Genomic DNA, 72,089 nt, shown 5'->3' with positions numbered 1-72,089 from the left:
CAGGGGGAACCTTCTCAGGTTCTAGAGGAACTCCCATCCACAATATAGGGGGAACCTCAACCTCTGCCGATTCCTCAAGAAAATTCTACTCCATAGATCAAGATGATTCAGCAGGATGTTCTCAAGTCCAGGGGGAACTGCCATCTCCAACCGAAGATTCCTCTGACATCCAAGATATCCCTTCTACCGCATCTGCTGATCATCTAATGACTCGTCTTCATGTATGGACAAAAGACCACCCACCAAGTCAAATTATTGGCAACCCATCCGCAGGTATCCAGACTCGGTCTTCCAAGGACTTATCTGACCATTGCCATTATGCAACATTTATGTCTATGGTTGAACCTCGAACAATAAAAGAAGCTTTGCTTGTACCAGACTAGATAGCCGCAATGCAAGAAGAATTGGAAGAATTTGAAAGAAACAAAGTATGGCAACTTGTTCCTCTTCCACAAGGTCATACTATTGTTGGTACAAGATGTGTTTTCAAGAATAAGCTAGACGTATGCTCCGGTAGCACGCATGGAAGCCATCCGGATCTTTCTAGCATACACAGCCCACAAAAATGTCAAGGTACACCAAATGGACGTTAAGAGTGCTTTTCTAAATGTTGAACTAAAAGAAGAGGTTTATCTTCAGCAACTTCTAGGATTTGAAAATAATGAATTTCCAGACCACCGCTACAAGCTTGAAAAAGCAGTCTATGGCCTGAAACTAGCCCTAAGAGCTTGGTATGAGACACTCTCTGAATTTCTTGTCTCATCCGGGTACAAAAGAGGAGTAATTGATCCCACATTATTCAGAAAAGCAAATGGTGACCACCTTATGTTGGTAAAAATATATGTGGATGATATCATTTTCGGGTCTACTGATCAAGGCATGGTAGATGAATTTGCTAAGCTCATGACCAACAAATTCAAAATGAGCATGAATAGAGAGATTAATTTCTTTCTAGGTCTTCAAGTCAAACAAATTCAGCAAGGAATTTTCATTCATCAAGAAAAATACACCACCGAACTTCTGAAGAAATATTCAATGGACAACTGCTCTTCTGCTAAGGTCCCTATGGCCTTCGGTTATAAGATCTCTGCTGATCCCTTCGGAGAATATGTGGATCACAAGACTTATAGAGGTATCATTGGTTCACTAATGTACCTCACCGCAAGCAGACCGGATATTGTCTTCACAACTGGTGTGTGTGTGCAAGATACCAGTTTGATCCAAAAGTGTCCCACATGACCGCAACCAAACAAATTCTTTGGTATCTTAAAGGAAGCAAATCAATGGGTTTATGGTATCCCGCAGGCAACGACTTTAGTCTTCAAGCCTTCACCGATGCGGATCATGCAGGTTGCAAGCTCGATAGAAAAAGTACATCAGGTGGTTGCCAATTCCTAGGAGGAAGACTTGTAAGTTGGTCTTCAAGAAAACAAACATGTGTATCCCTATCTACTGCAGAAGCAGAATATGTGGCCGCAACCAACTGCTGTTCCCAAGTTCTTTGGATGAAGACACAATTGCTAGACTACAGGTACAGAATGCTGCGGATACCAATTTACTGTGACTCTGAAAGTGCTATAGCGATCTCTCATAATCCTATTCAGCACTCTAAGACAAAACATATTGATTTACGGTATCATTTCATCAAAGATCATATTCTGAAAGGTAATATTGAACTCATCTTTGTTCCTACTCATGAAGAGATTGCTGATGTTTTCACAAAAGCTCTTGACTCTACAAAACTCAATGCATTCTTACAAATGTTGGGAATGATGAATCCTGACCCGCAATTCTTTCTGAAGTGTTAGCTACCGCAAACCATCATTGGTCTCCATTGCGGTTCTAACTGAGAATTACATATGATAGATGGTTTTGGTACCGCAATATAGGTACCGCAACCATATGCCATACGTATCTCTCATGGGTTTTAATGATCTTATATTTCTAACCTTTGTACAAGTGTTTTTTCACAGATTCTCTCCGAAATCCTTCTTTGTTCATCCGCGATGAAGTTTCTCAACCGCAATGATGATTTCATCCGCAATCGTCTTAAATAAATTCCAACAGATTCATTAACTCTCGAATCATTGTGTGCTATTTAATGATCCTTCATTAAATAAAATACAAACATTCCCTTTAGAAACTGTCACATTTCCTTTCTGAATAAACCCCAGATCTGACCTATTTTAGGAATAATGACAAAAAGAACGATTCCCAAATAAATTCATCCTTAACTTGTCCCTTCCTCTCCTAACCACATCCCATCAGTTACAACTTTCTCTCACATCAACCCACGATTATCTGACGCTTTACCATGCGTCAAATCCGCCATTAAATGCAAACCCCTTTTAAGATCTCTCAAAATCTCTCCAAAAACCCGTTTCATCTTCGTGTGGCTGAGATTCAATCCCAGAATCATTGATCCCCCCCCCCCCAAAACCCCATTCAACTTCTTACCCCCTTCTATCTTTTACCTAGGGTGAAAATCCTTTTACCTCCTTTATAAACCCATCTTTTTCTCTAAAACCGTTTACGCTCTCTGTTTAGTCGATTATACTCTCAACTCTCCCAAACTCCCTTAAGCTCTCAAAAACTCCAATTTCTCATCTCTCAATGGCGAAATCAGGTGCATCAAAGAAGCAATCCAAGGCTTCAGGCTCCATGAATCCAACTGGTTCCACATCTCCGTCGATCGCTTCAAGCAACTTCCGAGCAGTGTTTGAAGATCATCAGTCGTACAATGCCCCAACCAAACTGATGATCAAGTATCTCAAGAACCATATCTTGTTTGGTCCATTTGACGCATTCACTGACGTTGTTCCCGTCTCTACACTCTTCAAGTGTGCTTTTTCTACATACAGACCACTGGAAAACCCACAAGAAGTTCATCTCAACCTCATCGATGATTCTTTAGTCATCTTGACCAAAGAAAAGTTCTTGAATGCCATAAATCTTCTGATTCATCCCTCCATCAAGATCTTTACACCATCCTTATCTGACATCACCACCGCACTCTACCAAATGGGTTATCAGAAACTGATCCGAGGGATTGGTGAGTTTAAGAAGAATCAACTGCCTGGGGTTTGGCAGTTCGTGTGTCACTTTTTCATCCGTTGCCTGTTTGGCAGGACATGAGGCATCGACAACATGGGTTTAAAGCTCCTTGAACTGGTATGGAGCATCTACACAGGCCACGATGTCAATTATGGCCAGATTCTTTGGGATGATTTGCTCCAATACATTCCCAAAGAGCACCCCAGGGAGAACCCAACCGAGCTCACCTTTGCTCGATTCTGGTCTTTGTGCATTTCTGATCTACATACGGACGCAGGTATCAACATGGACAGTGACATCAACTTCTTTGTCACTAAGGATCTCAAAAGGTACAATCCCTCTTCTGATCAAACTTTATTTTGACCTATCCGCAGGCTCCCCATTCATATTCTTACCTTGCTTGGTCTTGAGATTGCTGATGTCTTAGATCATATAGAGGCCACGGAGGGTATTATCCCATACCCTTCTACCCCACCTCTTCCTTCTACAACCTTTCTTCCTGAGGGTACCGCAGCCCCCTCTGCTACTACACTTTCTAACCTTTCTCAACGGAGAAAAACCGTGGCATCCAAAAAGAAAACTAGCACACCTAAGAAGAATGCCCCAAAACAAACCGCACCATCAAAGAAACGAAAAACCAAACCCACCACTTTATCGAGCAGTGATTCTGAGGAATATAGACAACCAATAGCTATCCTGAAGAAAAGAAAGAGAACTGAAACCACTGGCCAAATACGTGACCGGACTGATACTGTAGCCTCTCAACAGGCTCCGGTAGTCCTTGGGATGGCCGCACATCCATTCAATACAACACTCGAATACCACTCAACCTCATCATGTGAGATTGTTTCATCCTCTTCTTCATCCGAACGTGGAGACAACCCCCCGGTTATATCTCAAGTAGATAAATCTGGAAATCGCCCTAAGGTCTCCAGGGCTTCCCGGCTGCATACCTTTACTTTTGAGGAGTTAGACTCCATCCTTTTTCATGTATCCCAAACACTTCAAACACCACTCCATCCACACGACATCTCTTTCGCTCATGCCAGAACTGGGCCGAGGCCAGACTTGACCACAGGTCAAGGAGACCAAGGAAGCCCAAGAAATCCTACTATGCTTCCATTTCTTTCAGGTGGTTTAGGCACGGTGAGCACTAATGTGCAAGGATCCATGAACCCAAGGGACACCTTGGTGCAAACACACGAAATTGACGGCGAAGATTCAAGTGACTCTTGAAGTCGGTTTCAGCCAACTACTGATGCCGAAATAAAGAAATATGTTGCTTTTAAAAGAGCATTCCAAGCCCGCAAGGAGCAACAGGTCAAACAACAACAACAGAAGGAACAAGAAATCATGTTTGTTGCCAAGTACTGGGCAAATGCCATCAACAATGCCCATACTGTTGCCACAATCCAAAAGGTTCAAACCTGGATGGATCAAATAGCAGACACCTTGTTAAAAGCTCAAGCTACAGCCGCAGCCGCAGCTACTTCAAAGGTTCCTCCTACTTCAACTCCTGTTCCACCTTCCGCAGTCAACCCATCTCAAGACGAAGAGCCAGCAATTGAACTCAGCTCAGCACCTACCTTCGGTTTTGATGATGAAGACATCCAAGAGGTCAAAAAACCAAATCCTTCTGATGACGACCTTATGATGTTCGAAGAAGAAGAAGAGTCCAACGGCTCTCAACATTCCACTTCTAAGCCCAAGGAAAAGAAGAAGAAGAAGAAGAAGAAGAAGAAGGATGTTGTCACTAGAAAGGAATTCCTCAATCTCCAAGCCAAAGTTGATCAGATTTTGGCTGCGGTTAAACCCACTCAACCTCCAACTGAAGATATTCCAGGACCGCAGTCCTTAATTGAACGAGTTGAAAGACTTGAGACGAGAGAGCGTATGGTTGCTGAGCGCATCTCTCTCAAAATTGAAATGGGGATCCGATCTCTTGATAACAACCGCAGGGCTGATCATCAAGATTTTATGGCTGTAGCGGAACGCCTCATCACTGAGGTAACCGCAATTAAACAAGATCTACAAACAGCCATTGCGGATCAAGCTTCTCTATCTCAAAGGGTGATAGATGAGACTCATACTGCCTATGAGTCCACTATCTCTGTTCTTCATGCAACAATAAACAGGATGTAGAAATCCCTATCCTCTAACTTCCATGGCCCCGAGATCCACCAGCTTACCAAGGATATACACAAGCTGTTCTTCAACTCTTCCACTCCAAACAACTCACAGCTGGCCGAGACAATGAAAGTTCACTTTGTTGAAGTCTGTGCCAAAGTGGATGGCCTTACACAATGGCTTGAGGAAGCACCTCCGTTGCATCCCTCAAGAGGGGGAAGTGATGAAGAAGTCCATCGCTCAGATACTTCCATCCATCAAATTCCTCCCATCTCCACAAAGAAAATTCCCACACTGCAGCCCTCACTTCCACCATCTCAAAATATTCCATCTCCTCACTCTTCACCTAAAAACAACATCCTCAATAGGCCTGAAACTCCTCCTCACCTCAAAAATCTTGAGGAAAATATGTCATCAGCAAGTTCCACAGACTCTCCTGCCACAACCTAAAGGAAACACGATTGGAAAGCGGCCAAGCGTGCTGAACTCATTTGGAGAGAATGCGGATTTGATACAATGATAGATGAGTCGCTAATTAACTCATGGGTCAATCCGCTCCACAGGCTACTAGATGAAGACTACACTCCACATCTCACATATGCTGAACCTCCATCCGATGGTTATTGGGATATTCCAATTTCTCCCAATGCCAAGTATTTTGCAGTTTTTGAATCATTGGACTGAAGTCTCCCCGATCACAAACGACTGCCCATGGAATTTGAAAGACTCAATCGATTTTATGTGAAGCATGGCTCCTATTTGGAAAACATCTAGATTAACGATAGACCATCCGCAGTTAAAAACTACAAGATACGGAAATTCATGAAGGCTGACTTTGTTCAGTACACTCTTACCAGAAGAGAGCATGACTACATACGAACTCAGGCAGATTATCCAAGCATGAATCCGGAAGAAATATTCCTCATTGCTAGAGTATTCCAAAACAAGGCAGGGAAGCATCCGAAGATGCAAATGGCTCTTGACAAAGCCAAATCCTCTCTAAGGGACGCGATTTGTGACTTCGCCAAAATCGATGCGGATATCCACCCCATCATCATCGAGAAGTTTGATCTCCCACCACTAGAACCTGTGCCAATGCCCACCGAAGGCTTTGAAGAAAGATCATTAGGCGCAATAAACTTTCCTAAATTTGGGATCATTTTCAAATAGAAGGAGACAACGTCAAATACTTCATTCCGATGAATGCCATGCATCGCCTGCCTAAGAAACAACATGACATTTTCAAGACCGCAGTAGAAAGTGATGGGTTTTGGTCATAAGACATCCTATGTTCTCATACAAACCCTAATGCTTGGATCTAGGTTTCTCTATTGTACATGCAAGTTATCCAAGACTATAAACCCTAATTCTAGCATACAAGTAATCATATTAACATGAGAATAGGTTTAAGATGTTACCTTGATTGTTATGTAGTAATAACAATCCCAAATCTCCTTGTATTGACTTTGGAAGGCATAGAGTCACAATTGTCACTCCCCTAATGGTTCACAAACACCATAAGCAAGAGGATGAAGAGGAGAGAGGATGGAGGCTGCCCAAAAACGTCTACAAACCCTATAGGAGTCTTAGCCCCGTTTTTGGTCCTTTAGGGATCTATATATAGTGAGGCTATTAGGGTTATCTAACAAGGAAACCCTAATTTGGATGCTTAAGCCTTAAGCAACACATGGAGCCCTTTCCTTAAGGCCTTGGAAGATTTCATATGGGTTTCCCCCATAGAATTCGTCCACCTTATAATAAAAGACAATACATGGCCCAAGATGCAATTATCTTATAATTACAATTCTAGTCCCTTAAGTTTAATTAATCTCTTTTAGTCACAAAACTAATTACCAATTAATTATTGACTAATATTAATTAAACAATATGATTTCTTCTTTAATATATTATTCTCATAATATATTAATAAATCATATTTAATCCTTTCTCTCCATAATTCATCCTATCAAGTTGCTTTGGTGAAGGCAACCCAAAAGGACCATGCACCATCGGGTCAAGTACATACCAAAATAGTTATGGACTTGGTGTCACACCCCAAAACCAAGAACGGCGGAAACGTTCTGGGGCGGAGGACGTCATGTATAATATCAACAACAATGTAAAGTAGTAAACAAGCAACAACATCATCCATTGCACTAATAAAATAATTATTATACAATTGTGTTCTGTCAAATTTTGATAAACACTAAAGCATAAATCAAAATGAAAGATAAGTCTTGAACAAGCTCCATCTTCCTTTCTCCTTGCATCAGTACCTGTCTATGATGACCTGAGGATACAAGTAATTTTGAAAACGAGTATCAGCTTTGAAGCTGGTGAGATCATAAGTATTTAGTGTCTTAATTTGTATGTAAGAATTTTTAAGTCTATGTATTGTAAGAATTTGTAAGTCTATGTATTGTAAGAATTTGTAAGTCTGTGTATTGTAAGAATTTGTAAGTCTGTGTATTGTAAGAATTTGTAAGTCTATGTATTGTAAGAATTTGTAAGTGTTTGAAAAACCCTAGAATCCCTATGATTCCTTCTAGTATATGAAGGTGTCTTCTACCAAGACCTAACTATTTTGTGTGTGTGTGTGTCTCTTGTAAGAGTATGTATTTTCCAAAGTATAACTATCATTATCCAAAAATATAGTTTGTATATTAATGTTTAAGTGAGGTTATCACTAAAAATATGTAATGGGAAAATCAATGTAGTACTAAAACGTAGCTATAAAAGGACTACTACCGTACTAACTACCTTAAAGCGGATTTTAGGCTAAGGCATTATGTAATAAATTGCACCATACTATCGACTGATAACAACGACGTACAAATGGTTGTAATAACGGAATGACGTTTGGCACCCGCAGACCTGCAGGTCCGGCTGTAGCTAGCAACAAGGTGTAGGATTGTCAATCCAGCATAGATCTATACGCAAACTCAACGCTCCCCCTCCAAGAGACTCTAGCCGCAACTCAAGTCATGAGGTTTTAAGTCATGCTCCGATTTAAATCACAGTAATTAACGTATTCTCGTATATGTAATGAAATGAACTGTTCTAGCTATAATGTACGTGCTCTCTACCTAGCAAGTATAGTAATGTAAGCTTTCTAGTATAGTTGTATATGTTCTCGTCGTAGTATAGTTGTATATGTTCTCGTCCTAGTATAGTTGTATATGTAATGTACAGTAATGTTCTAGAAAGTATTGACTCATGAATGAACTGACTCACTGTATGATATCGCGTTCTAGTAAGGGTTCTAGTATCTTCCTGAACTACCCATATGGTAGCTTACTAGTAATCTAAGTGGTACGTATGGACATGGATGTATACCCTTGCTACCCAAGGGCATAGGATGAACTGGAAGGACATTTTATGACTTTATATGTACACATGATATATAACTAATATTTAAACGACCTTCGGACGAGTATCCGGTATCCCACCAGACCACATCTCAAGGCGCGAAAAGGAAATAGGGTGGATAGCCTTCCTAAGTCTTTTAAACATTTCTTATATAACTATACATATAGAGGCATGCAATTTATAATATAAAAGCATAAATAAGTTTTGTAAGACATTTGAAATATAAATATTATTTTAAGAAAAGATCGACTTGATGTCAATCTATAAAACAATTTGAAGGCATAAGTTTGATAAAACAATTTAAGTATAAGGAACATTTGTTTGAAACACAGTTGTAAATAAGTTTGAAATATGATATACAGAGTAAGAGGTACAGTGTAATAAGGAGTTTAAAACATATAAAATGTTTATAAAAATCATTTGAAGGAAACTGTTTGGTAAAACGGCTAATGAGTAGCCAAATCTTTTGAATGTTGTATATTAATCACATGTGATTGATGTAATAACTAGCGTAATTCTACTTATTAATCGCATGTGATTGATATAATACTAGCATGATTCTACTTGTATCCCCCCCCCCATAAAACATTTAAAATAATTTAAAACATTAGTTAAGGGGTATGAACTCACCTGCAGTAAGTAACTGGAATTGAACGGGCTGTTATCGTACGGAAGGATCGGACAAGTGCTTGGTGTCAAGTGAAGACTTAGACACACACAATGATCCTAATTACATATGAAGACATATGTATATAAATAATTAGAGATTTAATCACTAATTATACAAGTATAAACATTTAACGCGAGGACAACACTTTTGGTCAAGTGCTAGGAGGCTAATGGGTTGCAACAAAGGAGTGCAATGCCCCTAATAGAAGTTTAAGGTCAAATGACCACTTTCATTGGAGTTTACGGCCCAGGGGAGTAAGCTCTTGGCCGTAAACTCTCAACCAAGGCCCTAAATGGAGCTTAGAATTACTACAACTCTAGTGGGGAATTGTTTCAAGGCTTAACAAGTGTTTAAGGTACCATATTGACTCCTATGGGGAGTTTACGGCCCATAGACCATATTCCCTTGGAGTTTACGGTCGTAAACTCCCTTGGGAGGGTTATTATGGTGCTTTCAAGTCTCTATAATAACTAGGAACAATTTTAGGCTTTAGTACTTGGCTTTAGGAGGGTTTATGGCACCATTTGGTACCATTTTATGGAGTTTACGGCCTTGGAACCTTTTGGGCCATAAACTCCCTCACACATGGGGTTCTAAATGTTTTAGCTAGTCCATAACTCATTTAGGTACATGCCCAAATTGTCTTTTGGCTTAAGGAAGTGTTTAGGGTGTCCTTTGACCCCTTTATGGGAGTTTACGGCCCAAGAACCACTCTTGGCCGTAAACTCTTCAATACTTGTGCTTTTCTTATGTTTCCTAGGTCCTAAACACATTAGGGTATTTGTCTAAAATAGAGTCCAAGCCTTTGGGGGTGATTAGGGCACCCTTAGCCCTTGAAAAAGGGGTTTACGGCCCAAGAGCATATCCTTGGCCGTAAACTCCTAAAACTATATGGTTTTGATTGATTTCTAGCCTCTAATGTTCATACATAAAGTCCCTAACTAGATACCTAACATGGAAATGAGACTAGATGGCCTTTAAGCTTGATTTTGGAGTTTACACCCCAAGAACGTTCTTGGGCCGTAAGCTCCCGGATCTTGTATTTTGGACATGTAAATAATGTTATTAAGCATATAACAAGTATTAAAACACATCAAGGAAAGTAGACTCACAATCTGGGATGAAAACCCGAAGATCCGTGAGAGAGAAATTGGCTTTTCTCTAATTGGAATTCAACTAATGAACCAATTTGGTTCAGAATTCTATTTATAGTCCTGAGATTTTTGGCAGAAAATATTTCTATTCTCGGAATGGATTCTAATGACCTAGAGTAATGGAATTTCAGTGTTGCACAAAATCCTAGTGCAACCACTCTCCTAATATCTCTTTAGGTGTAAAACCCTGAAAACTGCCAAACTTATACTCGAAGTCTGAATTTTCACTGCAACTGCTCTACTTCTATTGGATTGAAATGGTTTGATTATATAACACTCTTATGTATACCTTTCTCAGTGATAGATCATTCGCATGGATTCCTGGATTGAACTTGACGTACTGCACGAGTGGTACTTCGGGGATTTCTTCGGGAAGAAAATAACTAAGAGGTACTCCTGGAATGAGTACTTCGGGGATTTCTTCGGAAAGAAAATAACTAAGAGGTACTCCTGGAATGAGTACTTCGGGGTTCTGATGTGACGGCTTCGCTGGAAAAGTGGTCTAGAAGAAAGAGATGTACGTATGAAGCTGTTTTCGTGAGAATCAAACTTAATCGAGTCGTATGATAATGTCGGAATCATACTGAAATTTAAAGACATTAGATTTGAACATAAGACGTTTACAGACAAAACACAGCCGTGCAACCATGAACAGAGTTACAGTACTTTAGATTTACTACAAGACTATTGTTGCGAATAAGATATACTACAAAAGACAAGTATACACAGCACGAGAATTCCTATACAGACAGGATCTCACAAAAGGTAAGACTCTAGTTGCACCAGTTCTAGATAGTTTATAAGTCTGTTACAACGAAACGCCTTAATTACATTAACGTGGTTCCGGATCAGGCTCTCCTGCAGCTGTGATCCTGAGAATCTTCCCGTCTGCGCCAGAGTTCTGCGTTATCGGGAAATTCTTCTGGAGGTGTCCAATTTCACCGCATTGGTGACATATCTGGACAGTACCCACGTCAGTGGAGGAAGTGAAGTGTCGAGTAGGAGTTATGGGGACACGGCTGCTTTCATTGATCTCCCCTTTTGGGCAATTTCTATAATAGTGCCCTGCCTCACCACAACTATAGCAAAGTAAGCTTGCTCCCGTGGTGGAGGTAATTCTACAGAAGCGAGCAATGTGTCCCATCTTGTGGCAATTATTGCATTGCCAGGCTCGGCAAATTCCCTTGTGGTGGTGGTTGCACCGGTCGCACTTCGGGAGTGTTCCTTTATATGGTCTGCTCGGTACTGGGATGGCAGAGGTTTGTGGCTGTTGCCTGGCAATTCTCTGAAACCGTTTGCGTTCCACTTTGGCTTGACGTTTTCTTTTCTTGAACTCTGAGTTGTTGTTTCGGGTGGTGGCGACTGTTACTATTTGTTGATTCCCCGGACCATTAACACGATCAGGATTTTCAACTCCTTTTTTAGCCTTGTCTGCATTGGCAGTGCTGCGGTTTGCCAGGACTGCTGTCACGGTAGCCATCACGGCAGCTGTAACAGTGGCTTGAAAAGTAGTGGCATCCATAGGAAAAGTAGAGGTCTCGTTGCTTGGCTGGTTGTTTCCGGATGACGACATGATTCTGTAACACTAAAGATAAGGGTTTTGTGAGCGATTTTGGTTGACCCTGATGTACTTAGATTGTTTATGCAAAGAGTAAGAGTATGTTCTCGAAAGTTTGACCTACATCCCTATGATGCAGTCCTAGTAAAGAATGAAAGTATGTTCGCGAAGGTTTGACCTACATCCCTATGATGCAGTCCTAGTACGGAATGGAAGTATGTTCGTAGAATGGTCTCAAGACATTTGTCGTTCGAGCTGAGGTATCGTGGGTTGGTGAATAACAAGATCCAACCACTGAAAGAGACTTGGAAATGTCCCCGGAGCTAAATTTCTATAGTCCAAATAAATTGACTAAAGCATGTTTCAGATAGACTCTAAATGAAAGTAAGATAAAAGTACTTGAATGAAGAATGACACAAAAGTTAGCCGGCTGCCAATATCTTTGATATTCACGATGTAAGGATTTTGGAAAATGACCTTGTAAAGGTCTTACATCATATCCACAAAAGATAGTTCCGGACAGCATAAAGACCTAACTAAAGTACTTAAGGTACAAGATAATTTCATAGAAAATGCTACATTGGGCATAGACAGAAAACACGATTTCTTTTTATAAGGGAAATAAAGTAACGCATCTACTACTGGCGACGGTCATCCCTCTGGTGAACTCTTAGCTCAGCCAATTGACGTTCCATGTCAAGTAGGTGTCTTTCGCACACCATCTGGCGTACTCGGAGCCCTATGACTTCGGCTCGTGATTCAGCCAGTGCTTGCAGCAGGGTTTCATGGCTTCTCTCTGATCCCTCGTGAGCATCTTCTAGATGAATGGTGTGGAGGGTATGCATTCTAGCATAGGCGACTACTTCTGTAATCTGATGTAGGGCTGTCCTGCCTTGAATCTCATTTCAGGCCACTCAGCGGACCAAGATTGGCAAGACTATATCTGCTAAGCTCTCATTGCTCAAGTCGTAAAAGCTTCGGTCGCCATTAAATGGCATGGGCTGATCTTGTCCTTGGCTCCATATTTCCAAGCATTCCACTCACTCAGGGTCGGGCCATGAAAAAGCCGGACGAGGGTTAGGAATTAGAAAGGGAGCTGCTCGGGGTAGAATCTCAACCTCTGGTTCGGAGTTAGCATCATACGAAAGGTCTTCATCATGGTGATCATTCAAGGGGATAAGATGATCATTCTCTGGTTATTCTCCAAACCAACCAGCTATGACTTCGTTCGGAAGATACTGGTTGACAAGGGGATGGAGTCCAGTTATGATTTCTATGCGAGAATTTAGGGTAAGAGGATAATTATTAGACGAACTATCTAGATAATTATTTAGAAAACCTTCATTAGTTACATCGCTATTTGTGAAGTGCATACCAACTATGTGTAATCTAAACAGGATAGACCTTCGAATAAGTGACCTTAACTCCTTATTCACACAGAATAGGGGTAAGGCAAAATTATCATTGGTTCTAAGTCTATAACATCCTAATTACATATAGCCTTCGTGTATCCACTTAGCAACTATCAACTTAGTAATGAAGATCCCGTTTTAGTTCTCAAGTATAAAGTACTTATAGTAACACCAAATACTCCTATAGTATTTTAATTTTAATGTCATGTTCTATTGTTCTCATTGTGGTAGGCTTGGTAAGATTTTAGCATTGTTGCAACCACACACTTGAACTTAGGCACATGCTAGTCAACCCTCGGATAATATAGGCGATCAGGCTATATCTTCCCAGTTTTGACCATATGTCTCTAAGCCCACTTGTGACACTGATTTTAGTATGAATGCAGCACGTATACTTTATTAAATATTTTATTATTTAAAGTATAAACTCTTGGTCAGAGTATTTTTAATCCCTTATGTATTTATAGTTAGTATATCTTTTATGGGTTGATATACTTAATTCACTATAAACAATGCTCTGATACCAATCTGTCACACCCCAAAACCAAGAACGGCGGAAACGTTCTGGGGCGGAGGACATCATGTATAATATCAACAACAATGTAAAGTAGTAAACAAGCAACAACAACAACATCATCCATTTCATTAATAAAATAATTATTATACAATTGTGTTCTGTCAAATTTTGATAAACACTAAAGCATAAATCAAAATGAAAGATAAGTCTTGAACAAGCTCCATCTTCCTTTCTCCTTGCATCGGTACCTGTCTATGATGACCTGAGGATACAAGTAATTTTGAAAACGAGTATCAGCGTTGAAGCTGGTGAGATCATAAGTATTTAGTGTCTTAATTTGTATGTAAGAATTTGTAAGTCTATGTATTGTAAGAATTTGTAAGTCTATGTATTGTAAGAATTTGTAAGTCTATGTATTGTAAGAATTTGTAAGTGTTTGAAAAACCCTAGAATCCCTATGATTCCTTCTAGTATATGAAGGTGTCTTCTACCAACACCTAACTGTTTTGTGTGTGTGTGTGTCTCGTGTAAGAGTATGTATTTTCCAAAGTATAACTATCATTATCCAAAAATATAGTTTGTACATTAATGTTTAAGTGAGGTTATCACTAAAAATATGTAATGGGAAAATCAATGTAGTACTAAAACGTAGCTCTAAAAGGACTACTACCGTAATAACTACCTTAAACCGGATTTTAGGCTAAGGAATTATGTGATAAATTGCACCATACTATCGACTGATAACAACGACATACAAATGGTCGTAATAATGGAATGACGTTTGGCACCCGCAGACCTGCAGGTCCGGCTGTAGCTAGCAGCAAGGTGTAGGATTGTCAATCCAACATAGATCTATACGCAAACTCAACGCTCCCCCTCCAAGAGACTCTGGCCGCAACTCAATTCATGAGGTTTTAAGTCATGCTCCGATTTAAATCACAGTAATTAACGTATTCTCGTATATGTAATGAAATGAACTGTTCTAGCTATAATGTACGTGCTCTCTACCTAGCAAGTATAGTAATGTAAGCGTTCTAGTATAGTTGTATATGTTCTCGTCGTAGTATAGTTGTATATGTTCTCGTCCTAGTATAGTTGTATATGTAATGTACAGTAATGTTCTAGAAAGTATTGACTCATGAATGAACTGACTCATTGTATGATATCGCGTTCTAGTAATGGTTCTAGTATCTTCCTGAACTACCCATATGGTAGCTTACTAGTAATCTAAATGGTACGTATGGACATGGATGTATACCCTTGCTACCCAAGGGCATAGGATGAACTGGAAGGACCTTTTATGACTTTATATGTACACATGATATATAACTAATATTTAAACGACCTTCGGACGAGTATCCGGTATCCCACCAGACCACATCTCAAGGCGCGAAAAGGAAATAGGGTGGATAGCCTTCCTAAGTCTTTTAAACATTTCTTATATAACTATACATATAGAGGCATGCAATTTATAATATAAAAGCATAAATAAGTTTTGTAAGACATTTGAAATATAAATATTATTTTAAGAAAAGATCGACTTGATGTCAATCTATAAAACAATTTGAAGGCATAAGTTTGATAAAACAATTTAAGTATAAGGAACATTTGTTTGAAACACAGTTGTAAATAAGTTTGAAATATGATATACAGAGTAAGAGGTACAGTGTAATAAGGAGTTTAAAACATATAAAATGTTTATAAAAACCATTTGAAGGAAATTGTTTGGTAAAACGGCTAATGAGTAGCCAAATCTTTTGAATGCTGTATATTAATCACATGTGATTGATGTAATAACTAGCGTAATTCTACTTATTAATCGCATGTGATTGATATAATACTAGCATGATTCTACTTGTATCCCCCCCATAAAACATTTAAAATAGTTTAAAACATTAGTTAAGGGGTATGAACTCACCTGCAGTAAGTAACTGGAATTGAACGGGCTGTTATCGTACGGAAGGATCGGACAAGTGCTTGGTGTCAAGTGAAGACTTAGACACACACAATGATCCTAATTACATATGAAGACATATGTATATAAATAATTAGAGATTTAATCACTAATTATACAAGTATAAACATTTAACGCGAGGACAACACTTTTGGTCAAGTGCTAGGAGGCTAATGGGCTGCAACAAAGGAGTGCAATGCCCCTAATAGAAGTTTAAGGTCAAATGACCATTTTCATTGGAGTTTACGGCCCAGGGGAGTAAGCTCTTGGCCGTAAACTCTCAACCAAGGCCCTAAATGGAGCTTAGAATTACTACAACTCTAGTGGGGAATTGTTTCAAGGCTTAACAAGTGTTTAAGGTACCATATTGACTCCTATGGGGAGTTTACGGCCCATAGACCATATTCCCTTGGAGTTTACGGCCGTAAACTCCCTTGGGAGGGTTATTATGGTGCTTTCAAGTCTCTATAATAACTAGGAACAATTTTAGGCTTTAGTACTTGGCTTTAGGAGGGTTTATGGCACCATTTGGTACCATTTTATGGAGTTTACGGCCTTGGAACCTTTTGGGCCATAAACTCCCTCACACATGGGGTTCTAAATGTTTTAGCTAGTCCATAACTCATTTAGGTACATGCCCAAATTGTCTTTTGGCTTAAGGAAGTGTTTAGGGTGTCCTTTGACCCCTTTATGGGAGTTTACGGCCCAAGAACCACTCTTGGCCGTAAACTCTTCAATACTTGTGCTTTTCTTATGTTTCCTAGGTCCTAAACACATTAGGGTATTTGTCTAAAATAGAGTCCAAGCCTTTGGGGGTGATTAGGGCACCCTTAGCCCTTGAAAAAGGGGTTTACGGCCCAAGAGCATATCCTTGGCCGTAAACTCCTAAAACTATATGGTTTTGATTGATTTCTAGCCTCTAATGTTCATACATAAAGTCCCTAACTAGATACCTAACATGGAAATGAGACTAGATGGCCTTTAAGCTTGATTTTGGAGTTTACACCCCAAGAACGTTCTTGGGCCGTAAGCTCCCGGATCTTGTATTTTGGACATGTAAATAATGTTATTAAGCATATAACAAGTATTAAAACACATCAAGGAAAGTAGACTCACAATCTGGGATGAAAACCCGAAGATCCGTGCGAGAGAAATTGGCTTTTCTCTAATTGGAATTCAACTAATGAACCAATTTGGTTCAGAATTCTATTTATAGTCCTGAGATTTTTGGCAGAAAATATTTCTATTCTCGGAATGGATTCTAATGACCTAGAGTAATGGAATTTCAGTGTTGCACAAAATCCTAGTGCAACCACTCTCCTAATATCTCTTTAGGTGTAAAACCCTGAAAACTGCCAAACTTATACTCGAAGTCTGAATTTTCACTGCAACTGCTCTACTTCTATTGGATTGAAATGGTTTGATTAGAATGGAAATTTCGGGTTGTCACACTTAGACACTAATCCAACAGTCTCCCACTTGGATAAGTCTAATAACTATTATGCGTATGACTTTAGATCCTGATCTGCAATCGTAGCTTTCCAAAGCCGCTGTCAACTCTGATCTTATCAGATACGTGTGTCCTTAGATAAGGGATCATATATTCCTCCATTCTAGATATCATATGAGATATGATTTCAAATCATTCTCTTTGTACTATATCTCAATTCCCGATTTATGACGACTGACTAATTGAACAAATCAAATTAGCCCTAGCCCGGCCGAGCATTTACGTTTGTCATCACTAAACCATCAAGGGGCCCAAAGATATCGCTTTCATCCTACCTTGGATAAAAGGAACGGATAAACTTTGATACAATGCTTGCTTGCACTTACTCACCAAATCACACACAACAATATGTTTTATAACACCAAGTTACTAGTGCGTTTACATATTATCAATGTGCAACCGATTTGCAAGATACAACTCACACATCTCGGTTTCAAGAATATAAGATGTTATCGTCTCACCAATCACTCGTCATACAATCCATGGAGTGATCTAAGTGAGCGTGGTTTAATCCAATGCTCAAATCATATTCATAAGCACTCATGAATGTTGTAGCAAACATTTGCTTATGTCTAATACACTTTTAGACAATCCACACACCAATTCACGACAGTCTTCATTCATATCTACTTCCAACATATGATAGACTGTGGCCCGTTCGAATAATTCGATTATTCTTAATAAATTCAATTATTCTGGAAGTCAAAACATGCAAAGTGAAACACAAGAATAATACTAATCCCATATGGCCTCAAACTTTTGAGTATAAATAAAACGCCTTTTATTTATCACCATATCGATTACTCATTATTTGTCGTTTCGGGTAATCAACTTCTTACTTGAATTATTACACTTGTCCCATGCTCTTAGCATGCACACAATGTTTACCTATGGTTCTTACTTTGTGAAATAGATCAAATTGAACACATTTCCAATAACTCTCATTTCACAACTCCTAATCCCTTTTCATAAGTGAAAGAATATCAAATTCTTGCTACTTATAGAATACGCTAGGTTCTAACACTTTATGCAATTATCCTTTCGTAATGTCACTGCACCAAAGTCACGAAGACTATTGCCAATGATATTACAAAGTCCTCTAACGGAGATTGTTAGAAGACAATTCCTTAGATATGATGTCTCTCACTCAAAGTACATTCCTTTGAACATCCTTTTGCATAAAAGTTTCTAATCTAGACATAGATTTTCAATATTCAATTCCCAATATGGATACATTTCCATATTTTCCATATGACAACTTATTCTTAATAGAATCTTGTCTATTCATAATAATGTCGATATGGTCCATCCAGTATGGAAACATTTCCATATTTTCCAATACTATACTTCCAACTACTCATAAGCGACCAATCCTCGTCGAACTTTGGATTGTCCTTTGATAGTTGTTTAATTATTTTAGTCAAAACCGATTCTAGTCCTTTTTCCCTCTAAATGCGCTAGACATTTGGAAAATTTTAGAATGGTCAAATATTAAAGCATTTGCAATCGATCCTATACCCGAAGCGTATGGGACACGACGCATAATGTTTTATTTGCTATGTTCTCAAAATTCGAATTGTGAAGAGGAATGCCGTAATCATAATCGAAATTTTAAGAACACACTATGTACCCTTGACTAAATTTATTAACATTTCTCAACCTAAGCCTTTAGATTTGAAATGAAGCATAATATTCTCTCCCTTAATTATAGCAAAACAACTTTACAACCCTTACGGCTTTGCAAGGTATAACTATTGTTTTCTATAATTAATATTGCCAACTTGCAATATGTGCCTTAATAATCATACAATCATAACATTTATGCTCCCACTATCATGATGATTATTATAAAACATAACGCTTATGCTCACACTAGCTTCGACATGTATTCATAAACATCTTAACTTTCAGAAAAACAATACTTATTGAATTTCTTAAGTTCATGTTTCTAATACTTAGTGCTTTGATAATCTTTTATCAAGGCTTCTTGAACTTATACACCTTTGCCTTAGATAGTTCATATGTGTGTGTAAACAATTGCCAAACCTCACAATTCAAATTATGGAAAGGGATACCGTAACCATAATCAAATTCGAGAATGCAATTTTACAATCACTATCTTCTTAAAATCTCTCTTAGTGAAAGCATTTCCTCACAATCATTTTCATGAATGAGGAAATCTTATGACACTTAGATTTAAACGGTGTATTTGTTCCTATCCATGTGAATTTGTCAAAACCAAAGTTTACGACAAATTCAAACTCATATGGATCGAACTTTCTTAATCTTGATTTCTTGCCTTATGGTAGCACAGCTGCCCACCATGTCTTCCAAGTAGTTAAGCAGCTCACCTTTTCTTACCAATGTACTTTCCATTGATCAAGGTCCTTGCCTTTTATGCATTCAAATGAGAACTCATAGGACTCATATGCATAATTAACTCGATTGGATTTCACAGAAACAAAATAATGTCAATGCGATAGGTTGTAAACCTCAACTCGTGCGCTAGTGATGATTGATAAGGTTTATTTGATTTGTTCTTGAAACCTTTCAAGACCATTAAGACTCCCACTGACTCCTTGACATATAAGATTCTCTTGTCAAAACATTTCTTGACAAACAAATATTCAAGAGTTAGTGTAGCTTTTATCAAAACTCTTCATAAATTGGTCCTAGTTGGTCTTTGTCTTATCCAAGACATCACAACTTTCCACATTTGATGAATTTTATAAACCTTCTTAATACTTATCACTCAATTTCACAATCTTAACTATAAGACTTGTTTTTGGAACGAAGTATGATTGACTTCTTGATTTAACCATTTCTTCAATCCTTGATTCCTCTTCTTAAACATACAATTGTACTAAGACTTACTTAGAGGATCAATTGAGATATGGTTCTTAATCATTAAGAGCTATCATAAAGCATAAAAGGTACTCTCCCTTCTTCTTAGAATGGAGAAACTTTTATCTTTCTGCCTACTTGATTCTTCTTATTCGTTCTGTTATTGATTTAAACTTTTTCAATCAATTCATAATTACACTTAATCTTGTAAGTATAATCATATTTACTAAACCTTTAGTAAATCATGACGAATATCATTGTTACTCTTATGGTGGACTTGATCAACACGCAATTTTGTGTGCTCGATCTCCTAGTCCTTCACTTGACACTTTGTCAATGAATTAGTCTAATTTCCAAAATATGAAATTTCTCATTCATCGTGCAACCAAGTTGCATGATTCCAAGTTTCTGTCCAATTGAAACTTGGGCGATGAGAAACTCTCCCTATTTGGTAAATTCTCGACTTTCCATAAATAACATAACTAAGAATCAAATCCATTATTGCTAATGTTCAAATATTAATTTTTCGTACACGCCATTGCAAGGATAAATAAATAATTTAAAATCAAAATTTATTTTATTACGGAAAAATTTGTCCTTACAATGCAATTCATTGAAAAACTATGCTAATACATCTTATTCTAACTCTAAGTAGTAGCTCAAGAATCTAATCTTCAAGCAATGCGATCGAAATCCATTTCTTCACGGTTAGATTCTGCTCACTTCTTCCCTTAAGCTTCCTTTCTTTTATTCGATCCTACAAAACATCAATTGTAATCTTATCACATTATGTATTAAGAATCTAGAATAGAAGCTTAAAAGAGTTAGTCAATGGATTTTACCTATATTAGAGCCATACGTTTCGACTCTCCCATCTCTTAGATCTCTTAGGTAAATGGGATAGCTTCGTCTCCAATGCCCTTTCTCTTGGCAATAAAAGCAAATTGACTCTTTTGGAACATGACATGGAACTACTTCAAACATTGCCTTCTCTTATGATCAAACTTTTCGATCATAGCATGTCTTTCGTTGCCATTGTCCATATCCATAAAGGTCTTGAAGGCAGATTCACCAATCAACTTTGCTTTTCTATTGCGCCAAACCATTGTTGATTCAGCAGCAATAAGCATATAGGTGAGATCTATAAGGGTCACGTCGCGGTTCATCATATAGTACTCTCTTACGAACTCACTATATGAGTTAGGAAGTGACTGAAGAACCCAATCAACAGCCATTTCCTCACAGATGATGGATCCCAACATTCTTAACCTATCAATGTGTGACTTCATCCCTAGGACGTGTGCACACACCGACTTTCCTTCTTTATGTTTACTTGCCAAAAGGGCTTGAGTGAGTTTGAACTTTTCAAGCCTTCGAACTTGTGGGCTAGGGAGAATAATTGGAGGAGGTGGAGGAAGTGAAGCATGATTTCTTGTTCCTCGATCGAATCGTGGAATATCATCTTCATGTGGAAAGCTTGTTCCACGGGATTTGGGAAGACCATAGTTGTCGAACTTTGACATCTACAAAACGGGAGAAAATGAATTCAAGTTAGTTGATTGATTAAGTCCTTAGTAAATCACCCAAATGAGATACTAAGGCTAGGACCCAACACAATATTCTACAACTCGGGAGAGGGATGCCGTAACCCAAATTGCAGAACATTTGAAGGTAAGTGAATGACGATTCACTAATTTCCACCATGAAAAACGAAAAAGAAATTTAAGTTTTAAATCTATGAAAACTCCTAGATCCTTAGAGATTCATTGAACATTTCAATGGCATGTTTAAATCTCGATATGCCCCTCTTGTTTGTGACTGGGATGCCGAGGATCACAAAGCGGGTGTGAATAACCATGCAAACTTACATGGTGCCCTCAAATGTTACAGTCACCTATTCGATGTGCCGGTAAACCACACACGCTCCACCGAACTATGAAAAACATTGAGTCACCCTTTGCTACCTTTGCTTAGAACCATTTAGTGTGTCGGTAAACCACACACGCTCCACTAACGTCTTCGCAAGGGCACAAAGTGTAATTTCATGGAATTGCATCAATTCACTTTTTCCTAAGTAACTAAGATTGGGAATTTGTAAAACATTTAGTTACTTTTATAATTCATTATACTTATAATGGAAGGTATTGTCCCATCCTACCCGTTCAGTTAACGACCCTCCACTAGTCAAGAGTGCGGTGGGTAAGAGTGGATACCCATTTAATCGTCATTTTATAGGCAATTTCCTTAAACACCCCTTATAGACCAGCTTCGTGAATGAGGCCTACTAACGGTAAGACTGACTTTTACTCATACATATATATAATGTTAGACTTTTAATGTTATATATAGTATAGGGTGTATTTTACACTTTTAAAATACTAGGTGGTCTAATTTAATAATTATACTTTTAATTTAATTAAATTGTATACCTAAACTTTTATGGATTTATTAAACTTCCTTTAATTATACACCTTAATTAATTAATAAAATCATAAGGGAGTGATTTGAACTTTTCAAAACATTACTAGGGTTTTAGAATTTAACATTCCTAATTAAACTTTTAATCAACTTTTAAATTCCAAAACTTGAGGGCAAGTTTTGAAACATTTCAAAACATTAGGGTTTAGAATTTAAATATACATCAAAATTAAACTATTAATCAAAATTTAAATTCCAAAACTTGAGGGCATGTTTTGAAACCTTTTTCAAAACATTAGGGTTTTAACTATTTAAATTTCAAAACAACAAAACTTTTGGGTTCAAATTTAAACTATAAAACCTAAAGGGGAAAATATGAAACTTTTCAAAGCACAAGTATCAAATAACAAATAATCTAAATTAACATTTAATCACATAATTATCCATATTTGATTTATTTAATGATTTCTTGCAAAACAATTTATCAATTTAATCAAAATAATTAATCAATTATCACATAAGGAAACAAATATTTTATTAATTGTTAAATATCTTCAATTAGATCAAGAATATAGTCAAATATATCATAAAATCGGATTTATATTGATCTAATGTGATAAGGTAACTATCCCAAAGCAAAAACAGCAAGAAATGGTTTTGGTCAAGCTTGTCGAGTTGACTTGTCGAGTCAAGCTTGGACTCGTCGAGTCTGCATGGACTCGGCGAGTTCAGCTATGGACTCGGCGAGTCCGGCCTCCAGAAACCAAAAAAACGAATTTTTTTAAACATATCAAGCAACAATACAATAGAAACCAGTCTAGGCTTTGAAACCACTGATGGGTTTTGGTCATAAGACATCCTATGTGCTCATACAAACCCTAATGCTTGGATCTAGGTTTCTCTATTGTACATGCAAGTTATCCAAGACTATAAACCCTAATTCTAGCATACAAGTAATCATATTAACATGAGAATTGGTTTAAGATGTTACCTTGATTGTTATGTAGTAATAACAACCCCAAATCTCCTTGTATTGACTTTAGAAGGCATAGAGTCACAATTGTCACTCCTCTAATGGTTCACAAACACCATAAGCAAGAAGATGAAGAGGAGAGAGGATGGAGGCTGCCCAAAAACATCTACAAACCCTAGAGGAGTCTTAGCCCCGTTTTTGGTCCTTTAGGGATCTATATATAGTGAGGCTATTAGGGTTATCTAACAAGGAAACCCTAATTTGGATGCTTAAGCCCTAAGCAACCCATGGAGCCCTTTCCTTAAGGCTTTGGACGATTTCATATCGGCTTCCCCCATAGAATTCGTCCACCTTATATTAAAAGACAATCCATGGCCCAAATTGCAATTATCTTATAATTACAATTCCAGTCCCTTAAGTTTAATTAATCTCTTTTAGTCACAAAACTAATTACCAATTAATTATTGACTAATATTAATTAAACAATATGATTTCTTCTTTAATATATTATTCTCATAATATATTAATAAATCATATTTAATCCTTTCTCTCCATAATTCATCCTATCAAGTTGCTTTGGTGAAGGCAACCCAAAAGGACCATGCACCATCGGGTCAAGTACATACCAAAATAGTTATGGACTTAGACACTAATCCAACAGAAAGATCAAAGCACACTACTGCTGAAGTCAAATTTGAAATTTCTAGAAGAATCAATTGGCTTGGAAATGTCAGAAAATTCTGGTGGATTCTGATCAAGTTTCTCAAACTTAACTCTTGAACCGAAGTTAAAGAGGTCACTTAGGGGGAAATTGTTGAAACATAAAAGTGACCATCTTGAACTAAGGTACCGCAATCATCTATCAACTGCAACCATTCACCATCAGCAACCATCTCAGCGTCCGGAGTCAACAAGTCTTCAGTTATCGCAGTCTTTATTATTTCCTTTACTTATCTTTTGTAATGTACTCTATTATCCAGCATGCCTTGCACGGCTGCTTATAGAGTAGTTTACTTCTGAGACTCTATAAGTAGAGACTCTTTCTAATGTATTCCGTGTGAACTTCAACTTCTACAACTCTTAACTTCTTAATACACTGAATTTCTTCCTCAACTATTTCTCTCGAGGACTTGTGAATTATTCTGAATATATTTCTCTAAGTTATCTTGTTCACTTCTCTATCTTCTTACTCTTCACACTCTAAACTGCTACTGAAACATAACCTCTCTTCGGAGCAAGTCTTCTAGACTTAATCACTAAACTTGATCTTCCTTACTAACTCGGAGTGAATGCATTCCTTGTTATGAATCAGTTTAAGTGTATTCTTGATATAACATTTGTTGTCATTTATATTTCTTTACTTTCCACAACTAACTATCTAACAATCTAACTATATTATTGTTGAGCTTTTAGATCCTTTGAGATTAACTATTCCGCAATATACTTGTTCTAACATTTGTTCAAGTGTGTCTCCAAGTTTTTCTCTCAACAATATATATACATATATATATATATATATATATATATATATATATATATATATATATATATATATATATATATATGTGTGTGTGTGTGATGGAGGCTGCCGGAAAAAATGTAGATGGAGGTAGTTGGGTTTTGTCCTGACGAGAGAATAAGAGAGAGAAGATGAGATATACAGAGAATGAAAAAGTTTGTAGGGTAATACTCCCGCATATAAGATTTTAGTGTTAAGACAAAGATACATTAATAAATGTGGTTCTTAGGTTCTTAACCTTTTGTGGTTCTCATTTGAACCTTTACATATATATATATATATATATATATATATATATATATATATATATATATATATATATATATATGTGTGTGTGTGTGTGTGTGTGTATATATATGTAAAGGTTCAAATGAGAACGTGTGTGTGTGTATATATATATATATATGTGTCTGTGTGTGTGTATATATATGTAAAGGTTCAAATGAGAACCACAAAAGGTTAAGAACCTAAGAACCACATTTATTAATGTATCTTCGTCTTAACACTAAAATCTTATATGCGGGAGTATTACCCTACAAACTTTTTCATTCTCTGTATATCTCATCTTCTCTCTCTTATTCTCTCGTCAGGACAAAACCCAACTACCTCCATCTACATTTTTTCCAGCAGCCTCCATCACCATTTTTTCCGGCCACCGTTACTCCGTTATGAACATTTATCAAATCTGAAACTACCACAACAACCACCACTAAAAACCACCACATACGTCATAGCTATCACCATCTACAAAGTTGTCTTGACCTGCACCACACAACCTATTCTTCGCCACTTTCTGTTATCGTTTGTCTCTCGATATCTACAGACGTCACCTTCTGTTTGTCGCACTAGATTGGCTTCCAGTCAACGTACCAGATCCACATCTGTAGCCTTCAAATCTAAGAAATTCTTACCTCCGATGGTTAGATCATGAAGTCGTCGTTTCCGTTCATGATTCTGTTGACTTTACATTGTGTATTTCTCTCACATCTGGTTAGATCTAAGTGTTGTATTTCTCTCACAAAACCCAACTACCTCATCTACATTTTTTCCGGCAGCCTCCATCACCATTTTTTCCGGCCACCGTTGCTCCTTTATGAACATTTATCAAATCTGAAACTACCACAACAACCACCACTAAAAACCACCACATACGTCATAGCTATCACCATCTACAAAGTTGTCTTGACCTGCACCACACAACCTATTCTTCACCACTTTCTGTTATCGTTTGTCTCTCGATATCTACAGGCGTCACCTTCTGTTTGTCGCACTAGATTGGCTTCCAGTCAACGTACCAGATCCACATCAATGTACCAGATCCACATCTGTAGCCTTCAAATCTGAGAAATTCTTACCTCCGATGGTTAGATCATGAAGTCGTCGTTTCCGTTCATGATTCTGTTGACTTTACATTGTGTATTTCTCACATCTGGTTAGATCTAAGTGATTCCGGTGTTTTTTTGGTGTCTCCAATGGTGTTGTAGTCCAGATCTGCCTATATCTAGTTTGATCTCTGGTGGTCGCCATTGTTTCTTTGCGAGATTGGCTAAGTTCGACTGTTTTTGTTCAAAATGTGATGGATATTGTGTTAATGAACTCCAGCAAGGACAACTCGGCTATTTGAGTATGTTTGATATTTTCCTGTGAACTCAAATGGAGGTATGGTCACATAATTCTATTTTGCCTTGGTAAAAGAGAAGTATTGGATTAATTGATTTATTCTAAAAGCTGTAAAGAAAAAAAAAGAACAACATAAATGATGGTGTTTCATTTCTCGAGGAATTCTTCCATACATATTAATTACTTAGAATATTAGTTAATGTAGGTGAAATAGATGTTTTTGTGATTAATTCTCAATAATGGTTATATTACTTTGTGCTAGTGTATATGTACATATAATAAAATAAAATTTTATCATATACGATATATTTGTGTGTTAAGTAAATTTTGTTACGTTGATAAACGAAGCTAACATATGTGTATGATTATTTTTTTTGATATTTATATAGTGAGGTTAGGTGTTAATCGAATTGTATAATTAGAACAAATGTAGATATATACAATTAAATATTAGTATTAATTAGACCGACGAGACAAATTTTTTATACATAAATAATATCAAATTTTTTGGATTAATGTATGAAAACTAATATATGAATTGTATTAAGTTTTATTAAATTGTGAATAAATTATGTCTTAAGTTGTGAATTGGTTATAAAATTTATTTAAAATATGAATAATTTATGTATGAATGTTTGTATTAATTTTCTTGTAAACATACGTATTTGTTGTATTATGTTGTGAATTGAATTTAGAATGTGATATATTATGTTAATGTTTTTTCAAATAATATGAATTTTTGTTTTATTATGTTGTGAATTGAATTTAGAATGTGATATATTATGTTAATGTTTTTTCAAATAATATGAATTTTTAAAACTGTGAATTGTGATGTTTTAATGTTTCAACTATTGTTTAGTTTTTTTTAATGTTAGTTTTAACTCTTATTAATAACAATATAAGTTTTAAGCCATGAATACATAAGTTTTTATATGTTTTAAGCTTTGAATTAGTGTCTGAACAAGTCTATTACGATGAGAATATAGTTGTTAATGTACAATTTATGTATTAAATCGTAAATTTATTATATTAAGTTGTACATTTTGTGTATTAAACTGTGAATTGAATATATTAAGTTGTAAATTAACCATATTAAACTATGAACTTTGGGTATTAAACTGTGAATTTATTATATTATGCTATGAATTTTGTGCATTAAGCTATGAATTGACTATATTAAGTTGTGAATTCTTTTATGAATTTGGCGTGTTTTTATTTTATTTTATTTTTTATTTTTTGAATTTTATGTTTTCTTTGAAATATGAGATGAAAAAATCAGTATAAACAATTATGATTTTTTTTTCTAATTTTGAATAAAGTATGTGAAATTTAAACTTTAAGTTTTTAGTTAAGAATATGGTTGTGAAGTATAATAATTTTGTGTATTAAATTGTGAACCGACTATATTAAGTTGTTATTATTTTTTTTTTGTTAAAATATGAATTCTTTATTAAACTATGAATTCTATTTTTTTTATCAAGATTTGAATTTTATACCTATAAAATAGTTGTGAACATAGTGTATTAAACTGTGAATAGGTGTTTTTATGCATTAAATTGTGAATATGTAAGTTAAGTTATGCATGTGTTTTTGTTTATGCACTAACTTGTGAATTAGTGTCTGAAATATTGAATTAAGTTTTGAATTAGTGTCTGAAATATTAAATTAAGTTGTGAATTAGTATCTGAAATAATGAATTAAACTGCGAATTTTGTTTTTTAATCCTTTTTTGATTTTTTAGGGAATGATGTTGTTGGTGTTGAGATTGATGCTTTGTGGTGACGATGGTTGATGACAACGTATGGTAGACTGGTACTTGGCAGTGTTAATGGTGGCGATAGTGGAAGAGTAATGATATTTTCTATTTCTCACTCATCATCTTTGTTGATTTCAGATAAGTTATCCTTTTTTAAGATTCAAGTATATATTTTTCTTTTGATGTTTTCTTATGAAGTATGAGATAACTTATGTATGTATTAAAATATAAATGAGTTTTTCATACACTGAAATATGAGATTATACTTGTAAATAAGTTGTGAATATATTGTATTAAACTGTGAATTTGTTGTGTTAAGCTGTAAATTTGCTCACAGCTTAGTATAATAAATTCACAATTTAATAGATAAAAATGTCTCTAAATATAAACATATAACTGTTAGTATTAAGTTAAAAAAATATAGTCGTGCATATATATTTTTTGTGTATCAAACTATGAATTACTGTATTAAGTTGTGAATTTTATGTATTAAACTGTGAAATGATTGTATTAAGCTGTGAATTGACTGTATTAAGATTTGAAATTTTTATGAATTTTGTATTTGCTTCTGAAATATGAGAAGAAAGAATCATTATACATATATATGATTTTCTCTAATTTTAACAAAATTATATAAAATTTAAATTGTGAATATTATGTACATTAAATTTTAAAAAACACCAACTGTTAGATCTAAATGTATAAATGTATGTTTTAAGTTAAGAATATGATATTTTTATGTATTAAAGTTTTAATTTTTTATATTAAGATTTAAATTTTATATATTAAACGATAATTGAGTATATTAAATGATGAATTGACTACATGTTGCTGTGATTTTTTTTAATAATTTTTTTAATAAAATATGAATGATTTATGTAAAAAAAAATTGTATTAATTTCTTGTAAATATATTTATTTTTAATTTTATATAAGTATGTAAGAATGCCTTAGCTTTTATAATTATTTTGCATTAAATTCAAAATGGATGAATAAACTAGTTTATTAAACTATGAATGTAGTATTTAACATGTCATTGTCTAACTTTATATGCATATCTCATTTGGAAGAAAGAGATGTTGCAATGTTGACACAGGTGGTTGGTGGCGGCATTTAGTGGTGGTAAAGTTTGGGTTTGATTTCTATGAATTTGAGAATTAGTGTAAAATAAGTTCTGTTAAGTTGTGAATTTTATGTATTAAACTATAAATGGACTGTATAAAGTTGTATTTTATAAAAGTTTTGTGTTAAAATATAAATGAATGCATGCACGGAAGTATTAGACTAAAAAAAATTACGATTTTGCCATTTTCTTACCAAAAAGCCAAAAATCAGGATTTTAACAAACTTGATAATACTCACAATATATATTTAGTTATTAAATGAGGTTCTTAGGGTTCGTAATCTTTTGTGGTTCTCATTTGAACCACTCCATATATATATATATATATATATATATATATATATATATATATATATATATATATATATATATATATATACTAGATGAGTTCTCGTGCGTTGCGCAACGAAGATTAAAAATATATTGAAAAATATATGTTTAAAATGGTTATGTTATTGACATTAACTTTGAGATAATATTTTTACACTAATTTATATATATATATATATATATATATATATATATATATATATATATATATATATATTATTTTGAACAATAATATTTATTGACATCAACCCACATTCCTCATTAATAGAATTAAATATACTTATCTATTTAGTTTTATTTTTAACAATTATTATTATTGATTAATTATATTTTTACTTATGAGATCATTTTCTAATTTCAATAATGATGTTCATTTAAAATACAATTTATTTATATCTAAATGTAATTTATAATTTGATGTTATTATCATTTAAAATTGTTATTCATTAGTTTTAAACCACTTATTATTAATAATAAGTTAAAGAAGACTTTTAAGAAACACTTAGTATTATTATTAAAATGTGAAACATACACTAAGTAATAAAGTGATAAGATAAACAATTTGCATTTCAAAAAAGACTTGCATGGATAATATGATATATCTTTGTAATTTGATTTTATTATTTATAATTATTGCTTATTAATTTTAAAACCACTTGTTATTATTAATAAGTGAAAGAAACTTTTAAAAAACACTTATTATTATAAGAAAAATGTTAAACATATACAAAAATATAAAGTGATAAGATATACAATTTGCATTTTAAAAAATACTTACATGGATAATATGACATATCCATGATTTTTTAATTAATTATTGTTTTGAAGCAACATGAACATACAAACATGTATAAAATGGTTAAGTAAATATCATATATATTACCTTTCATAAAATATCATCGATAACATGAATCTAATCTAATTTACATTAAAATTTCAACCACAACTTATAATGATATTCTTAAAATAATACTTAAATCAAGAAAATACAAAAAAAATTAGTATATAACAAACTTACAAATTAAAAACTTCAACATAATAACATGGCTTCAAAGCCCTCAAACCAACACGAAAAACTTTAAACTTGTTTTCTTTGTGAATTTTGTATGTGTATGTCTACTAAAAAAGATTGACATTTTTATAGTAGAGTATCCATTAATTGTTTATTAAATATATTATATAAGTCATAAAACCTTTGAATTGTTAATCATTATTAAGAGACTTTTGAGTGGTATTCATTAAAATAGGAGGTTTCAAATGCATTAGGTTCAAGGAAAAATGCTAGCTTTGTATATATATATATATATATATATATATATATATATATATATATATATATATATATATATATATATATATATATATATAACCAAGAAACCAAGAAACCAATCTTTTTTTTCAACTTTTAGAACTTATTTTGTATAAAAAAAATTAGAAATATAAGAATTCATAACTTTATATCTTTTTTCCAACAATATCAAATTCGATAAAAAAAAATTTCGTCAAATTCACAATGAGAGTCTAAATTCAAACGGTGAATCCGAAAAATATATTTGACATTCACAATGTTATGTTATGAATTTAGATATTTTTAGTTTTTTTTAATAAAGAATAAACTCTAAAACTTGAAAAAAAATATTTGGTTCCGTGGAGAACCAATAATTATGGTTCTCTATTGAACTTTTCCATATATATATATATATATATATATATATATATATATATATATATATATATATAGAGAGAGAGAGAGAGAGAGAGAGAGAGACGGAGAGATAAAAGTTCAAATGAGAACCTCAAAAGGTTAAGAACCTCTAATAACCCTTTCATTAAGGGTATTTTTTCAATTTCCATTTACATTATATACATACAAACTACAAACTAAAAATCAGTTACCATTACCAATGATTCAAACCCAAACATTCTCACCTCTCTCTCTCTCTCTCACTCACTCTCTCACTTACTCTTTCTTTCTCTCTCTTACCCTTTCTGCCTCTTCCCGACAGCGTCACCGCCGGCACCACCGCTACCAGGAGAATATCGTCGACGGTAGACCACAACTTTCAGATCTGGTACTACTGCTTTTAGATCTGGAACCAACGCCTTCAAATCGAGAACCATCGCCTTTAGATCTAGAACCACCGCCTTCAGATCTGCAACTGACACTTCTAGATCTATGTCGATGTCACTCTAATCTGATCCGATATGTTGTTTTTTGGTGCACTTTCTTCTAATTTGATAACGTCACCATCACCGTCGACGACAACTACACATCGATGGACATCGACGGTAGACCTCATCAAGCTGTTTCAGCTTCAGATCTATCGTCGACCTCTGCACCACCTACTTTGTCGCCTCCTACCACTGGTTAACTGCCACCATCAGATCTACAAGCTTCTACCGGTTCCAGATCTTCAATTTTTGCCTCAGCTCTACGATATTTGTCTCTAGATCTACGATTTTCTACTGTAGATCTATTAACTTATGGTGAGGATCCACCTTTCCCTTCAGATCTGTTTCGTCTCCACCTTTATCCAGACATGTGTTTTATGCTTCGTCAAGTTTTTTCGGCAGCCGACTTCACCGGAGCAAATCAGAGGCCAAAAAAGTATTGTTGTGATCAAATCTGACAAGAAATAACAAAAAATCGCCTTCTATGGTGACTGGTGGTTGTTCCACCACATTCTGATGTTTTTTGGTAAGATCTAGTTATTTGTTTTAATAAGATTTCTCCTTCTACTGTTGTCTAGTGGTGGTACTACCACCACATCAGATCTATTCCACCATCGTTGATTCCTCACCTCAGATCACCAAAAAAATCATCAACAAACATTAGCTTTTTAGATCTGAAGTCAAAGACATTGATTTATCAGATCTGGTTATGTTTGATCAGGTCTGATGTGTTTGGTGCAATTTCAGGTACATATATGGTGTATACAAAGCATTTCATGTTGTCCACCGGTGGTTCTATAACCATAGATCGTCGGAAAAGTCACAAATTACCATCAACCTTTCAGATCTAAAGTCAAAGACGCACTAATTTCTCAGATCTGGTTAGATCTTATGTGTTCGGTGTCATTCAGGCATAGATCTAGTGTGTACAAAGCATCTCATGGTGGCTAGCAGTGGTTCCACCACTGAATCATATCTACATCAGATCTGATTTGTATGGTGCCCAAAAAGTGTTTGATGAAAGTTTCAACAAAATCAAGTATGTTCTTAATTTGTGAATATTATGATTGAGAATCCCGAATTGTGTTTATTAAACTGTGAATTCGAGTCAATAAATACTATATTAAATTGTGAATTTGTGTGGTGTATTCTCTAAATAAGACTCATAAACTATTTAATTAAATTGAAAATAAAATTCTTAAAAGGTAAGTTTTAAGCTGAGAATATTATTGTGAATATATATATATATATATATATATATATATATATATATATATATATATATATATATTTGTGTACTAAACTATGACTTTTTTATATTAAACTGTGAATTTTGTGTATTAAATGTGAATATATTGTATTAAGATGTGAATTGACTGTCTTAAGCTGTGAATTTGCTATGAATTTTATGTTTGATTATGAAATATAAGATTAAAGAAGCAATATACACAAATCTAGTCTTCCCCAATTTTGAATAAAATACATAAAATTTGAACTATAAATATTATGTAAGATAAACTTTAGAAAAACACTAGCCTCCAAATATCAAGGTATAAATGTAAATTTTAAGTTAAAAATATGGTTGTGAATGTATAATTTTTATATATTAAATTGCTAATTTATTGTATTAAATCTGAATTAATTGTATTTAAACTACGAATTGACTGTATTAAGTTGTGAATTGATTATATTAAGCTTTGAATTATTTTTATTTTTATTTTTATTTTTTATAAATTTTATGTTTCCTTCTACTCAATGAGATGAAATAAACATTATACACATATATGATTTTCTCTAATTTTTGAATAAAGTACATAATATTTAAACAATGAATATTGTGTAAATTACACTTTGAAAAAAAACATTAGCCTCAATATATGAATATATAAATATAAGTGTTCAGTTGAGAATATGGATGTGAGTTAAAATGTTTTGTTTACTAAACTGTAAATTTACTGTATTAAGCTGTAAATTTTGTATATTAAACTGTGAGCTGACCATATTAAACTGTGAATTTACTATGTTAAGTTGTGATCTTTTATAATTTTTGTGTTAAAATATGAATTTTTTATGTATCCATGTTTGTATTAATTTTATTATGAATATATTTATTATTTGTGTTGTATAAATATGTAAGAATATAATGGTTTTTATTGTTTTGCATTAAAATCAAAATGAGTGAATATTAAACTGTGAATGTAGTATTTAACTTCTCAATGCGTAATTGTATATGCAGATCTGATTTAGAAGGAATCATGGTTGCAACGGTAACACAAGTGGTTGTTGGCGATATGTGGTAGTTGGTCATGGTGGTAAAGTTTGAGTTTGACTTTTCTGAATATTTGAATTAGTGTAAAATGTACTGTATTAATTTGTGAATTTTGTTTATTAAACTACAACAGACTGCATTAAATTTTTTATTATCTACATATTTTGTGTTAAAATAGGAATGAAAATATTAGATTATAAAAATTACGATTTTGCCATTTTCTCACAAAAAAAGACAAAAAAGAATCAGGAATTTTACATATTTAATAAGTATTCACATGTTTAATAACCATGAATTTGGGGTACTTAGGGTTCTTTACATTTTTTTGTTTTCATTTGAACCACTCCCCTCTCTCTCTCTCTCTCTCTCTCTCTATATATATATATATATATATATATATATATATATATATATAAAATCAAGAACATGGCCAACTTAACTACTTTTGTTTATATACGTGTCTAACATTTGAACATGGCTAACTTAACTAATTTTGTTTATATATGTGTCTAACATTTTGTTTACTTACTATTCATATATTTTTTCAGTTTTATTTTAGTTTTATTATGTTATTGTTTCAATTTAACTATTATAAAGTCTGAAATTTTTGAACTATTAATTATATAAATTTTGTGTTTGATTTTCCAGGAATATATTATTATCATAGTCTAAACTCCTTTTATTTAATGTACATGATAAAAAATAGTTTTATTTTGATATTTTTTCCTTTTGTTAACGTGTGAATTTAATGTTAAAATCTTTAATTTGTTGTTTGTTTTTGTTAATCTTAGTTTTAACTTCTATTAAGTTGTGAATTTAAGTTTGTTTTCTTATTTTTTATAATATTTATATAAAATATTAAGTTGTGAATCCATATTTGTTTTCATTGTTATAATATTAGCATCAAACTGTTATTAACAGTTTATGTTTTATGATTGTTATGATGTAAATTGAATTTAGAATGTGTGTTACTATGTTAGAGTTCTTTCAAATAAAGAGAATTAATTTTTTTAGTTGTGAATTATGATGTTTTAATGTTTAAACTATTATTTAGTTATGTTAAAGTAACTTTTAACTGTGAATGAATTGATATGTTTTTAAGCTGTAAATACTATAAATGTGAGTGGTGAACTCTTGTAATAAAATGTGAATGAGAGTTCTAAAATGCTTTATTAAATTGTGAATTTTTGTGTTGCACACAAGGTGTTTAGGAAATGCTTCAACAAAATCAAGTACATTTATAGTCTATAAATATTGTGAATGAAACTCCTAAACTGCTTTATTAAACTGTGAATTAAAGTCTTTAATATATATTTTTGTGTATTAAACTTTAAATTTCTTATATTAAGATTTGAATTATGTATAGTAAACTGTGAATTGACTGTATTAAACTGTAAATTTATTGTATTAAACTGTGAATTGACTCTATTAAACTGTGAATTGACGATATTAAGTTGTGATTTGATTGTATTAAATTATGAATTGGTTGTATTAAACTGTGAAGTGACTGTATTAAGCTGTGTCTTGACTGTATTAAACTGTGAATTTTTTTTATAAATTTTGTGCTTGGCTGTGAAATATGAGAAGAAAAAAATTATGATACACATATATCATTTTTTTTCAAATTTTAAATAAATTATATGAAATTTAAAGTGTGAATGTTATGTAATTAAAATTTGAAAGAATCTATCAAGATCTGAAAATATAAATGTAACTATTATGTTAAGAATATGATATTTCAGTGTATCAGATTGTTAATTTATTATATAACTGTGAATTTTATGTACTAAACAGTAATTGACTGTATTAAGTTGTGAATAGACTGTTAAAATATAAATTATTTATGTATGAATTTCTATATTAATGTTCTTGTAAATATATTTATTTTTTTGTGTTCTATAAGTATGTAAGAATGAATTAGTTTTTATAATTGTTTTGTATTAAATTCAAAATGAGTGAATTAATAGGTTGATTAAACTATGAATGTAGTAGTTAACATTTCATTGCATGTCTTTATATACATATCTGATTTACAAGGAATGATGGTTGCGAACAGGTGGTTGGTGGCGGCGTGTGGTGTTCGTGGTAGAATTTGGGTTTGATTTCTTTGAATTTCTGAATTAGTGTAAAATAGATTGTATTAAGTTATGAATTGTATGTATTAAATTGTAAATGGACTGTATAAAGTTGTATTTTATATAAGTTTTGTCTTAAAATATAAATGAACGTATGAATGAAAATATTAGACAAAAAGAATTTAATTTCGCCATTTTCTGGCCAAATAGACAAAAAAAACAGGATTTTAAACTCTATGGTAATATTCATACTATTTATTTTACTTATGAAACAGAGGTTCTTAGGGTTCTTAATCTTTTGTTGTTATCATTTGAACCACTCCCTATATATATATATATATATATATATATATATATATATATATATATATATATATATATATATATATATATATATATATATATGGATAAGTGAATATACTCATAATGGTATATAAGTTTAGGTACTCAAACTCACCATACTATATCGTCTTGTATTATATACATTGTAATTGTCCAATGTTCTTATAATTCAACTTCTAATTTGATTTACTTCCAATATTTTTATAAATTATACATTTATCTTCCTCTTACATAATTTTCATTTTTAACTAGAATATATATAGCGTAGTAGGTGTTCGGCAAAAAGATGTGATGCAAGATGAAGATAATAATGAAAATTTGAAAATATTGAAAGTAAATCAAGTTAGGGGTTGAAGTTTAAGAACATTATAATGAATATATCTAACAAAACGATGTATTATGGTGAGTTTGGGTATATATATATATATATATATATATATATATATATATATATATATATATATATATATATATATATATATAGGGAGCTGATTCGTACACAACAATTTTTCTCCATACACAACAATTGATCGTTGTATTAGTCTTAAAAGGTTATTTCTCAAGTATAATTTGTATTTGTTTGGTATTTCTTTTGAGTTTACAAGTTAACACATTTTTTACCGAAAAACTAACATCATTTTTAAGAAAAAATATGCAAAAAACAATCAGTACATTTGTAAGAAAAAAAATTAAAGTTGAATTTGTTTAATAGCTATTTAACTTTTGATCTACAATAAATGAAGAAGAAAAGTGTTATGTGTTTATTTGTTTATATATGATCTACAATAGCTATTTACTTGAATTTGTTCCTAAAGTAATCTTCTTTTATATCAATTCAATCATTTTTCATCATTTTTTTTCATTAAGAATAAGTGACTTTAGGGACAAATGAGCTATTTTACTTATGGTATATTAGTTATTAATACCGAACTACCATTATTGTCTCTATATATTGCAAATTCAAAACAACAATCAATATCAAATCTAGATTTTTGAAATAAGTTTTAGTTGTTATTCTGTTTTTCTCATAGTTAGAGTCCTTATCTGAGTTTTGGATGAGTAATTTTGGGTGCATGGCAGGTTCTTTAAAATGACAGACTGAAGCTGTCCAAAAGGCTGTTGAGTTAAGAGCACATGAGATCAATACAATACAAGTAGTTAAGAGTAGAATGTACTCTGCCAGAATATATAAAGCAATAATATTCTTTCAGAATAGATTGTTGTTTTTGTTAGATTTTGATATTAGATTTTCCTTTTTAACCATTGTTAGTTGTAATCTTTATGAATAAATGTGATTTGTAATCGTTATTAGTTCTATATTTTTTCATAGTGAATATGTTATTCTATTAGAATGGATTAGCAATAATATTCTCTTAGAATATATTATTGTTCTACTTAGATTTCAATGTTTTTATTTGACTTTTAACCATTTTTAGGAATAAATGTAAATGTTAACCATTATTAGTCTTAAAAGTTTCAATTTTCCTTTTTTAAATTTATGTTATTTGACTAAAATACCCTTACAATGAAATTAGATGGTATTTTTCAATTATCTTTAACTACTAGAAACACAGCCTTTTACAACGTGCAATGCATGTCGTAAAACGCTCAGACGACGGGCAAATGCATGTCAAGGAAGACCATGTCTTAATGAGAGACGATACGCTTTTGCGCGTCGTCTATTTACGACGCGCCATTACGACACGTATTTATGACGTGCGTTTACAACACGCATTGCGTATCAAGGAAGGCCCTATTATAAAGGAAGATGACACATATTTGCGTGTCGTAACCTTACGACATGTATTTACGACTCGCAATGCGTATCATTAAAGCCCCTGTCAAGAAAGCACATGTCATAAATGAAGATGACACACATTTTTGCGTAACATAATTTTAAATGTTTAAAAAAATATTATTTATAGACTTACTAATTTTCAAATTAAATTTGTATTTAATTTCTCATAATAGAAAATAAAATATCATATACAAAAAATACAATCCATTGCATAAAATTTAATGTCATACAAATAATCGTTCCATGGAAAGTTATAACAAATCAATAGAAGTTGTAACAAAAATTTACAAACTAATTAGATACAAGAAATATAAAAAAAATTATACCATCAAATGCTTTTCAAAGTCTAATCTCCATGTCAGCTCTTCAACTCACTTCTCCAGTTTGTCCTTAGCTTCTCTAAGGGCTCCATCATCTCTTGCAGCCTGTGACAACATATTATAATTTTTTTTATTACCATTTATTCTTATAATTCAAAGCATTTAGATAAAATTGTATTATATAATACTTAGATTTTTTTTTACAGAAAATCCACTCACCAGCTTCAACATTCTTAATTCTTTCCTTGCTACCTTTGATCTCCATAGACATTGAAGTGTAAGATTTGCTATCTTCTTATTCACCCTTGTTTCTCATCATTTTCTTAAATACTTTACAAACATAATTCATCCATAGTACCTAAACTATAGTTTCAGGCTTGTTTCTTCTTCTTCTTCTGAACTCATCTCTTGCAGCCAGTGTTCTAAGCCTAGTCTGAATAGATACAACAGCTCCTTCAAAAACATACTTGATTTGCTCATTAGTTCCACAAGAATAAGAAACAATAATCACAAACCCAATATAGCCCATGAAAAATTGTGTTCTAGTGGCTTTCTGAACCTACTAGCACTAGATTTTTCTATAACAATTATTATGAATTGAAAACAACAAAGTTTGACCAATAACGACTCTTTATTTACAAAACTAAATAAATGAAAGTATAAGATCATTACCTGTTTATTTAGTAACTTCCAGGATTCCAACAAGTTTTTTATGAATGTCAACCATGTCACTCAAAACACCCAATTCGATATCCTTCAGGTACCTGCATCAGAAACAAGCTCCATAAAATGAAACACATGGAAAAAGGTTTTTATAGACTTACCAAATAGTGTAAACTGATAGTTGGTTAAAAATTGGAGATAAAAAGAAAGTGGTTAAAAATTGGTGATAGGTGGACCTATAATTTTAAAAAAAATGTTATGATTTGGTGATATCCAATAAACTTTACAATAATAGTGTAAATTGATAGTTGGTTAAAAATTAGAGGTAGAAAGAAAGTGGGTAAAGGATTATGTCCAACATAAGTAACAGCAGTACCTCTGCCATCATGTCCAACATTTCTACACAAATCACAAAAACATTTTGAAATGTAAATATAAATTTCAAATTAAAAAAATACAATTATTATTATTAGTAATGTTGACCTTGGGATTGGGAGGAGAGAATCATAAGAATCACGTTCACGTTGAAGAATCAAATACACCACACCAACCACATCAATATTTAAACAATCCCAAATACCAATATACTTTCACTCTACTTCCATTTCTTGCATTTAAGCCTTCAAAAAAATCATACCATCTCCTTGAAGTGTCTTGTAGACAATGAATCAGGAGGTAGATGAAAAGAATCAGATACAGCAGCAGCAACATCATATGAATGATCCATGTATCTGGTGGTACTTCTATAATCATCATGCCCTCTTCTAATACGATTATCTCTCTCCCTTCCAATTCCATGCACATTGCCTAAAAATTTCAATGTAAATGGGGTCAATTCTGGTTCTCTCAGTGTGGCTAGCTTCTTAAGTAGAGAATAGAGATAGTGGGGGCCAATAACGTCTTGATTGAAAGAAGAAATAGAAATATTAAGATAACTTACAGATATATGAGTGAGGAAAAGAATATGAGCAGGAAAAGGCTTTTCCTTGAACTATCTTGATTGAACAGGAAAATCACAGCTACCACAATTGCTATTGTTGTTGCTGCCCCTGCCCCTGCCCGACGTCCTCACCCCCTATCCCACCTTCAGTAGGAATTTGTCCCCAGCTACATTTAAACAAAAGTCAACACATATACACACAAAACAATTTGAGAACTATAGATATCATACTTTCAATGTTTGTAAGGTTTGAATCCAAGTTACAATTTTGGTTTTTATTTTTTTTATTTTTTTATTTTTGAATTTTTTCCCTTTTTATAGGTTGTTGTATAGTGATCTCATTCATAACAGAAACCACTCATTCTAAGGGACAACAGGAACTGGAACATACTTTATACACAAAAAAATAATCATGGAATGGACACCTGGAAGGGTAGTTAAAAATGTCTAAAATGGCAAGAATGCCCTTCACAAGTTCATTATAAAGCAGCCCGATGCCAGGTGTTCTAATGGTTCCAAGGTTGCATCTGTTGGGTTTTGAGCATTCTAACACTCCTATGGTGTACATGCAACCCTAAATACTTTGGATCTATGTTTTCTCTATTATACATGCAAATATCAATTTCCAAGGTATTTATCCTAACTAGCATATTATGAAGTACAAATAATATAAAATCTAGTAGAATGACATACCTTTTGTTGGTGCTTGATTCCATGTAGCTTGAGAGCCTAGTGCCCCAAGTGTGACACCTCAAATGGTTCACACAACATCAAATGCATTTGGAATAACTTAGAGAGAAAATACACACTTCATAAAATCGACTTGCCCTTCACACACACTCTAGTGGCCTATTTTAACAAGAGTAAGGTGTTTATATAGTGTGTCATAATTAGGTAAACCCTAATTGTCATGGCTTTCCATTTCTTTGGAACCATGGGTTCAAATACACCATGGAGCATCCATGGAGCATTTTATGGGTTTTAGCCTAACTTGATAATCCATGGAGCATTAGCCCACTATATTAGTATGGATGATTTACACAATCAACCCATATATTTAATTAGTCTTCTTTTGATCACTTAATTAATTCTAGATTAATTCTTGATCAATACTAATTAAATAATCTTATTAAGATATTATAACTTGTAATATATTAATAAACCTTAAGTGTTATTTCTCTCATTTTAGTCTATCCAAATGCATGATGCCATGCAACCCAAATGGACCATGCCGGGTCGGGTCAAGTCTTACCAATTATAGTTATGGACTTAAACATTAATCGAATAATCTCCCACTTGGATAAATCAAAAACTATTATTGCAAGTATGACTTCAAGAACCGACCTACAATCGTAGCTCTCAAAAGCTTCTGTCGAACTCTGCACAAATCAATAACGCGTCCATTAGATAAGTGATCATATATTCCTCCATTCTTGATATCATATGGATTGAGACATGGATTATAATCATTCTCTTTGTCCATTTCTTGTTTCCTGATCTTCGATTTATGACGACTGACTAATTGAACAAATCAAATCAGTCCAAGCCCGGCCGAGCACTTACGTTTTGTCATCACTAAATAATCGAGGGCCCCACATATATCGCTTTTATCCCTTTGAGGGTAAAAGGAATGGATAAACTTCGACTCACATGCTTGTACTGACTACTTGTTGAATCATACACAAAGGCACGTTTTATAACATCGAGTTACCAATGCGTTTACGTACAATCTGATGGGTTTTGAGCATTCTAACACTTCCTAAGTCTACATGCAACCCTAATAACCTTGGATCTATGTTTGTCTAATTATCATGCAAAGTTGAATTCCATGGTTATATTCCTATCTAGCATACATGGGGAACAATTTCTAACTTGAATGAAAGATAGAATAACTTACCTTGTTGTTGCTTATGTTCCTTGAAACCTTGTGAGCCTAGCACCCCAAGTGTGATGCCTCAAATGCTTCACACAACACCAAATGCTCTTGGAAAGACTTTTGAGAGAATACACACTTCTTGAAATCGGCCTAGCCCTCTAGTTTCTTATGTGTAGCCAATTTTGGTGGAGAATGGGATCCTTATATAGTGTTGACACATCTAGGGTTACACCATGTAAACCCAAATGTGTCATGACTCTTCATTTCCATGACCCATGGGTTTGTAACTCCCATGGAGCATCCATGGAGCATCCTATGGGTAGAACCCAACTTGATAATCCATGGAACCTCTTAGCCCACTATACAAGATATGAATGATTTACATAATCAACCCATATATTTAATTAGTTATCTTTTGATCACTTAATTAATTCCAAATTAATTCTTTGATCAAACTAATCAAATAATATTATTAATATATTAGAACTTATAAGATATTAATAATCTCCAAGTGTTATTCCTCTCATTTAGTCTATCCAATTGCATGGTGCCATGCAACCCAAATGGACCATGCCGGGTCGGGTCAAGTACTAACCAGAAATAGTTATGGACTTAGACACCTTATCCAATAGTCTCCCACTTGGATAAGTCTAATAACTATAACTCCAGTACTTCAGGAACCGACCAGCAATTGTAGCTCTTTCAAGGTCTCTCGGAACTGAGAAGATGTTGATACGCCATTTAAGATAAGTGATCATATAATCCTCTGTTCTAGATATCAGTTGGACAAATACATGGAACAATGTGTTACTTATTGTCCAACAGTTTGTTTCCCGATTTCCGATTTGTTTGACAAAGAACTTAATTGAACACATCAACTTAGTTCTGACCGGGCCCGGTACATAGGTCAAAACAAAATCATCGAGGGGCCCAGATATCAGCTTTTAATCCAAGAAGGAACAAATAAACTTTGACTCATATGTTTGTTCTACCACTCATTGAATTATACACAAAAGCACGTTTTATAACATCGAGTTACCAATGCGTTTTCGTACAATCAATGCATAACCAACTTGTAAGTAACAAATCATATCTCTAGGTTTGAAGACTTATATGATATTACCGTCTCACGATCACTCGAGATAGAATTCCATGAAGTGATTCCAGTGAGCGTGGGTTGAGTCCAATGCTCAGAACTTATGAGCACTCATGATTGTTGTAGCCTTGTCCAACACCTTAGACCTCTGCAACCAATCATGACAGTCTTGATTCATACCTACTTCCGACATATGACTGACTGTGGAGGTTTGAATAATAAGTTATACCAAACAAAATTATTCTGGAAGTCAAAACATGCAAAAGAAATATAGTAAACGATCGACAAGAGATAGCAACACTTTACTCATAAATAAAACACCTTTTATTCATCATCTAATGTCAATTACACTTTACAAATTTCGAGGTTATCTAACTACAAAATCTAATATCATCCTTCAGCCCTATGCTCCGAGCATGCTGAAGAGGCTTAACCCGAGTCAGTCCCTTCGTGAGGGGATCTGCTGGGTTCTCATCTGATGATACCCTCTTTGCCAAGAGGAGTCCTTCTTCTATTCGATGTCTGATAAAATGGTATTTTCTGTCGATGTGTCTGGATCTCCCATGATCCCTTGGTTCCTTGGCTAAGGCAACAACACTTTCACTATCACAGAAAATTTCCATTGGCTCTTTATTAGCTGGTACAACTCCAAGGTCTCCAATGAAGTTCTTCAGCCATATCGCCTCCTTTGCCGCCTCGCTAGCTGCAATATACTCTGATTCACAAGTTGAATCAGCCACTGTCTCTTGCTTGGAACTCTTCCAAGAAATTTATCCTCCATTTAGGGTAAAGACCCAGCCCGACTGAGAGCGGAAATTATCCCTATCAGTCTGAAAGCTAGCATCACTATACCCTACAACTCTCAAGTCATCACTCCCACCGAGGGTAAGGACCCAGTCCTTAGTCCTCCGTAGGTACTTGAGGATATTCTTTACAGTAGTCCAGTGTGCCTTGCCAGGGTTCGCCTGATACCTTCTAAACATGCTCAGGGAAAAGGCTACATCAGGTCGAGTACACGTCATAGCATACATGATCGATCCTACTGCCGAAGCATAAGGTATTCGACTCATTTTTGCTATCTCAGCCTCAGTGCTAGGGCTTTGTGTCTTACTCAATCTGGTGTTACTCTGGATGGGTAACTCTCCTTTCTTGGAGTCCTGCATGCTGAATCTCTTCATCACCTTATCCAAGTAGGTACTCTGACTAAGTCCAATTAGTCTTTTACTCTGATCTCTCAAGATCCTTATCCCTAGAATATAGGTAGCTTCTCCTAGGTCCTTCATAGAGAAACACTTCCCAAGCCAGGACTTAACTTCCTGCAGGGTTGGTATGTCATTTCCTATGAGTAGTATGTCACTCACATACAACACCAAAAAGCTAACTATACTCCCACTAGCCTTGACATACACGTAAGACTCATCTTCACTCCTAGAAAAGCCAAATTCCTTGACCTTTTCATCAAAGCAAATATTCCATCTGCGAGGTGCTTGCTTCAATCCATAAATGGATTTCTCAAGCTTACACACTCTATTAGGGTACTCGTTGCTGACAAAACCCTCTGGCTGACTCATGTAAACATCTTCAGCCAACTTTCCATTAAGGAAAGCGGTATTGACATCCATTTGCCATATTTCATAGTCATGAAATGCAGCTATGGCCAACAGAACCCGAATAGAATTAATCTTGGCTACTGGAGAAAAGGTCTCATCATAGTCCACTCCAGGAATTTGAGAGAAGCCCTTTGCAACCAGTCTAGCCTTATAAGTGTGTACTTTACCATCCATGTCGGTGTTCTTCTTGAAGACCCATTTGCACCCAACTGTCTTACGACCTGGTACATTCTCAACCAAGTTCCAAACTTGATTGTCATACATGGACTGTATTTCGCTGTCCATTTCCTCTTTCCACTTGGCTGACTCAGGGCCTGCGATGGCTTCCACGTAACTGCTAGGTTCCTCCAGACCTATCAGTGTCTCATCACTGATAAGTGTATCCCCTTCTGCAGTAATATGGAATCCATAGTAATGCTCCGGAGCATTCCTAACCCTTGTGGACCGCCTCAGAGGTACAGACTTGTCAATTGGCTCAACAAGAGTTTCCTCCTCAAGTTGAGTGCTAGGGTTTGAAGTTCCTTCACCGCTTGACTCTTGAATTTCTTCAATATCAACTTGCCTCACACTGTTTCCTTGGCTTATGAACTCTCTCTCTCTAAAGAAAGCGCTCCTAGCTACAAAGACCACATTTTCACTAGGTCTGTAGAAGAGGTAACCAAAGGATTGCTGCGGGTAGCCGATGAAAATACACCTCTCGCTTCGGGGTTCGAGCTTATCATGAGTCTCGCGTCTCACGAAAGCCTCGCAACCCCAAATCTTGATGTGGTCTAGTTTAGGCACTTTACCAGTCCACATTTCGTGAGGAGTTTTGGCAACTTTCTTTGTAGGGACTAGATTAAGGATATGGGCGGCAGTCTCTAAGGCATACCCCCAGAATGAGATTGATAGCGAAGCTCGACTCATCATGGAGCGAACCATATCCAACAAGGTTCGATTACGCCTTTCAGCCACACCATTCAACTGTGGTGTCCTGGGAGGTGTCAATTGTGAGACTATCCCACATTCCCTTAGATAGTCAAGGAACTCTGAACTAAGATATTGACCACCACGATCGGATCGGAGCATCTTAATGTTCTTGCCCAATTGATTCTCGACTTCCTGTTTAAATTCCTTAAACCTTTCGAAAGTCTCTAACTTATGCTTGATCAAGTAGACATATCCATATCTACTATAATCATCAGTAAAAGTCAAATAATAACGATTAGGATTCCTTGTGGCATGTTTGAATGGTCCACACACATCCATGTGAACAAGGTCCAACAAACCTTCACCCCTCTCACACGAGCCTGTGAAGGGTGACTTTGTCATTTTTCCAAGTAAGCGTAATTCGCAACTATCATCTGACTTTAGGTCAAATGACTCCAAGACTCCATCCTTTTGGAGTTGGCCTATGCGTTTCTTGCTTATATGTCCAAGACGACAATGCCATAATGATGCTTTATCCAAGTTATTATTATTAACAAAATCAATACACAATACATTATTTCCTAAGTTATCAACCACAGATACTGTTTCATACACGCCATCACAAGGTAATGCTTTAAAATAAAGAACATTATTAAAGAAAGCATTAATCGAACCAACTTCATTATCAAATGAAAATGTGAAACCTTGTTTATACAATGCATGAAAGGAAATAATATTTCTTGCCATTTCTAGCGAATAACAGCACTTATTCAAATCTAAACTAAACCCACTACTTAGCGATAAAGTATAAACTCCAATCTTGGTGACAAGTAAAGCTTTCCTATTCCCCATTATTAAGTTTATTCTTCCTTGCTCCACATTCTCACTTCTTATTAGTCCCTGCAAGTCACAACAAATATAAATACCACAACCGGTATCAAGGACCCAAGATTTAGAATGGGGTGAGTTATTAGAAATGATAGTGTAAATACCTGCATGGTTGGGTTTAACTTTCCCATCCTTCACATCTTGCTGGTATTTTGGGCAGTTCCGCTTCCAATGTGATTTTTCATGGCAATAGAAGCATTCAGCCTCTTTTGGGTCAGAAGAAGGAGTGACGAAACCTTTCTTGGTTCCACTTGAAGAAGAGCCATCAAGGGTCCGAGCCTTGGTACCCTTAGAAGAGCTCTTTCTCTTCTTCCCTCGACTTTTCCCGATTGCCAAAACCGGAGTAGAATTTGGAGTAGGACTGTTAACAACCGACTTCCCCTTAATACCTGTTTCTGCGGTCTTGAGAAGTCCCTGAAGTTTGCTGAGTGTGACCTCTTCCTTATTCATGTGATATGTCATGCGGAATTGATCATAGCATGATGGTAAGGAGTGCAAAATGATATCTATTGCAAGCTCCTCAGGGAAGTTCACATTAAGCTTCAACAATCGATCCACATACCTTTGCATTTTCTGCATGTGGCTCGTGACGGATTCCCCGTCCTTCATCATGGTTGTTATCATGGAGCAGATGATTTCATACCTCTCTTGTCGTGAACTTTGATGGTATCTTTCCATCAGATCTTGGTGCATTTCATAGGGGTAGAAATCCTCATAAGACTTTTGGAGTTCCGCTATCATCGTGGACATCATGATGCATGCCACTTTCGTAGCATCCCTTTCATGTGCCTGAAAGTCAGCGATCTCCTGAGGAGTTGCAGTGGTCTCATCAATCTCCTTAAGCTCCTTGTCAAGGACATATTCTTTGTCCTCGTAGCGGGTAATCATCCTGATGTTTCTGATCCACTCATTGAAGTTGGATCCATCAAAAGTGACTTTCCCACACAAGTTCATAAGGGTAAAGGAGCCATTAGGGTTAGAGCCAGAAGCAGCATTGTTTGAAGACATCTGAAGGAAAAGGACAAGATTAGTTTAGATATTAAGAGAGTCCTTAATAAAACACCCAAATGTAATATTAAGGCTAGGACCCAATCACAATATATTATACCTTAGAAGAGGTATGCCGTAATCCAAGCTATAACATGTTTGAAAGGTAGGTGAATGACGATTCACCAATTTCCACCACGAAAACCGAAATATTAAATATTAGGTTTTTCATTGGTTCTTAGAAATTCCTAGATTCTTTGAGATTCAATGAACTTTTCAAAGGCATGTTTCAATCTCGAGTGTGCCCTCCAAGTTTTGTGACTGGGATACCGAGGATCACAAAACGAGGTGTGAAGTAACCATGCAAATCACTTGGTACCCTTAAAGTTTATCACTCAATCGATGTGCCGGTAAACCACACACGCTCCACCGATACTATAATAAACTTTAAGTCACCCTTTACCTACCTTGTTAAGTCCAAGTTAGTGTGCCGGTTAACCATACACGCTCCACCAACGACTTAAACAAAGTGTAAAGTGTAATTTCATGGATTAGCACCTTATTCACATTTTTCCTAAAGTAACTAAGATTGGGAATTTAATAAAACATTTAGTTACTTTATAATATTCATCATACTTTTAATGAGAATTTATAAGTCCTTGTCTTACCCGTTCGGCTAACGACCCTCCACCGGTCAAGCAAGCGGTGGGTGAGAGTGGACACCCATTAAGTTGCCATTTTATAGGCAACAACCTTATACCCACCTTATAGACCGGCTTCGTGAATGAGGCGTACTAGCGGTAAGACGACTTTGTTCTTATACATATATATATATATATATATATATATATATATATATATATATATATATATATATATATATATATATATATATAATTATTAAATCATAATAATATAAGTATAAGGGTTGAATTTTAACTTTTAAAATTCTAAGGGTTGGAACTAAAGTTTTTAACATGACTTTACTTGTTCCAAAACTTGAGGGCAAGTTTTGTAAACTTTCAAAACTTTTCATTTCTTGTAACTTATGAGTTTATTAGAGTAATAAAAATGAAGACTCTTCATTTTTCTAACTCTTGTGTTCTTTTAATGGTTTTAACTCAAGTGACTTTTGGTTTTCCATAGCTTGAGGACAAGTTATGGACTCCATTAAAACACATTATGATTAAGAATTAAACTACCACATAGGTTACAAATAATTCCTATGATCATCTGAACATCATAAGATCAAGAACATGAACATGGACACTTTCATGAATCAAAACTACACTTAAACTTTGTAATTTTGATAACTAGTTGTTGTAAATGGATTAACAAAGACATTACACCATCTAAAACAAGTTTTCAAGTACCAAAACAGTTTAGGGTAATGTTTCTAGTCCATTTCCAGCAACTAAAGTCGAAAATCTGCACTCTGTGGCTCCTACTCGCTGAGTGCATGAACCTACTCGGCGAGTAGGTTAAAGATACAAGTGAACTCGGCGAGTCTCCCCATGGACTCGGCGAGTTCATCAGGCAGACAGCAAGTTTTTCGACCTTTTTCAACTTTTAAGCACAAATAACAAACAAACAAGCCTAGGCTCTGATACCACTGATGGGTTTTGAGCATTCTAACACTTCCTAAGTGTACATGCAACCCTAATAACCTTGGATCTATGTTTGTCTAATTATCATGCAAAGTTGAATTCCAAGGTTATATTCCTATCTAGCATACATGGGGAACAATTTCTAACTTGAATGATAGATAGAATAACTTACCTTGTTGTTGCTTATGTTGCTTGAAACCTTGTGAGCCTAGCACCCCAAGTGTGATGCCTCAAATGCTTCACACAACACCAAATGCTCTTGGAAAGACTTTTGAGAGAATACACACTTCTTGAAATAGGCCTAGCCCTCTAGTTTCTTATGTGTAGCCGATTTTGGTGGAGAATGGGATCCTTATATAGTGTTGACACATCTAGGGTTACACCATGTAAACCCTAATGTGTCATGACTCTTCATTTCCATGACCCATGGGTTTGTAACTCCCATGGAGCATCCATGGAGCATCCTATGGGTAGAACCCAACTTGATAATCCATGGAGCCTCTTAGCCCACTATACAAGATATGAATGATTTACATAATCAACCCATATATTTAATTAGTTATCTTTTGATCACTTAATTAATTCAAAATTAATTCTTTGATCAAACTAATCAAATAATATTATTAATATATTAGAACTTATAATATATTAATAATCTCCAAGTGTTATTCCTCTCATTTAGTCTATCCAATTGCATGGTGCCATGCAACCCAAATGGACCATGGCGGGTCGGGTCAAGTACTAACCAGAAATAGTTATGGACTTAGACACCTTATCCAACACAATCAATATATAACCAACTCATAGTCAACAACTCATATCTCTAGGTTTGAAGAATATAAGATATTATCGTCTCATGATTCACTCGTGATAAAATCCATGAAGTGAATCCAAATGAGCGTGGGTTGAATCCAATACTCAGAACTTATGAGCACTCATGAATGTTGTAGGATCCATTGCTATGTCTAATGGACATTAGACAAATCTTACAAGCCAGATTCATGACAGTCTTGATTCATATCTACTTCCAATATATGACTGATGGTTTGAATAACTTAATCATTCGGGAAGAATGATCTAATTATTCTGGAAGTCAAAACATGCAAAGTGAAACACAAGAATAATACTAATCCTATATGGCCCCAAACTCTTTAGTGTAAAGAAAACCCTTTTATCTAAGCACCATATTGATTACTCATTATTCATGTTTCGATTAATCAACTTAATACTTGAATTAAAACAGTAGTGATGCCATGCTCCAAGCATGCATACTATGTTTTTCTAAACAATAGCTATTCCATACTCCAAGTATGCACACTATGTTTATATATGGTCATTTCTTTGTGAAATATATATCAATTGAACATGACTTCAATGATTCTCATTTCACAATCCCAATCCTTATTGTAAATGTAAGAATACCAAACTCTTGTCATTTACCGTAATCTTGTTAGATTTTAAACTTATATGCAGTGATCCTCTTATAATGAATATGCACACAAGTCACAAAGACTTGGCAAAAAATATTACATAGTATTCCAATGGAAAGTAATTCCATGGAAATGAAGTCTCAAATTCAAAGTACATTCTTTTGAACATCCTTCTTTGCATTAAGTTCTTTAATCTTACACAGATTCAAAGAATAACTTCCACCTATGGAAACAATTCCATAATCCCATTTTGACCATCACTTTTGAACAAGAGTTGCCTCTTGTCAATATGGTCCTTACTCTATACTTACAATTGTCCAAGAGCAACCAATCTTTGGTAAACCTCAAATTGTTCTCGACAATTGCTTAATCATTTTAGTCATATCAAGTTCTAATCCCTTTTTCCTTCTTAATGCCCTAAGCATTAGGAAAATTAAGAATGGATAAATATTATAGCACCTGTAATCGAACCTATACCCAAAGCATATGGAACACGATTCATGCTATAATTTTTTTTATTTGCCATGTTCTCACAATTCAAACTATGAAGAGGGATGCTGTAATCATAATCGAATTTTAAGAACGCAACATATATAGAATTTCCTTATGTTGAACAATTCCAACATAACATTCATATATATCCTTGACTAATGTTGATTAAAATATCAATCTAAGCTTGTAGAATTGGAATGAAGCACAAATTTCTCTCCCTTAATTATAGCAAAACAACTTTTCAAAGCGAATTGAACTTTTGTTTTCTATAATTAATATTGCCAACTTGCAATATAATAATAATTCTACCACTAGCATAATGATTACCAGCATAACACTTTATGCTCCCACTAGCTTTGACATATACCCAGAAATCAACTGGACTTCTAGAAATCAATACTTTATTGAGTTTCTTACCAAAGTTCATATTTCTGATACTAGATTGCTTTGATAAGATTTTATCAAAAACATACACCTTTCCTTAGATAGCTCACATGTTTGTCTAGACCTTTTGCAATTCTCAGTAGTTAGTGTGCCGGATACCCACACACGGTCCACTAACTATATGAGAATGCAAATATCACAACCGCTATCTGCTTAAAATCTTCTTAGTGAAAGCGTTTCATCACCATCATTTTCATGAATAAGAGAGAAACCTTATGACACTTAGACTTTATGGTGGATAAGTTCCTATCCATGTGCATTTGTCAAAACCATAATCACAAGACAATGTTAGTGTAAAATCCAAACACATATGGACTGTACTTGTTTAATCTTAATTTCTTGCCACCCGACAGCACAAGGGCCTACCATTGCTTCCAGGTTGTTATGTAAACAGTTGAGAACTCTCAGAAATCTAATGCAAAGCCAACCTTAACTGGGATGGGCATTATATATGTCAACACGATAGGTTACAAACCTGAAATTATGGGCTAGTGATTAACAAATCTCTTGATTAGTTCTTGAACCTATCTTAAGATCTTTTTAAGACTCCCACTGACCTCTTGGCATATGTGAATCTCTTTGTCAGGAACCATTCCTTGACAAAAAAAAGATTCAAAAGTTAGTGCGGATTCTTATCAAGTTAAACACTTCTCATAATTGGACTTAGTTGGTCTTTGTTTTATCCAAAACATCACAACTAACCAATCTCAAATGTACAAGAGTAGGACACATCTTACTCTACATTTGACAAGTGTTATAAACTTCCTAAAGATTATGTCACTCAAGGCTCAATCTTGCAGTATGACTCTAAGATTTGATTTTGAAGTATGATTTATCTTTTGATTTAACCATTTCAACAATTCATGATTCCTCTCCTTAGCCAAACAAATGAACTAAGGTGTCCTTAGAGGATCGATTGTGATATGGTTTCATAATCACTAAGATAATCATAAAACAAGATACTCAAGTACTCTCCCATCTCTTCAGATTGGAGAAACTTTTATCTTTCTGACTTATTTGATTCTTCTTACTCATTCTGTCTATCATTGAAACTTCTCCAATGATCCAGAATTATACTTAAACTTGTAAGTATAACCATATTTACTAAACTTTAGTAAATCATAATGAATAATCTTATCAACTTTTGTGGTGGACCTGACCAGCACACAACCAAGTGTACCCAATCCTTTAGTCCTTCACTTGACTCACATGTACATGTGAAAAAGGAATTAGTCTTAATTTCCCAAAGATGAAAAAAAAACTCATTCATCATACAATACAAGTTTCATGATTCCAAGTTTCTATCCAACTGAAACTTGGGTGATGAGATCTATCCTACTGAAACTTGGGTGATGAGAATCTTTCCTTATTTTTGTAAATTATGACACTACCAAAAACGAAAGAATCAAATTCATTTTCCAATATTGCTTATCAATGGAAACATATAATCAACAATTTTTCACAAATGCCATTATAAGGATACTTAAAATAAATAAAATCAAAACTTTTCTTTTATTTTAAAAGTTTGCGGAAAAAGTTATCCTTACAACCCATATGAAAACCTTGTTGTTATCTATTCCTAAGCAATATGTTTCAACTCTTAAGTAACAGCTCAAAATTCTGATCACCGAACCATGCGATCAAAATCCATCTTCGCGATCAGAATCAACATATACTTCCTTTAAGCTTCCTCTTTTCTTTGATTCTTAAAAACATCTACATGTGACCCAGTCACATCATGTAACAAGAATCTCAGAATAAAACTTAATAGAGTTAGACAATGGACTTTACCTGAAGTAGACTCAAACTTATTGACTTTACCATCCTTAAGATCTCTCAGATAAATTTAGCAGCTTCGCAACCAATTCCCCTTCCTTTGGCAATAGAAACATATGGACTCTTTGGTAACGATACATGGGACTATCTCATACTCAGCCTTTCTGTTTACCATTTGGTCAAACGACTTGACCATGGCCGATCCCTTTCAATTGGGAAGAGAAAGTTTTTCTGGACTTCCAATGTCATCAATGTCAATGTCCAAATAGGTTTAGGAAGTAGATCTTCCAATCTAATTTGCTTTAACAATGCTCCAAATCATTGCTGATTCATCATCATCAAGAAAATAGGTAAGATCATTAAGGGTCATTTCGTGATCTGTCATCAGGGAGTGAGTGAAGAACCAAGTAAACAACCAGCTACCTCGAGACTTCGACACCCAATTCTCCAGGCTTGTCAATATGTGACTTAACCTCTAAGATATAAGCACATATAGACCTTGCTTTCCAACAGTGATTGAGTGACTTAGAACTTATCAAGTCTTGAAACTTGTGGGATAGGGAGATTTATTGGAGGAGGTGAAGTATGATTTGCAGTCCCACTATTACGCAACAAAGGGATTGATCTTTCACCTTGGTTGCCATTTAGGATATCATCTTCATTAGGAAGCTTGTTCCTAAAGATTTGGGAAGACCATAGTTGTTTGAAGGAGACATCTATAAGGGAGAAATTCAAGTTAGTTGATTTAAAGTCCTTAATATAACACCCAATATGAAATATTAAGGATATGACCCAACAACCTATTTATAACTGGAAGAGGAATGCCGTAATCCGGGTTATAAAATACTTGAAGGTAGGTAAATGACGATTTATGAATTTCCACCATGAAAAACGAAATATAATTAAGTTTTAATTGGATTTGAAACTCCTAGATCTTTTGAGATACATTGAACTTTAAATGGCATGTTTGAATCTTGATTGTGCCCTCTTAAGTTTGTGACTGGGTTGCCGAGGATCACAAACAAGGTGTGAATAACCATGCAAATTGACTTGGTACCCTTAACTTTATCACCTAATCGATGTTCCGGTTAACCACACACGCTCCACCGATCTATAATAAAGTCAAGTTACCCTTTGCCACTCTTACTAGTCCTTATTAGTGTGTCGGTTAACCACACACGCTCCACTAACGACTTGGTAAGGTACAAAGTGTAATTTCATGGGTTAGCACCTATTTCACATTTTCCTAAGTAACTAAGATTGGGAATTTATAAGTGTTTAGTTACTTAGTATTTATCATTATACTTTTAATGAAGGGAGAATTATAGTCCTTATCTTACCCGTTCGGCTAACGACCCTCCACCAGTCAAGGAAGCGGTGGGTGAGAGTGGACACCCATTAAACTACCATTTTATAGGCAGTAACCTTATACCCCCCTTATAGACCGGCTTCGTGAATGAGGCCTACTAATGGTAAGAATGACTTTATCTTATACATATCTATATAATTAAAATTATAATAATAGTATAAGGGTGTATTTTAAACATTTAAAATACTTGGTGGTTTAATCTATTAATTAAACTATATTCTTAATTTAATTAAACTTAAACCATGTCATTATGGAATTATTAACTCTTTTAATTAAACACTTTAATAATTTAATAAAGTCCATAAAGTTTGAATTTTAACTATTAAAATTCTAGAGTTTGGAATTAAAGCATTAATGTGTGAGAGACTTTACAAATTCCAAAACTTGAGGGCAAGTTTTGAAACTCTTCAAAACCTTTCATTTCATAGCTTATGAGTTTAATGGTTCATTAAAAATGAAGACTCTTCATTTTAATGTAACCCCTTATTCTTTAATAACATTTTAATAAAGTGACTTTTCAACATCCATAACTTAAAGACAAGTTATGGAGTCATTAAGCAATTTAGTGGAAAAACTCTTCATTTTTATGTAACCTACAACACTTTTATGAGTTTTTAAGATTCATAAATATGACTTTTCACATAACTTGAAGACAAGTTACAAAAAAACATATTTTATGAACTTCTATTAGATTAATATGGATTGAAATCAACAAAAACACAATTTTTTTTTTCTTCAATCTAAACTAAGTCATAAATCAAGGAAACATAAAACTCTTGGAAATTCATAACTTGAGGACAAGTTATGAACTCCATACAATTGTCATCAGGATCATGAATTATACTAACAAACAATTTGCACATATTTCCTATGATATAACAAAACTCATAAGCATAAACATTCATAATCAACAATTTTCAAGAATAACATAAACACATATAAACTTGAAACTTTGATTATAGCATTGAAATTGGTTTAACACAATCATTACCACATTAAAAACAGGTTTTATAGGTCCAAAATAGTTAAAGGTAATGATTCTAGACCAATTGCAGCACCAAAACTCGAAAATCTGCACACTGGGCTGCCAATTCATCGAGTGCATGAACTGACTTGGCGAGTTAGTTGAAGAAAGGCATGGATTCGTCGAGTTCCATGATGGACTCGACGAGTCAACTGGGCAGTGAGCAGAAAATCAACTTTTTTCAGCAATTTGCAACAAGTATAAAGAAAACAAGTCTAGGCTCTGATACCATTGTTGGGTTTTGAGCATTCTAACGCTCCTATGGTGTATATGCAACCCTAAATACCTTGGATCTATGTTTTCTCTATTATACATGAAAATACCAATTTCCAAGGTATTTATCCTAACTAGCATATTATGAAGTACAAATAATATAAAATCTAGTAGAATGACATACCTCTTGTTGGTGCTTGATTCAATGTCGCTTGAGAGCTTAGTGCCCCAAGTGTGACACCTCAAATTGTTCACACAACATCAAATGCATTTGGAATAACTTAGAGAGAAAATACACACTTCATAACATCGGCTTGCCCTTCACACACACACTCTAGTGGCCGATTTTGACAAGAGTAAGGTGTTTATATAGTGTGTCATAATTAGGGTAAACCCTAATTGTCATGGCTTTCCATTTCCTAGGATCCATGGGTTCAAATACACCATGGAGCATCCATGGAGCATCTTATGGGTTTTAGCCCAACTTGATAATACATGGAGCATTAGCCCACTATATAAGTATGGATGATTTACACAATCAACCCATATATTTAATTAGTCTTCTTTTGATCACTTAATTAGTTCTAGATTAATTCTTGATCAATACTAATTAAATAATCTTATTAAGATATTATAACTTATAATATATTAATAAACCTTAAGTGTTATTTCTCTCATTTTAGTCTATCCAAATGCATGATGCCATGCAACCCAAATGGACCATGCGGGGTTAGGTCAAATCTTACCAATTATAGTTATGGACTTAGACATTAATCCAACAACATCTGTGACAACTGCCAATTCAGGTCATTCTCGGACTCATGCATCTTTATAAAAACCATTCATGCACAACATGCCATGACCTAGTAGTATAGATTAGGTCAAAAATCTTGCATAAACTAGGATCCAACTAAGGTCTAGGACTAATATACTTGATACTTACAATTCTAGTAAGTTGCTTAGCTACAATAGGAAATGGCAATACTATAATTAGAATAAAGCTTCAAGCTTTGTTATAATTGAAATAGGGTATAAAACTCTAAAAATAAATTAAAACATTCTAAATATACTTCAACATGTTGTTGAATATCAAACAATATTCCAAAAACCCTAAAGAGCCAAAAATCCAAAGTTATAAATTATAAAGCTTAAAAACTTTATAAAATTTGGCTATAAACTTCCTAATATCAAATTTTTATTAATCAAATTATGAATTATAGTCAATGAAATAGAAACTAAATTACCAAGTATTAATCATAATTTATTTGTTGAAAACAAGATTTTAAATAAATCCAAATTTGCTTAATAAACACTTTTATAAAATTAGGGTTTTTATAAAGATTTAGGAGGGAATTTTATAAAGTTTAAAATTTTAGGAGAGAGGAGGCCAAAATGCATGCAAAAACCGGCCATCACCTCTCCCCATGCCCTCTTTCTTCCCTAAAACACAATCATTAAGCTTAAACCCCCACTCCACCTCTTCCCTCTTCACTCTATCACTTCACTCTCTTCACACACTTCACTCTCTTCTTCCCTCTCTCTAAACTCACGAAAATCCTCTCAATTCTCTGCAAAATTTCGAGAGTGTGAAGCCCTTGAAGTGTTCTTACTTCTCTCAAGGTCAAAACCAAGGTAAACAACAACATCTTCTTCCATAAGTTTCATGGTTAAACCTCTTTTTCTTCTTAGTCTTCTCTTCTTTTCGGATTCTATGCCATTCCATGGCTAGAATTCTTTAATTTTCCCTTGTGGTTTGTAGATTCTCACCATAACACAATGCATGTGTTAGAGATGGTGAAAATCCGGGATCAAACCCATGCAAGGAGTGGAAAAGATGCACATATGATCATGTGACATCAAAACCTAATATTTCATGTTCTTCTCCATTTCTTTTGTGTTCATGCATGAACAAAAGCATTTAAACCATTTCTAGTACATCTTGGATGCTCATTCATTCCATGCGTGTGTTAGAAATCGGGCCTTACCAAAGACATGCATGATGTTCTTGTTGAAATACCCTAATAATGCACACAAGCAAACATGCAATCTGCCAGATTACTTTGTTCGACTTTGAACAGTCATAACTCAGTCATTTCTTAACCAAATCATGATATTCTTTTCTTATTGGTTAGTTCCACGAATTAACTTTCGAACCCAACTGGTCTTACTGTAAAATATTAAATATCCGATTTTTGGCAGATTTTACAAAAAGGTTGCGCATACAGCTCTTTTTCTGTGATCACTATTTTTATCTTGCTTAAAAAATGGCCTTAAACCCAACCATAAATCTGAGGAAAAATACCTTAGAAACTTAACATATCTAGTGAATGATGGTTGAAATTTCGTGGCTTAAAACCTCACTGAATGGGCTACACAAATTCATGAACTTCAGCCACATCTACACTTCATGCATTATTGCATGCAACTTTTCTTAAATTGTTTGGAATCATTACCCTCATTTCTCTTCTGAATACATTTTTTTACATTTTTCCTTTTGAAAGCCCTTGCATTCATGAGATAATCTGGAAAATTTCAAGAGCTTTTGTTATTTCTTTGATTTATTAGAGTTATTGCTAAAACCAAGGGCATAAATCATATAAAATACTTCCAGAGGTCAATAAATCCTAAATAAATTCATGGATGATACTTATGGGGAATAATGACCCCTCACCAAATTTCAGAAATTTTTGTTACTGTTTAATACGATTTCTAATTTTCTTTTATTTAGGACATGATAAATTACAAAACCACCTTAGAGGATATGAAAATTGTATCTAACAATTTTCGCATACCTTAACTGTTATGGGTGACTTCAGAAAATAATTTCAAGATTTTTCATCATGTCTTACTATTTTTACCAATTCTTGGTAATTATAATGGTCTAAAAATGGGAAAAATAGTTCTGATTATCCAAAATTCATGAAAATTTACCAGAATATAATATTATACAGTAGGAGGTTTCATAAAAATTTTGAATATTTTTCTCTACTGTAAACTATTTTTCTCTTATTTTCTAAAGTTAATTGCACTAAAATACACTTAAATATACATAAATACCCAAAACCAGTTTATACATTATGAAAACCACTTTTGATATTTTTCCCAGGATATTTATACTGTAAATGATGTTACAAAAATTTATGGTGATTTATTTTAACTGTTTAATATTATTTCTTTAATTAATGACTATTTAAAGGAATAAAACAAGGAAAAATACAAATAACCACTGAAAAATATCTTTTATATTTTTCCCAGCCTATTTATGTACAATAACAGTTAATTAAAAAGTTTGGGTAATTTTGGAAAATTTTTTCTATTTATTTCAATTTTTATTGAAATAAATGCTCAAAAATCATAAAATATAATTAAACAGCTTGGAAATCCATTTTTATAATTTTCCCAGCTTAGTATTGTGTAATAACAGTTAAATAAAAAGTTTGATAATTTTTATCCCTCGAATGCTATTTTCGTGAATTTATGTTGTAATAAGGACTTAAAAATTTGGAAAGTTTATATTCCAAGGTTGTAATTAATCGCCCGATATATAGAATTTCATTACTTCAGAAAAAGTGTAACTAATTGATATAAAATCCAATACTAAAACATAAATTGGCATTTCCCTATATGTAGAATTTAGTGTATTAGCATTAGATATCGACATGGAAACTCACTAGTGCGTGTGTTTGATGTCGTAGGATCCCGGTAGTAAGACGTTGGTGCATCCCGAAGTACCGCTTGTGTCTACACAAAACATCGTGAGTATTCACGCACTCCCCTATTTTCAGTTTTATGTTTTGGGGTGGAAAAGCATGTCCAGAAAAACTACTATTTGTATGTTGTATTTAAATTGATTTGTATCAAACACGATTGCTATTGTATTGCTATGTTTCTTTATGTATGTCTATGCAACACGGAACATGAGAACTTATCGTACTAAGTCCCTTCCCTTATCTCTAACCATTAACTCTTTGAGCCAATGGTCATTATGGATAGCGCTATTAGGAATTGACAACTCCTCACTCGCCCGAATCGCTGGAGTGCATGATACCATATTCATCTATGGAACGATAAGCATAGATCTCGATAGGGCTTCAGTCATAGGTTTGGTTGAGACTCATTGTTTGCTCATACACATACAAACGCGTTTCTCGTTATAGCAATAAACTTGTATTCCTTAATAGCAATCAACTTTGTTTTATCATTAAAGCAATGTACTTGTACTTACGAAAAGCATTATTGTACCCTCGATTTATAAACTTGTGATACTCACCAACTATTTTCATAGTTGACGCTCGTTTTACATGCTTTTTCAGGAAATAATTAGTAAGTGGATGTAAAGATTCATCATCATAGAGCATGTTGCATCGTGTTGAAGCTATTATGAAGTTATATTTTGAACAATGTTATTTTGAAAAACTTGTATTCTGTTTCGTTTGAAGCTATGGGTTGTAACTTTTAAATATTGCTATGGTGATGTATCTTTATCTTTTGCATTGAAACCGTTATCGCTGTCATACCTTGCGTTTCCGCTTTAGCGGGGTGTGACAGCATCCTAGCTGGCGTACTTGTGCAATTCATTTGTAACAGTAATTTGATTAATTAAATTAAACAAGTAGGACTTGAAGTTGAAGGGCATTTTTGTCTTTTAAGAAAAAGAAATAAGTTCAAAAAATTAGCAGTGGTGCTGTATGTGTCACATCCCCAATTTCATGGTCAGAAAAGACCGATTTATTATATTCAATCATCAAACAATCAACCCAAATACCCATCCCCATATCTACTATATTTCTTAAGGGTTTACCCTAAGAATCAACTATCCGTCATCCATTCATTCCTAAGGATTGATCTAAGGGTTTGGCACGAAGTCCATTGCTGCCAAAGTTTATCTATCAGATACTAAATCCATAGTTATCAGGTGCTAACTCCATATTCACCAAGGTTCACTTAACCGTCGCTAACTCCATAGTCACCAAGGTTTACTCAACAGGCACGAAGTCACATCGTCACCAAGGTTTACTCAGTAGGCACGAAGTCACATCGTCACCAAGGCTTACTCAATAGGCATGAAGTCGCATCGTCACCAAAGCTTACTCAATAGGCATAAAGTCACATCGTCACCAAAGCTTACTCAATAGGCATGAAGTTGCATCGTCACCAAGGCTTACTCAATAGGCACGAAGTCGCATTGTTATCAAGGTTTACTCAATAGGAAGGAAGTCACATCGTCATCAAGGCTTACTCAATAGGCATGAAGTCGCATCGTCACCAAGGCTTACTCAATAGGCACGAAGTCGCATCGTCACCAAGGCTTACTCAATAGGCACTAAGTCACATCGTCACCAAGGCTTACTCAATAGGCACAAGGTCACATCGTCACCAACTATTCCATCTACCCATGTTCTACCCAACATTTTCATAGATATAAATACTTGCACAGTTTAAATCATCTAACACCCGTATAAAACATCAATTCCAAGCTTATCTCAAATAGACAAATAATATACAACACATAGCACGTATTTCACAGCTAATACTTCATATTTATGTGTTAGAAGAAAGTAACTGCACACTCACACAAAGCATATACTTAATACATTCAAACAATACTTGTATTAAAATCGTGTTTCGAAAAGGACTATACACTCACTTGATAAGACGATGGTCGGACAACACTACGACTCCTCAAGTAGTAATTCTTTGGTGAAACCGGGAGATCTTCAAAAAAACCGGGCTTCTCGCAGGCAGAGCTTCAGCTCGGAAACTCTACTTCTTGGGATCTTCGGGGTCTCGGGACCTGCTTCAGGTCTCGGAATTGATACCGGGGCTTCGAGGTATTTCTTGCACGCAAAAAGATGAAAAAAATGAGAGAGAAAGGAAGAAAAGTAGCAAAAAGATCGACAACCCTCAACTTCTATTTATATGATGTTGAAATTGGGATTACGCTGGGCGAAATTTCGGAGTATGTTGGGCATACTCGGTACGTTGGGTGAGACAACCTGAAGTTTGTCCATCGCCGTAACCCAATTCATCCGTAAAACCCGTCTTTAGCAATTCGTTCCGATTTCGTTTTTGGGCTAAGTTATTTAAATTTATATGTTCGTTATAATCTCATGAGTGTCTAAACCATTTTTAAACTCATGTAAATGGCCCAAATTATTTATTTGAAAATTTTTAGAATCGGTCCCGCCGGGTTACGACAACTTAATCGGGTGCGACCAAAAGCCCCGTTTAACGTCGGTATCGGGTAGAATTCCACCGTGCCCCAAACCCGAACCATATATAAAGTTGATTAAGCTTCATTTTGAAGCTTTTGCACTCTCTCACTACTCTCTCTCTAACCTCTCTCGTCAAATCCAATCTAAGGGTCCAAAATCATCAAATTAAGGCTCCAAATCATCAAGGTAACTACCCAAACTCCTTGTATAACATCTTTAGCCTTCAATTTCGAGTTCAAATCATGATTTAGGACCATAAACATGTGTTTACGGCCCTGGAACATTCTTGGGCCGTGAACACATGTAATTGGGGTTTTTGAGCCTTAAAACCCTTCCAACCCACCATTAGAGCTTAGATATGGATTATAGACTTATGGGATTGGACTTAGAACACCTTAAACTCAACATTAGAGGAGTAAACATGAGTTTACTGCCCAAGAACATGCTTGGTCCATAAAATCATTATCATGGAGAGTAAACTCATTTCCAAGTGTTTAAATGCCACTTAAACACACCAATAGCCTTGGATTAAAGTCTAGAAACAACCACAATCGAATTAGAAGCCTATAACTTGATGAAAAAAACTCCCTAAGGAGTTCACAACCGTAAACCCTCCAAAGATGGGTTCTTGGGCCGTAAACTCCTAAAACATGGTCAAAGGATGCCTTAAATTCCATCCAATGCTTGTAATAAAACTTGAAATCACATGTGATTGACCATGGACCACCAAAACACATTTTGAATATATATATATATATATACAAGAGCTTACGGTCGTAAACACATAGTTTACTGCCGTAAACTCCTGAAATGGTCCCTAAGATGCCCAAAATACTTTCCTATGCCTTGAAACAAAACCTAGAATTACCCCTCAATTGATTCAAGGCCATTTAGCACTCTAGAACAACCCACCATGAGTTTACGGCCGTAAACTCAAGGGGAATGGGTCTTTAGGGCCGAAAACTCTTGTGTGAGTTTATTCTTGAAGAGTAAACTCCATATCTAAGCTATATGTGTCCATAGATGTCACCGGGTCCCTCCAAACACTTGTAATGAAGTGTTTTCATACCTAGAAGTGTATGTCCTCAATTAATTAGTGGTTCAAATCCTATTTAGATACAAATGTGTATCTTTTCATATTACATAGGAATCTTGTGCATTTGCAAACCCAGAACCGACGTTTAGGATCCAAACCGACGCGTTCCTCAACCGGTGAGTTCATACCCCTACCCTTTTTCCGTGTTTTTCAAATGTTTTATGGGGAATACAAGCAAAAGTACAAGTAAATCTTGTACTTAAACTTATTTTCAGCTCAAATATTTCATTTTATGCATGCTTTTAATATCGAAAATCGTGTTAACCAATGGTTCGAATTGCAGAGTAAATGTTGATTTCTTTAAAAAGTGTTATAAACTATTTTACATTTCGCAAAAGAAATCATACTAGTATAAACTAAGATTAATATTAATAAAATACTCCTACGAATACGAATGTGAATACGAATACGAATACGAATTCGAATGTGAAAACGAATACGAATACGAATAAGAATGTGAATACGAATACGAATACGAATACGAATACGAATGTGAAAACGAATACGAATACAAATACGAATGTGAATACGAATATGAGAACGAATACGAATGCGAATACGAATACGAATAGGAATAGGTATACAAATATGAATACGATTACAAATAACGAATACGAATACAAATAACGAATACGAATACGAATAACGAATACGGATACAAACATGAATAGGAATACAAATACGAATACGAATACGAATACGAATACGAATACGAATACGAATACGAATACGAATACGAATACGAATGCGAATAGGAATACGAATACGAATACGAATACGAAAGCACGCCTTTGGATGACGTTAAGACTTCGAATATACATTTAATATACGCCTTGAGTGTCACCAGAGTTTCGAAAATAATTCGAAAGTACGCCTCTGGACATCGACTGAGTTTCGAAAACATACGCCTTTGGATGTCAACAGAGTTTCGAAGATACGCCTAATGTACTCTTTTGGAAATCACCAGAACATCGAATATATAGTTAATGTACGTTTCTGAGTGTATCCAAATATTCGAAAATACAATTAAAAAATGGTAGATATTCGATATTCAAATGTAGGGTAACTAAGATATCAGAACACCTAATTAATACTATAAGTATGGTAGATACTAGTACATCGAAACCCGAACTAAGAACCAACCGCAACGTTAGGAAAATATTGGATTTTCCTGGAATAACATAACAATTCGTAAACGAATGGTGTAACGAATGGAAAACTTAACTAATAGGAAAATATGGGATTTTCCTGGGATAACATAACTACACATAATCGAATCGTGAAACGAATGATAACTAAACTGTTTTTATAAGAAAATATGGGATTTTCTTGATTAACAACTTTTCAGAAAACAAAAGGGAACTCATTCTTTTCAAAATTAAAAACTGCTTATGAACTCACCAGCTTTATGCTAATTTTCAATCTGCTTGTATTCTCAGGTCAGCATTAGACTGGTACATCGCGATCTTTTAAAGAAGACGGAGCGTATAGAAGACTCGTCTTTACTTTTGTTCATATGATATATATGTATAACACTTGTATAACTTTACTTTCAAACAAATGTAAATGATTCTATGTAATGTAATGTTTTGTGTTTACTGAGATTACTATGTACATTGGTTATGATATTCAACATGAAGTCACCTCCGCCCCGGAACGTTTCCGCCCTGGGTTTCGGGGTGTGACATTAGGCGTACTAAGACTTACGCTGGGCATACGCTTCAGATCAAGACGGAGTCGTCACGGCTTATGGACTCATGCACTCGAGTATTGGGTCAGTCCGACGTGGCCCATTTCAATTCATGCATACAGGTACGCTGGGCATACTGAATTACGCTTGGCGTAACCCGGTTTTCCAAAATTCTAAAATGCATAAGCTTTGCATATGAGGTCCGTTTTCGACGTTCTTTATATCCACACGTAGGTGAGACTATACTTTACAACTTTCATTTAGACTCCGTCGACTTGCATGATCATGGGGGTGATTAGTGTGTGACGCATAGGAGTTTTAACCTGGGTAGCCTTGCCGTTTTGACTCATGGGAACCTGGAGGTTGGATCGGGTGCGAGACTAGTAGTATTAGGAGTGGTTTGGGGGTAAATATTTATTGGTCAGGTAAGGGGTCAACGAGAATCGTAAGGTCGGTGTACGAGTGGAGTATCGATTTGTTTTTGGGTAAGATCTCGAGTCGGGTCACGCGTGTTCAGTGCAGGATTTTCGTTCGAGTGGGCTAAGAATTGGGGCACCTGTATGCCAAGGGAATTAAACACATGGGTCAAGGGTAATGAATGGGATTCATTTTGATAGCAATCGAGTCGTTGTGTTGTGTCTTGGGTTGGTTCTATCTGTGAGGGGGGCCACATCGTGCTTGGAATCAGGAGAAGGTAGGTCGTGTGACATTCTTTTAGCAGTAGGTTTGGTGTCAAGTGGTTTGGGGTATTATCGCCGGATAAGGTTGCCCTCGGAAGTCGCGTGGGGCTATTGTGTGTATGTTTTTGGCTTAGTAATCGAGAAGGAGCCCGGTGATTCAGCTATTTGGCAGACAAGGTTGGACCAGGGAGGTCTCAGCTACTTTTGGGAGGCAGCTAGTTGGCAGAAAAACGAGTCGGAGTGGTTTTAGTGACTTGAGCTTCGTGTGAGAAGTCGCTTGCATTTTGGGGTGTATGTTAAGTTGCTTATAGTTGGATTAAATAATCTCAGAGTGGCTGATTAGAGCCTGATGCACAGCTCTCGTATGAGTCTAACCGTTGCAGGGTGGAAATCTTTTACTCGAAGGATTATCTGAGCTTTCTGCCAATTGTAACTATTCTACAGTTGTATATGATCAATGGTTTTCTTCCACTGGAAGCATCAAGATAGTTATGGTTGGAAGGATTTTGGTTGGTCTATTATTCATTGAGGTTTTGGCATTTGTAATGTTTCAGCATAGGCGGTCTGTCGGAGAGCCAAACCATTATAGATTTCAGGTCTCGGAAAGGTAGAAGTGGTTTCGCAGGGCAAAAAGGTTTGTTTTCTTCGGGATGGAACTTTTGGTTGTCATGGGAAGGTTGTGTTATGCGCAGAATTTTTGGATGCATTCCTCAAGTCGTTTGTTTTGATACGAATATTACTAAGGAGCCATATCGAGGACAAAATCTAATTTAAGTGGAAGAGAGTTGTAGTACTCGATTTCATATTTTCTTCTCTATTCGTGGCTATGGCCCAATCATCGGTGGTCATGAGGCTTATGGCCTTGGGAAAGGAAGAAATTGGCCCTTTTCGGGTGTGGGTGTTACGGTCTAATCGATCCAGGTGTCCGATCGTGTCTTCAGAGATCAAGGGTATAATTGTAATTTGGTATTTTGGGCCTTTTATGGATTTCAGGTTTTGTTCGGGAGGTTTTAAGGTTTGGGTGTGTTGTTAGAAGCGTTGGGTTTCTCGCCACCTTTCTATGGATATAAGGATCGTCGGAATCAGGTTTATATCAAAGAAGTTATGATCTTCAGAGTATTTAGGGTTAAGGGATTGAGAAGTACGCGGGGCGTACAACAAGGTACACTTAGCGTACAAGCAGTGAATCGAGTATGTGGGGTGTACCAAGTGGTACGCATAGCGTACTCATGCGAGGGTATTGATAGGGGATTCGAAGGTGTACGTTGGGCGTACAGAAGTGTTCGCGGGGCGTATGGTTAGATCTTGAAAACCCTAATTTCTAGGGTTGGCCACTATTTAGGCATTCTTATAGACTTGAGACCCTCATTTTATCAGCCTCCTTGTCCTCCTTACCCTACACTCGAACCCTAATTCCATGCTTGTGTGTTTTGAGCTTAGAAGTGATGGGTTTTGAGCATTCTAACACTTCCTAAGTGTACATGCAACCCTAATTACCTTGGATCTATGTTTGTCTAATTATCATGCAAAGTTGAATTCCAAGGTTATATATTCCTATCTAGCATACATGGGGAACAATTTTTAACTTGAATGGAAGATAGAATAACTTACCTTGTTGTTGCTTATGATCCTTGAAACCTTGTGAGCCAAGCACCCCAAGTGTGATGCCTCAAATGCTTCACACAACACCAAATACTTTTGGAATGACTTTAGAGAGAATACACACTTCTAAAATCGGCCTAGCCCTCTTGTTTCTTATGTGTAACCGATTTTGGTGGAGAATGGGTTTCTTATATAGTGTTGACACATCTAGGGTTACACCATGTAAACCCTAATGTATCATGACTCTTCATTTCCATGACCCATGGGTTTGTAACTCCCATGGAGCATCCATGGAGCATCTGATGGGTTTTGGTCATAAGAACATCCTATGTGCTCATACAAACCCTAATGCTTGGATCTAGGTTTCTCTATTGTACATGCAAGTTATCCAAGACTATAAACCCTAATTCTAGCATACAAGTAATCATATTAACATAAGAATGGGTTTAAGATATTACCTTGATTGTTATGTAGCAATAACAATCCCAATTCCTCCTTGTATTGACTTTAGAAAGCTTAGACTCACAAATGTCACTCCTCTAATGGTTCACAAACACCAAGAGCAAGAGGATGACGAGGAGAGAGGATGGAGGCTGCCCAAAGCCGTCTACAAACCCTAGAGAAGTCTAAGCCACGTTTTTAGGTCATAAGGGATCTATCTATAGGAGGCTATTAGGGTTATCTAACAAGGAAACCCTAAATTGGATGCTTAAGCCCTAAGCAACCCATGGACCCCTTTCCTTAAGGCCTTGGACGATTTCTTCTTGGGTTTCCCCATAGAATTCGTCCACTCCTTAATATAAGGCAATCCATGGCCCAAATTGCAATTATCTTATAATTACAAATCCGGTCCCTTAAGTTTAATTAATCTCTTTTAGTCACAAAACTATTTACCAATTAATTATTGACTAATATTAATTAAACAATATGATTTCTCCTTTAATATATTATTCTCATAATATATTAATAAATCATATTTAATCCTTTCTCTCCATAATTCATCTTATCAAGTTGCTTTGGTGAAGGCAACCCAAAATGACCATACACCATCGGGTCAAGTACATACCAAAATAGTTATGGACTTAGACACTAATCCAACAGTCTTCCACTTGGATAAGTCTAATAACTATTATGCGTATGACTTGAGATCCTGATCTGCAATCGTAGCTTTCCAAAGCCGCTGTCAACTTTGATTCTATCAGATACGTGTGTCCTTAGATAAGGGATCATATATTCCTCCATTCTAGATATCGTATAAGACATGATTTCAAATCATTCTCGTTGTACTATTTCTCGATTTCAAATTTATGACGACTGACTAATTGAACAAATCAAATTAGCCCTAGCCCGGCCGAGCATTTACGTTTGTCATCACTAAATCATCGAGGGCCCAAAGATATCGCTTTTATCCTACTTTGGATAAAAGGAACGGATAAACTTTGATTCAATGCTCGCTTGCACTCACTCACCGAATTACACACAACAATATGTTTTATAACACCAAGTTCCTAGTGCGTTTACATATTATCAATGTGCAGCCGATTTGCAAGATACAACTCACACATCTTGGTTTCAAGAATATAAGATGTTATCGTCTCACCAATCACTCGTGATGCAATTCATGGAGTGATCCAACTGAGCGTAGGTTTAATCCAATGCTCAAATCATATTCATAAGCACTCATGAACGTTGCAGCAAACATTTGCTTATTTCTAATACCTTATAGACAATCCACACACCAATTCACGACATTCTTCATTCATATCTACTTCCAACATATGAACGACTGTGGCCCGTTCAAATAATTTGACTGTCCTTAACCAATTAAATTATTCAGGAAGTCAAAACATGCAAAGTCAAACACAAGAATAATACTGATCCTATATGGCCTCAACCCTTTGAGCATAAGTAAAACACCTTTTATTTATCACCATATCGATTACTCATTATTTGTCGTTTCGGGTAATCAACTTCTTACTTGAATTATTACACTTTTCCCATGCTCCTAGCATGCACACAATGTTTACCTATGGTTCTTATTTTGTGAAATAGATCAAATTGAACACACTTCCAATCATTCTCATTTCACAACTCCAAATCCTTTTTCATAAGTGAAAGAATATCAGATTCTTGCTACTTATAGAATATGCTAGATTCTAACATTTTATGCAATGACCCATTTGTAATGTCACTGCACCAAAGTCACAAAGACTATTGCCAATGAAATTAAAAAGTCCTCTATCGGAAATTGTTACAATACAATTCCTTAGATATGATGTCTCTCACTCAAAGTACGTTCCTTTGAACATCCTTTTGCATAAAAGTTTCTAATCTAGTCATAGATTTTCAATATTCAATTCCCAATATGGACGCGTTTCCATATTTTCCATACGATAACTCATTCTTAATAGAATCTTATCTATTCATAATAATGTCGATATGGTTCATCCAATCTCATACTTCTAACTACTCACAAGCGACCGATCCTCGGCGAACTTTGGATTGTCCTTTGATAGTTGTTTAATTATCTTAGTCAAAACCGATTCTCGTCCTTTTTCCCTCTAAATGCGCTAGACATTTGGAAAATTTTAGAATGGTCAAATATTATAGCATTTGCAATCAATCCTATACCTGAAGTGTATGGGACACGATGCATAATGTCTTACATAATGATTTGATACTTTATCAATCTTCTGCCATAATATTTTATTTGCTATGTTCTCATAATTCGAATTGTGAAGTGGAATGCCGTAATCATAATCGAAATTTTAAGAACACACTATGTACCCTTGACTAAGCCTTTAGATTTGAAATGAAGCATAATATTCTCTCCCTTAATTATAACAAAACTACTTTACAACTCTTGCGACTTTGCAAAGTATAACTCTTGTTTTCTATAATTAATATTGCCAACTTGCAATACTTTCCTTAGTAATCATACAATCATAACATCTATGCTCCCACTATCAAGATGATTATTATAAACATAACACTTATGCTCCCACTAGCTTTGACATGTGTTCAGAAACCAACTTAACTTCTAGAAAATCAATACTTATTGAATTTCTTAAGTTCATGTTTCTAATACTTAGTGCTTTGTTAATCTTGTATCAAGTTTATACACCTTTCCCTTAGATAGCTCTTATGTGTGTCTAAACAATTAAGACTAATTGCCAAACCTCACAATTCAAATTATGGAAAGGGATACCGTAACCATAATCGAATTCGAGAATACAATTTCACAATTACTATCTTCTAGAAATCTTTCTTAGTGAAAGTATTTCCTCACAGTCATTTTCATGAGGGAGGAAATCTTATGACACTTAGATTTTAATGGTGTATATGTTCCTATCCATGTGAATTTGTCAAAACCAAAGTTTATGACAAATTCAAACTCATATGGACCAAACTTTCTTAATCTTGATTTCTTGCCCTATGGTAGCACAGCTGCCCACCATGTCTTCCAAGTAGTTAAGCAGCTCACCTTTTCCTATCAATGTACTTTTCATTGATCAAGGTCCTTTCCTTTTTATACATTAAATGAGAACTCATAGGACTCACATGCATAATTAACTCAATTGGAACAGTGCATAAACATTATAATGTCAACACGATAGGTTGTAAACCTCAACTCGTGTGCTAGTGATGATTGATAAGGTTTATTTGATTTGTTCTTGAAACCTTTCAAGACCATTAAGACTCCCACTGACTCCTTGACATATAAGATTCTGTTGTCAAAACATTTCTTGACAAACAAATATTCAAGAGTTAGTGTAGCTTTTATCAAAACTCTTCATAAATTGGTCCTAGTTGGTCTTTGTCTTATCCAAGACATCACAACTTTCCACATTTGATGAATGTTATAAACCTTCTTAATACTTATCACTCAATGTCACAATCTTAACTTTAAGACTTGTTATTGGAACGAAGTATGATTGACTTTTTGATTGAACCATTTCTTCAATTCTTGATTCCTCTTCTTAAGCATACAATTGTACTAAGACTCACTTAGAGGATCAATTGAGATATGGTTCTTAATCATTAAGACTTATCATAAAGCATAAAAGGTACTCTCCCTTCTTCTTTGAATGGAGAAACTTTTATCTTTCTGCTTACTCGATTCTTCTTATTCGTTTTGCTATTGATTTAAACCTTTTTAATCAATTCCGAATTACACTTAATCTTATAAGTATAATCATATTACTAAACCTTTAGTAAATCATGATGAATATCTTTGTTACTCGTATGGTGAACTTGATCAACACACAACTTTGTGTGGTCGATCTCCTAGTCCTTCACTTGACACTTTGTCAATGAATTAGTCTAATTATCAAATATGAGATTTCTCATTCATCGTGCAACCAAGTTGCATGATTCCAAATTTCTGTCCAATTGAAATTTGGGCGATGAGAAACTCTCTATTTGGTAAATTCTTGACATTTCCATAAATAGCATAACTAAGAATCATATCCATTCGTTGAAGAAATATGCAAACATCAATTTTCATAACGATTTCATTGCAAGGAAATAAACAAATAAATAAATAAGTCAAACCAAAATTTATTTTATTTATAAAAGCAGCGGAAAACATTTTTCCTT

Source organism: Lactuca serriola, chromosome 1 (genome assembly GCF_051521515.1).
Source record: "Lactuca serriola cultivar US96UC23 chromosome 1, Lser_US96UC23_V15, whole genome shotgun sequence".
Classification (NCBI taxonomy): Eukaryota; Viridiplantae; Streptophyta; class Magnoliopsida; order Asterales; family Asteraceae; genus Lactuca; species Lactuca serriola.
This window is presented reverse-complemented; position numbering follows the sequence as displayed.